This window comes from Hypanus sabinus, chromosome 5 (assembly GCF_030144855.1).
Source record: "Hypanus sabinus isolate sHypSab1 chromosome 5, sHypSab1.hap1, whole genome shotgun sequence".
Lineage (NCBI taxonomy): Eukaryota > Metazoa > Chordata > Chondrichthyes > Myliobatiformes > Dasyatidae > Hypanus > Hypanus sabinus.
The window spans coordinates 133,567,616-133,630,568 of record NC_082710.1 but is presented as its reverse complement, the minus strand read 5'-3'; the positions used below and the strand labels follow the sequence as shown (position 1 = coordinate 133,630,568).

Genomic DNA, 62,953 nt, shown 5'->3' with positions numbered 1-62,953 from the left:
TATGCCCTTTCCTTGGCTTTTATGCAATCCTTAACTTCCTTTGTCAGCCACGGTTGCCCAGCCCTACCATTTGAGAACATCTTCCTTTGTAGTATACTGTATATCTATCCTGCGCCTTGTGAACTTCTCTCAGAAATTACAGCCACCTCTGCTCTGCCATCATCCTGGCAGGGTTTCCCCTCCAATCCACCTGGCCAAGCTCCTCTCTTATGCTTCTGTAATTCCTTTTATTCCATTGTGATACTGATAAGTGTCAGTTATGCTTCTCCCTCTCAAACTGCAGTATGAATTCAATCATATTACAATCACTGCCTCCCAAGGATTCCTTTACTTTAAACTCACCAATAAAATCTGGTTATTACACAACAGCCAATCTAAGATAGCTTTCCCTGAGCAGGCACAAGCACAAGCTGCTCTAAATAGCCATCTCATAAACATTCAGCAAATTCACTCTCTTGTGATCTGACACCAATCTAATTTTCCCAATCCCCTTGCATATTGAAATCCCCCATTACAACTGTGACATTATCTTTAATATGTGCCTTTTACAGCTCCATTTGCTACCTCAACCCTACATCTTGGCCACTATTTGGAGGCCTCTATATGATTCCCATAATGTTTTTAACCCTTGCAGTTTCTTAACTTCACCCACAAAGATTCAACATTCTCTGACTATGCCACTTCTTTCTAAAGATGTAATTCCATCTCTTACCAACACAGCCCCACCACCGCCTATGCCTTCCTGTCTGTCCTTTTTATACAAATTATATCCTTTAATGTTTAGCTCCCAACTATAGTCTTCTTTTAGCCACATCTCAGTGATATCTACAATGTCATACCAATCAATTTCTAATTGTGCCATGAGTTCATCCAAATGGTACGCGTATTTAAATACAGCACCTTCAGTCCTGCATTCTTTGCAGTTTTGAAATTTTCCTCTGTTGTACAATTAACTCTTTGCACTGTCTGCATTTGTCCCCAATCATTGGCTTGTCCTCCCTTACACTCATATTACTCTCATTTACTTGTAAACCTGCTGGCTCATTGTCAGCTCGATCATCCTTGTTCCCATGCCCCTGCCATATTAGCTTAAGTCACTCCCAAAAACTTTAGCAAACCTGCCCTCAAGAATATTGGTCCCCCACAGATTCAAGTCCAACCTATCTCTTTTGTCTAGGTTATGCCTGCCCAAGATGATCCAGAAATCTGAATCCCTGGCCCTTGCATTTATTTGCCACTTCATTCTATTCCTATCCTCACTGTGGTGTGGCACTGGCAGCAATCCTGAAGTTACTACCTTTGAGGTCCTTCTTCTCAACTTCCTTTCAAATTCCTTATATTCTGTTTTCAGGATGTCCTCTCTGTTTACCTATGCTGCTGATAACAATATGTACCACAACTTCTGACTGGTCATCCTCCCTTTTCAGGATATTGTGGATACATTCAGGAACATTGCGGACCCTGGCACTTGGGAAGCAAGTTACCATCCATGTTTCTTTTTTGCGTCCACAGAATTGCCTATCAGTCCCACTAACTATAGAGTCCACTTTATCTGTCATTTATCTGTCTCCTGTAGCCCCGTAGCTCTTGTTTATGACCTCCTCACTTTCCCTAAAAAGCTGAAGGTCACCAAGCTGTGGCTTCAGTTGAATCTGTATCTTGATGTACCTGTTGCATATGTGGCCACTGGGAAGGCTAGAGGTCTCCTGGAAATCCCGCATCTGACATCCGGAAGAGACCACTGGACCTGCAGACCTACCCTCAAGAGTTAAGTAAGAAAAAAGTAATAAGAAATAAACTTACCAACTTACCTTTCCTTCACCTGTGCTCACTGAAGCTTGTTGAGCCAGAGCCTTACCACTCTGACTCAGACCACTCCGACAACAATCACTCCCATGATGACCGCTCCGCTAGAAGGTACCTCTTTTTTATGGAGTCTGGGTTATTCAAGCTCCACTGTGGACCTGTGCAGGAATGTTCTGCTGCATTTATGCCGCTGACTCCCACTGAAATCCGGCTGCTTTTTCAAACTCTGCTCCAGCCCTGCATAGGACTGCTTCTACTGTGTCTGCACTGCCATCCCAGGCCCTTCAGCCCATTAAGTCCATGCCATCAAACAACTTCACTGACTCTAATCCCACTTTCTTCTTGCCAAGTTCCCATCAACTTTCCCCAAGATGCCACCATTCACTAAACGGGGGGGAGGGGGGGGGAGGGGTGTGTCATTTAGAGTGTTGTCTTGGTTGAGATGTGGATGGAAAGCCATGGGATCACAGAACAAAGTGCCAACTCTACACACGCAGCCAGGAAGTTGGACTAAATCCTTCGAGGCAGCACACCACCTGCCGCACCAACGTTCTGCCCATAAAGTTGCTCATTTCAGCTCCAAGGTGCTGCAGATGAAGTTAACCTTGCACTTACCCGGCAATTCCACTTTCAATTTGCATTACCAGTGCAGAAGTTAATGTACACCTTTTTCCATATAGGCTTGGGGAAGATGGGCTATCTGATAATGTGAAATTTAATAGCCCATGAACGTTGATTGAGGCATTACACTGTGCAGTCAACCTGTGTCTATTCAAGGTGATGGAAGTAGCTTGGTAAATTTAGAACCATTGCCTCATGCAGCTGAGTTCATGATGCTGAGCAATTCAGCCTAAGGGCTCACGTTTATACTTGCTAGCACCGACCAAATCAATTCAACTACACTCAGCTGCCTATAAATGTATGATGGGTCCTAATTTTAATGGGGAGCATAGGGTTATGTGCATAAAAGGCAAATGAAGTTCCTTTTAATGATGTTAATTAATAAATCAGTGTATTTTACCACCAAGTTCTTAAAGAAATAAGGGGCAGTGTTACCTACAGTGCACTTCCGGAGGCATTGCTTCTGCTGAGAAAATCATCATCATCGTTGGCAGCCGTCAATCCCAGGGAATCATGGGTTTGTGCCTCTGATGGACTGTGTCCTTTCTGGGGTGCAAGCCTGGGTAGGAAGATTTAAAGAACAGGCTGATGCCCCTGCAGCGGTATCCCCCTCTCTGTGTCACTGATGTAGTCCAAGAGAAGGGCAGGCGCTGATACAGCTTGGCATCAGTGTCATCACAGAGGTTTACAGAGTGAAGCTGTAAACAACATCAAACTGCCTTCAGGACCCCGGCTCCAGATTTCTTCCTCGGGGTTTACTCCCGAAGCCTTTCCCATAGCTGGGTATGGTCGCAAGGCAGCAGAGGTTTAAAATCAGAGTTTTTCTTCTCCTAGGTGGGCTGTCGTCCAAGGCTGATGAGGCCCACCTGCCCAAAGCAACTGGCTTTGAGGCACTTTTGCCCCTTCTCTTGTCAGTAGAAACAGTTCTGCCCGGCCTAGTAGCTAAGCCACACGTGAAGGCCAAGAGTTGGACTTGGTTGTTAGAAATACATACCATTTGGAGTGCATTATAGGTAGTGGGAGCTTATCGGGTCTACTACCCCCAGCTATGACAAGCTTAGGAACCACTCAGAAAATGGTACATGACAAATCATAATGAACTGGATGTTGTTGTGGCCTGGCAGTATAGTCAGTCTGCATTTCGAATGCAAGGCACTGAGAACCAACAAGTGGGAACACCTAACGATGACCTGCTTGTTCTGGCAATGACTTATTTAACAATGCACCATAGAACAGGCCCTTCAGCTCACAATGTTGTGTCAACCCTTTAACCTATTCCAAGAACAATCCAATCCTTTCCTCCCACATAGCGCTCCATTCTTTAAATTTCCCAATGTATCTGCCCCAACAACATCCCTGACAGTGAATTCCACTCCACACACCACTTCTATGTAAAGAACCTACCCTCTGTTAGGCATATTCTGGACTTAAGGTGTAGAGCAAACTATTAACTTCAGCAAAAACCTGAATGTGGACTGTAGATTAAATTTAAAATGCAGCCATGGACAATAGGTTCCTAGAGCTGTGAATAGCAATTAATTGAAAAACAAGACTAGGCTGATTAACATTCATTTTGGGTGTCTGGAGTGTGGGTGCGAAGAAGAAGGCATGAAAGCTATATGTAATTCAAAGGAAGCATTGTAGAACCTTTGTAAACATAGAATTGTCCTTTGATCTTTAGTATGTAAAATGTCATGTAATACTGGGTCAATCAGGCCTCTTCCTTCAGAATGAGTCTTGTGTAGGCCTCCGTTAGTCTCGATAGACCATGGATTTGCATCTTGCAAAGTTTCCAGGTTGCAAGCCTGGGCAAGGTTTTTTTTATGGAAGACCGGCAGTTGCCCAAGCTGCAAGTCTCCCCTCTCCATACCACCGATTTTGTCTAAGGGAAGGGCATTAGAGAGTGAGTCTTATTTGCTGAATAGAAGACTACTTCATATCTACCAGCTACATCTCTCCAGTGACTTGTTCACATTAAAACACCTCCAACAATCCCACAATATTTTCAGCTAATTACCTTAAAATTATGACTCCCTATTAGCCATTCTCATCGAGGAAAAAGGCACTGGCTGTCCACTCTATCTTTGCCATTTATCATCTTAGATATATTATACATTTTATATCACCCAGAAGCTTCCTTGGGAGTACAGAATGAGGGACAAATCATAAATACAAGTGATTCTACAGATGCTGGAAATTCAAAGCTGTCTGCTCTGTCTCAGTCATATTAGCAAGGCTACATCTGTGGTGGTCCGAGGATTACTCGCTAATACAAAAGTAAATTTTTCTCACTAACAACCCTATGGCTTCTAAGCAAACAACACTAATGTCTTTCTTTTGTAAACAAGCTGAGGAGTGTAACAAGAATAACATGCAAGAGACTGATCACAGTAAAAGTGACAAAAGCTGTGTTTCGCCTGTTTCTAGTTCAAATTTTCTAACCGGGTCCAAATGCAGTTCTGAAAGTCATGGTCCTTCGAAGTCAGGCTCGTATCCCTGTTCAGACGTTTGGACCGAAGAAATGTGGAAGGAAAAGAAGGAAACTTATCCCTGGTTAGACTTCAAGGATGATAAAATACGAGGAGTGATTGATAAGTTTGTGGCCTAAGGTATAAGGAGATGAGTTATTAACTTCAAACTTTCTGCATAATCACTCAAAGAGTTGACTTGCATGCACATGTAATGAAAGCTGTATAACTCATCTCCTTCTACCGTAGGCCATGAACTTATCAATCACCCCTCATATGTGAAAACAAAAGCAATCTGACACTTCTCACTTCGAAGGGTTTGAGGCTGTCAAATGAATGGCAGATATACCAAGTATTCTATTATGGATCCAATCGAAGTACATGCTTGAAGTCCCTCAGAAAGACAATTGTTGATCACAAACTATCAAAAGCTCACACTGCTGCTCTATGTGTTGAAAATATAGCTAGTGAAGATGCTCTTGGAAAAGTTTGGAGAAATTACCTTAACAAGCAACAACAAAATGTACTCCATTTAAGCTTTCTTCCTCCTCTGGAATAAATGCCTTCAGCGATTATGTGGAGGATTGTGGATGCCGCATCCCCCAAGATTTACGTCCATTACTGAGCTGTTCACAAGTTATTCCTATTAGTACTACTGAGTATGAGAGAGGATTCAGTCACATGAACTTGATAATAACAACAACACGCTCAAGCATTCTCATAAATCTTGTATCAGCACTTATGTTGGTTAAACTACACGGACCTCCTCCAGTTCAGTGGAATCCTGATCCATGTGTCACATCATGGCTGTGGTACCACAGATCAGCAGATGACATCATGGCAAGAGTTGCTTCAGGCCCTTGAACACATATTATGCCTGACCCTTTGTTGAAATTATTGGGAAACTTCTCATTGGTGGCATTTGGTAAGTAAGTAATTACTTTTAAATTGGTAAAATACATGATTACCATCTTTTTCTTTACTTGCTTGACAATTATATTTTATGATAATTAGTGAGTGCAAACATGCAATACTTTGTCATATTATTAAATTAAGTATTATATGTTTTATTGTACCAGTTATACACTGAAATGTAGTGATAGGCTATAATCTTGTTAATGTCTTAACTATCACTATATTTATGTGGAGCTCTGAAATTCATCTATTTCTTTCACCTTGGTTTAGTGCTTGACATTATAAGAAGTCCTACTTATATATATATATGTAACACTTACCCAAAAGGCTGGTATATGTCTAGGGGAAACGGAGTTCCAGCAACTCACCAACCCACCTCCCGTACATGCAGGTGCTGTGAAAATCGAGTTTATGCCTTGTGCCTGCCAACAGTATCAAACCCACAACAAATACCGTTATGAAATACACTTTAAAGAGTTTACTAAAATTAAAAGAGTAGTAGGCAATACAATATATATATATATAAGGAAAAAAACAAAAGGCGCCAACTTATCAAATTTCAGTCTGTTTAGTGCACTTGTTGGAGCTCAATCAACGAACCAATCGACCCATCCAGCCGTCGCACCTGGGACCACCCCAGTGGTCTTACGAGCAGTCCAGCACACGTCCACCTTCCTCGGCGTCTTCCTCGGCCTCTCCCTCACACCAAAAAACCCGCAAAAACCCCTCCCCCAAGTTCCCAGCATCACAAGACACAATAACATTCCCCATTGATTAACAAATGAATACAATTACCATATCAGCCATACTAAAGCAAAACAACAGCGAGAGAAACACTTATCCGATAAAGAAGCATTCCTGCTCGTAATAAACCAAAGAAGCCATTTTGAGTAACATACACAGGACATTGTACATATATGTCACACCCAATATGTGTACCTGCTCATTACATGAATGGGGCAAGGAAGTTACCCAGTACATGAAATGAGCAGGTACACAAATTGGGTGTGACATATGAGTATATATAGAGAGGTTATAAGAAATGGCAAACATTTTGTCAGCTCCAGCACCTAAAAAGTTAGCACTGCACCCCTGGAGAGGAGAAGGAGAAATAGAGGGAGAATGACAGAGGAGAAGATGCAACTGAGAAGAGTTAAGATGGGAGCTAGAGTATGGCCTCAGGTTGGATGGAAATGCATGAACATGTCAAAATGGGAATGGAGATTGGATTTAAAATGGTTGGTTACCAAGAAATCCTGCTTGTTGTGGATGGAGCAAAATTGCTTGACAAAATGGTTCCCAGTCTATGTCAGATCTCACCAATATAGAGGAGGCCACATCATGAGCACTAGATACAGTAGATAATTCCAACTGATTTGCGGGTGAAGTATTGCCACACTTGAGAGGACTGTTTGGGGCTCTAAATGGAGGAGGTGAATAGCATTTCTCACTCTTGCTGGAATAAATATCAGGAGGGAAATTATTGGAGAGGGTCATATGAACAAGGGAATCTTGATGAGAGCAATCCCTGAGGAAAGTGGAGAGTAGGGGTGTGGGGTTAAGATGTGCTTGGTGATTATATTCTATTAAAGATGATGGAAGTTGCAAAGAATGATGTGTTGGATGCGAAAGCTCATGGGATGGTAGATGAGGACAAGCAGGACTCCATCCCTGTTAAAACGACAGAAAAGTAGGATAAGAGCAGGCATCCAGGAAACGGAGGATATGGAGGCGAATGCAACATCAGTAGTGGAGGAAGGGATACGTCGTGCTTTGAAGAAGGACATCTCTGATATTCTGGAAAGGAAACCCTCATCCTGGGAAGAGAAGTGGCAGAGACAAAGAAACTGAGAAAAGTGAATGGCAGCTTTACAGGAGACAGGGGGAAAGAGGCGTAGTCACAATAGCTGTGAGAGTTGGTAGGTTTACAGAAGATAATTGGTAGACAAGATATCCCCAGAGATAGAGGCAGAGAGATCGAGAAAGGGGAGAGAGGTATCAGGAAGGGACTAAATGAATTTAAGGGCAGGATGGAAGTTGGAGCCAAATTTAGTGAAATTGACAAGCTCAGCATGGGTGCATGAAGCAGCACCAATGCAGTCATCAATGTAGTGCAGATAGCATTGGGATATATTACCAGTGAAGGCCAAAGAATTACTTGGTTACTCGCAGGTAGATCATAATAGTAAAGCACAGCAGCAGGTAACTAACTCTCATTGTAACAAATACACTGAAACAGAGAACTTGCTTCATGGTCTTTCTTTATAGTGAGCACTAGTTCAAGCTGGACTAATAAGGGAATCTCCTGAAATATGAACAAGGACAGTGAGACAAAGACAGTTTTATTTACACAAGCAGGTGATTATACAGCAGGCATATAGCAAGTTAAACTGCTAGAAAAATAACAATTTGGACCCGATTCCAACTGGCCCCAGGGATAACATCTGACTCATTTCCAGGACTGATTTCCTGCACTGTAGGTGTCTTGGTGGAGGAGGGTAAAAAGGAAAAGGGTTGATGAATCTCTCCATTAGAGGCCAGCATTGTCCCCAGAGTGTAAGTGCAGATTAAGTCAACTGGACATCAATGTAATACCAATGAATGTAAGTCAATGGCAGGGATGTGGCTCCAGGATACAACATCTGATGGCCTAATATACATGACCAAGATTAGGGGATGCCACTATCTAAATTAAGGATACAGCGTGCTGCCCTCAATCACTCACCCAACAATAATCACTACCAATCAGTATATATTCCCAGCATTCATGTTTTTCACCTCCCTGTCACATATGTGTTCTGTGGAAAACCTTGAGATACATCTCAGAGCTTCCATATACTGCTGGCTAGTCAACTGTGGCACACACATCACCCAGGTTCCACAACAGTTTCCATGACATACTTCCTCTGCTATTTCAGGAGAAGGTATTAACACATCCAGAGCCAGCAGGAACTAACTAGTGACAGATCTGCTTCCTTGGGCCTCCATGGCAATATTGTTAACCATCAATGGAAGACCCAGATTTGAGATTGTGACTATGTCTATTGCCGGCTATCAAATGACCATTTTTACCAACCTCATTTACCAGCTGTTGGTCCATACCTATCTAGACTAAACTAAACTCATCTGCACACTTTTTCTGTTACCTCACAATGAAGGAGATTGTACATTTGTAAATCCCACCTGTTCTAAGGCAGTTGCCCATCTCCAGGAGATTTCAATACTGTAATCGAGGGATATCAGTGAATCAATGAGGAGGTCAAACATTTCTAACCTGTTCTTAACATACAGTAACTCCAATATCTTTGGCTAGGCATGAAGTATAAACAAAACTCCCTGGGAATTATTCCATAATTACTGCTTAGCAAACTCTCTCTGGCCCTAAACAGTCGGTTAATATTAATTTTAGGTTAGTTTTTTGGCTGTTCTGATTTTCCAGAATGCTTTTTAATGCTCTTGAATGTTTAACATTTTTTCACTTTTAATATCTAATTGTTATTTCATCCTGAATAATTTTTGAATACTTCTGAGTATTAGTGTTTTCAGAAACATCTGTATCTATGGCAGATGTAACAGAAGGCAAAGCTGAAGATCAAGGTTTTTCACATGTTATAAATTTCTTCTGCCACTTCTGGTCCTTACACACAAATGGATTATGTCATTTGAGGCTTCAGATCAGAATCAGAATAAGAATCAGGTTTATTATCACCAGCATGTGACGTGAAATTTGTTATCTTAGCAGCAGCAGTTCAATGCAATACATAATCTAGCAGAGGGAAAAAAATAATAAATAAATAAAATAAAATATAATAACAAGTAAATCAATTACGTATATTGAATAGATTTTTTAAAATGTGCAAAACAGAAATATTCTATATTTTAAAATGTGAGGTAGTGTCCAAAGCTTCAATGTCCAATCAGGAATCGGGTGGTAGAGGGAAGGAACTGTTCTTGAATCTCTAGTGTGTGTGCCTTCAAGCTTCTGTACACCCTACCTGATGGTAACAGTGATAAAATGGCATGGTCTGGGTACTGGAGGTCCTTAATGGGTGCTGCCTTTCTGAGACATTACTCCCTAAAGCTGTCCTGGGTGCTTTGTAGGCTAGTGCCCAAGATGGAGCTGACTAGATTTACAACCTTCTGCAGCTTCTTTCGGTCCTGTGCAGTAGCCCCTCTATACCAGACAGTGATGCAGCCTGTCAGAATGCTCTCAATAGCACAACTATAGAAGTTTTTGAGTCCAGTTCTGAAGCAGGGCAGTTTGGAATCCAAGGAGAAAGCGTTGAAAGTGCATCCAACTGTATAAAACCCAGGAAAAAGATGCTCATTGCACATTAACTCATCATGCGCTGGCCACATAGAGTGGCAGAGTATTGAAATGTGCAAGCTGGATGATGGCTCATTTCATTTTACCATTTCATCTATTTTTTGTCAACATTATAGACAATAGACAATAGGTGCAGAAGTAGACCATTCGGCCCCTCGAGTCTGCACCGCCATTCTGAGATCATGGCTGATCATTCACTATCAATACCCAGTTCCTGCCTTGTCCCCATATCCCTTGATTCCCCTATCCATCAGATATCTATCCAGCTCCTTCTTGAAAGCATCCAGAGAATTGGCCTCCACCATCTTCCGAGGCAGTGCATTCCACACCTCCACAACTCTCTGGGAGAAGAAGCTCTTCCTCAACTCTGTTTTAAATAACTGACCTCTTATTCTCAATCCATGCCCTCTGGTACTGGACTCTTCCAACATCTGGAACATATTTCCTGCCTCAATCCTATCAAATCCTTTAATTATCTTAAACGTTTCAATCAGATCCCCTCTCAATCTCCTCAATTCCAGTGTGTACAAGCCCAATCTCTCCAATCTCTCTGCATAAGACAGCCCTGCCATCCCAGGAATCAACCTAGTGAATCTACACTGCACTTCCTCAATTGCCAGAATGTCCTTCCTTAAACCTGGAGACCAAAACTGTACACAATATTCCAGGTGTGGTCTCACCAGGGCCCTGTACAAATGCAAAAGAACATCCTTGCTCTTGTATTCAATTCCCCTTGTAACAAAGGCCAACATTCCATTTGCCCTCTTCACTGCCTGTTGCACTTGCTCATTCACCTTCATTGACTGGTGAACTAGGACTCCTAGGTCTCTATGCATTTCTCCCTTACCTAACTCGACACCGTTCAGACAATACTCTGCCCTCTTGTTCCAGCTTCCAAAGTGGATAACTTCACATTTATTCACATTGAATGACATCTGCCAAGTATCTGCCCACTCACTCAGCCTATCCAAGTCTCCCTGTATTCTCCTAACGTCCTCTTCGCATGTCACACTGCCACCCAGTTTAGTATCGTCAGCAAACTTGCTGATATAGTTTTCAATGCCCTCATCTAAATCATTGACATAAATCATAAAGAGCTGTGGTCCCAATACAGAGCCCTGTGGTACCCCACTAGTCACCTCCAGCCAGTCCGAGAAACACCCATTCACTGCTACCTTTTGCTTTCTATCTGCCAACCAGTTTTCTATCCATGTTGAAACCCTGCCCCCAATGCCATGAGCTCTGATTTTACTCACCAATCTCCTATGTGGCACCTTATCGAATGCCTTCTGAAAATCTAGGTACACAACATCTACTGGCGTACCCTCATCTAACATCCTTGTTACACCCTCAAAAAACTCCAACAGATTAGTCAAGCATGATATGCCCTTGGTAAATCCATGCTGGCTCGGCCTAATCCTATTTCTGCCATCTAGATGTGCCACTATTTCGTCCTTAATAATGGACTCAAGCATCTTCCCCACGACTGACGTTAGGCTAACAGGGCGATAGTTCTCCGTTTTCTCCTTCCCTCCCTTCTTGAAAAGTGGGACAATATTAGCCACTCTCCAATCTTCAGGAACTGATCCTGAATCTAAGGAACATTGGAAAATGATTACCAATGCATCCGCAATTTCCTGAGCCACCTCTTTTAGAACCCTCGGATGCAGACCATCTGGACCCGGGGATTTATTAGCCTTCAGTCCTACCAGTCTACTCATCACAGTTTCTTTCCTAATGTCAATCTGTCTCAATTCCTCTGATATCTTATGACCCTGGCCCATCCATACATCTGGGAGATTGCTTGTGTCCTCCCTGGTGAAGACAGATCTAAAGTATGCATTAAATTCTGTTGCCATTTCCCTGTTTCCCATAACAATTTCTCCCAATTCATTCTTCAAGGGGCCAACATTGTTCTTAACTATCTTCTTTCTCTTCACATAGCTAAAAAAGCTTTTGCTATCCCCTTTTATATTCCTGGCTAGACTGAGCTCATACCTGATTTTTTCTCTCCGTATTGCTTTTTTAGTTAAGATCTGCTGTTCCTTAAAACTTTCCCAATCATCTGTATTCCCACTCATCTTAGCCCTGTCATACTTCTTTTTCTTTAATGCTATACAATCTCTGACTTCCTTTGTCAACCACTGTGGCCCCTTCCCCCTCTTTGAATCCTTCCTTCTCATTGGAATGAACTGCATTTGCATCTTTTGTATTATCCCCAAGAATATCTGCCACTGCTGATCCACTGTCTTTCCTGCCAGGGCATCCGCCTATTTAACTTTGGCCAGCTCTTCCCTCATGGCTCCGTAGTCTCCTTTATTTAATTGCAACACTGACACCTCTGATCTGCCCCTATCCCTCTCAAATTGTAGATAAAAACTTATCATGTTATGATCACTACTTCCTAATGGCTCCTTTACTTCAAGATCACTTATCAATTCGTGTTCATTACACATCACCAAGTCCAAAATGACCTCGTTCCTGGTTGGCTCAAGCACAAGCTGTTCCAAAAATACATCCCTTAGACACTCCACAAACTCCCTATCCTGGGGTCCAGCACCTACCTGATTCTCCCAGTCCACCTGCATGTTGAAATCTCCCATAACGACTGCATTACCTTTAGCACATGCCAATGTTAACTCCCTAATCAACTTGTACCCAATATCCATGCTACTGTTTGGGGGCCTGTACACAACACCCATTAGGGTCTTTTTACCCTTACTGTTCCTCAGCTCAATCCACACAGACTCTACTTCCCCTGTTCCCAAGTCACCTCTTGCTAAGGACTGAATCTCATTCCTCACCAACAGGGCCACCCCACCCCCTTCCCATATTTCTGTCTCTACGATAGCATGTATACCCTGGTACACTCAATTCCCAGGCCTGATCCCCTTGCAGCCTTGTCTCCGTTATCCCAACAATATCGTAGTTCCCCATTTTCATCTGAGCTTCAAGCTCATCTGTCTTATTTCTGACACTACGCGCATTCAAGTATAGAATTCTTAGCCCATTCCTCCTCTCTTTGCTTAAAACACTGTACCTAACACAGCTCCTTGAACTTCCATCGGGCAAATTGCACCCTGAATTTTGATGACCTTCTCAAGATCACCCAAACCTTGTACACATTTAACCCCATGCACCTTCTGACCAACCCTCTGGATCTGGATCCCTGCCCCCTGCACATCTAGTTTAAACCCCCCCCGAGCAGCACTGGCAAATACTCCTGCAAGAATATTAGTACCCCTCCGGTTCAGATGTAGACCATCCCTTCGAAACAGATCCCAATGTCCCTGGAACAAAGACCAATTATCCAAAAACCTGAACCCTTCCTTCCTGCACCATGCTCTCAGCCTCGTATTAATGTGCATAATCATTCTATTCTTCGCCTCACTCGCACGTGGCACAGGTAGCAATCCCGAGATTGTCACCCTGGAGGTCCTGCCTTTCAGCTTCATTCCTAACTCCCTGAACTCTCTAAGCAGGACCCCCTCACTCACCATACCTACATCATTGGTCCCTACATGGACCACTACATCTGGGTTCATGCCCTCACTCTCAAGAATAGCCTGCACCCAATCTGAGATGTCCCGGACCCTGGCACCAGGGAGGCAACATACCATCCGAGACTCCCGATCTGCCCCACAAAATCTCCTATCTGCCCCCCTAACTATAGAGTCCCCTAAAACTATCGCTCTCTTCTCTTCCCTCCTCCCCTTTCTAGTTGAGGGTTCAACCTCGGTGCCAGAGGCAGGACCACTACAACTCATTCCTGGTAGGTCATCCCCATCAACAGTATCCAGTACAGTATACTTATTGTTAATGGGAATGGCAGCAGGGGTACTCTGCTCTCTCTGCCTGCTCCCCCTGCCTCTCTGGATCGTCACCCATCTGCCTACTTCTTGGTTTTTTGGTGTGACTACCTCCTGATAACTCCTATCTATCTCTGCCTCCACCTCCCGAATGATCCGTAGTTCATCCAGCTCCTGCTCCAACTCCCTAACTCGGTCTGATAGGAGCTGCAGCTGGACGCACCTTTTGCAGGTGTGGTCATCAGGGACAACTGTGTTGACCCTGACCTCCCACATACTGCATACGGAGCACACCACTGCTCTGACTGTCTCCCCCATACCTGAACTGGATTAATAGAATAAGTCTAAAAAGCACCTATCGACCTTACCTTCTTCCCCTCAGCGAGCAATCACACAGCCTTACCGAATTCCCCTTACACCGAAGCCCACTTAGCCAAAGCCCAGGACTCTGCGTCCACGGACTCCGCTGCCTGCTTGAATACTAGTATTCATAACATGGGTAAAACATTCTTGGATGGCAACAAAAAGCAGGTGATAGTGACAAAAGCAGTCCATTTTATATCTTGTTCAACTTCCAAACAACATTATTGGGAAGGAGTTCTAAATTATCTTTAAAGTGAACTACACTGTAACAGTTGCCAAAGTTGTGTAATCATTCCAGCTCAACTTCATCCTCACTATGTCCAAGATAAACTATTTAACATCTAATTCTTTTAATTGATTTTTTGAGATAAGTCCAGACAAGCTGTATCTCTGATTGCTCTCATTTTAAAAGCTCTTATGTTTCTTTATCCACAAGCAAGAGAAAATTTACAGATGCTGGAAATACAGGCAGCACACACAAAATGCTGGAGGAATGCAGCATCTATGGAAAAAAGTACAGTCAACATTTTGGGCTAAGACTATTCGGCAGGATCTTTGTCAACTTCTTCCCTCTCCTTGGCCCCACTAACTCATCAAGTAGATGCCTTGTTTACAGCTCCAGCCCACTTCTCCAGCTTCACTGTGACAGAAATAGTCTCTTGGCCCTGCCCTATCCCTATCGAACTCTCTCCGCATCTGGAAACTATCTTATTTAAATTCCGGCTCAGATTGGAGGCAAGAGCCAACTTCGCTCACTCTCCGTGATGTTCACTCCACTCTCCAGGGTGCTGGTGTCTTTCGCTGCACAGTTGTTTGGTCGATTCAAATGCTGGCCCAGATAGACTGAAAAGACGGTATTGGGATCCGAGTTGAGAGATGATTTTGCTCACTCTCCGTGATGCTCTTTTCTCTCTCTCTATAGGACTGAAGCTACGAAGACTGCCCTGACTCCTGTCCTTTGTGTCTGCTAATATGATGAACTGATAAGCAAGCCCTTGGGCCTACTCCAGGGTTTGGATCTAAGGACTCAGTTAGTTTCAGAATGTTGTTGGTTACTTCAATTATTTGCATGAATTGTGTTTTTTTTCCTTTCACTTGCACATGGGCTGTGTTGGTCTTTTATTTTTCTCTTTAATTGGGTCCTTTGAAGTTTCTTGCTTTGTAGTTACTTGTAAGCAAACAAATCTCAAGGTTGTCTAATTTATACATTCTTAGATAATAAATATACCTTGAATCCTTGATATTTTTCTCTTTCATATGTCTGATGAAGGGGCTTTGACCTGAAATTTTAATTATTTTTTTCTCCCCACAGATGCTGCCTGACCTGGTGTGTGTTCCCTATATTTTCTGTTTTTTGTTATTTTCCATTTCCACCATCTGTACTTTTAGATTTTATTTATTCGTTTTATTTTCTGAGTAGATAATGACTTGATGTACTTGGAATTCAGTTGATTTATTAATAATTTTATTCAAATTCCAACCACAATTTATGATCTTTCAAGCATTTATGTTGCCTAGGGTTGTATTCAATACATTACTTTGGTAAATTAACCTATCTTCATATTCTTTTGAATAAGCCAAATTTATTTTGATGAATGAATATTTTTCTCAATAAAATTTTATTATAAATGAATCAATTTTGCTTAAATTTTGCTGCAGTTATTTAAAAAACTGTATTATGTATGCAGTGGAACTATGTACCAAGTCTGTCGGCATTTAAAATATACAACAGTACAGCACAGGAAAAGGCCATTCAGTGCTAAACATTGATGCCAAGTTAAATTCTGCCTACACATGGTCCATATTCCTCCATTCATTGCATATTCATATGCTTATCTAAAAGCCTGTTGAATACCATTATCATATCTGATTCCACCACTACCTCTGGCAGCACTTTCCAGTCAACTAGAACTCAGTATAAAAAATAACTGTCCAGCATACCTCGCTTAAACTTTCCTGTTCTCATCTTAAATGCATACTCTAGTATTTGTCATTTCTACCCTGGTAAAAAGCTCTGACTCTTATATAATATACCAATGGAGATCTTTATTCAAAATCAACAATTAGTCCTTGTATCTTTTCAACTTATGATACCAATTGACCAATGTCTGATCATTCAATATAGCAAAGGGACCACTGAATGAACTGTAACACCAGGGACTTACTCCTAACATAACAATTCTCTGTCAAGACTATTTTGTCACTACAAAACATGACACAGAATGCTGAAAAGTTCTCAAATTCAGACTTATGTGAAGCTTTCATCCATCTTAAGTGCTGTAAAGCTGAACATAAGGTGACAAAGTTGAATGCTACTGGTCAAGAAAACAAACGCACTCAAAAATGTGCTTAATAAGAATGAAATCCCTCAGAGAGGTCAGTAAAACTTCATCAGCCAAAGACTCTGGACCAGAAATATTAACCTCTTCTGGGTTGCTTTAACTTTGAATGGAAGAGCAAATTGGATAATATGTATCCCAGCAATAGTGAAGGATGTGTGATTTCTTGGTGTTCACCTGGCAGAGAATCTCACCTGGTCCCTCAACTCCAGCTCCGTGGCTAAGAAAGCCCAGCAGTGTCTCTACTTTCTGCGAAGGCTGAGGAAAGTCCATCTCCCACTCCCCATCCTCACCACATTCTACAGAGGATGTGTCGAGAGCATCCTGAGCAGCTGCATCACTGCCTGGTTCAGGAATTGCACCATCTTGGATCGCAAGACCCTGCAGCTGAGAAGATCACCGGGGTCTCTCTTCCCGCTATTACAGACACACCACACGCTGCACCCGCAAAGCTAACAGTATTGTGAAGGACCCCACACAAACTCTTCTCCCTCCTGCCATCTGGCAAAAGGTACCGAAACATTCAGGCTGTCATGACCAGACTGTGCAACAGTTTCTTCCCCCAAGCCATCAGACTCCTCAATACCCAGAGTCTAGACTGAGATCTACCTCATTTATTATTATAATGTAATTTGTCCTCTACTGCCTATTGTCTTGTTTATTAATTATTGTACTGCCCTGCACTGTTTTGTGCACTTTATATAGTCCTGTGCAGGTCAGTAGTCTAGTGCAGTTTTTATGCTATTTTACATAGTCTAGTGTAGCTTTGTGCTGTCTCACATAGCCTAGTGTAGTTTTGTGTTGTTTCATGTAGCACCAGGGTCCTGGAGGAACGTTGTTTTGTTTTTACTGTGTACTGTACCAGCAGTTTATGCTCAAAATGACAATAAACTTGACTTGACTACCAGGCAGTGGGATCAATACCACCCATTGTGCATTATCATCCAAAATCAGTATTAGATCCATTTTTACCACTACTTGTGTGGATTTATTTTTCTACTAAGAATAGACACAGTGAACAAACGTAAAAAAACCTCCAAGTATTGATACATTTTTCTTGCTACAACACATCGCTTTAATCTCAATTTATTAGTGAAAGCCATAGAAATGCTGCCTCGTTTACGTTCTGTATGGGTATGGGTTAAAAATGAATGAGCTTAATCAATTGGAATGGCTTGTTTGCTCTCACCCACCGCTGGCATTTGGATAACTTGGACAGGAGAGATGATTTACCCACATTGGGGAGAAAGGTAGCTTCTGTAGAGCAAGGGAAGACATCCACTGGTCATGGAAGAACAGCAACAACAAAGCTGGTGCAAAGAAATTCCAAGACCTGCAGACATCCAGAATTTCAGCTAATTCATACCAATTGGTCCAAAGTTACTTCAGTTTTGCTTTATCCATAAGGGAATACTAATTTGGTCACAACAGATTATTTTTGGATTCCAGGTAGATGGACTTCTTCAAAGTCACCCAATATTTTATTAATCATATTTATTACAAAATCATTGATGTATTCCTTTCCAAAGGAATGAGAATGTAAATTAAGGTCATTCCTACCAGAAAATGTTCAACTGACTGAAAACTGAACTCCAATAAGGAGAAAGCTGAAACACAACCTAGTTGGTGATGCTACAATAATGAAAAGTCTCATTCTGAACAGCAAAGAAATTATCTCTCAACTAGTTGGTGCAAACCTAAATGTAAAAATAAACTACTGATAAATCTGAGAAGGAGTTCAAGAGTGGGAACTTGGTGTGGTATTCACTTCCAGAAGTGAAGCAACATTATGTATTTAAAGTGTCCATCGGTCAGTGTCAACAACAGATGTTGTGTCCTAGCTGTCTAGATACGCAAGCCTGGGCAGTAGAAAATGGCAAGCCATCTATTGTCCATGTAGCAAGCTCCACACATCTGATGAACCCAAAGGGATGGCAGAGAGTGATAGATTTGGGCACCAACAGTGTTGCAAGTGTTGCCAGTCAGCGTAGGTCTACCTTAGGGAATCCAGCTCCGGATTATTCCCGAAGCCTTCTCCATGAGGCTGCAAAGCAGCAGAGCTGTGAGATCAGAGCTTTCCTTCTCCTTGATGAGCTGCCAGCCGCAACTGAGGAGCCCCATCTGGCCAAAGCAACTAGCTTTAAGGTGCCAGTAACCTACCTTTACCCATTCTCCTGCCAGTAGAAATTATTCCATCAGGTTTAATGGCTAAACCACACATGATGGCCAGGGCATGGTTGTCAGAGGCGATTTCAAGCACACATCATTGGGAGCACTTAATAAGTAGTGGGAGCTTATCTCCATTACCCTTCCCAGCTTCAGCAACCTTAAGGAACCAAGTAAAGTCAGTGCAGCCTGATTATGTGGGGTCCTCCCAGATAATTCCATTAAATTTCCAAATGGATTCTGTCCTTGGTGTTTGTTGCAAGAGATCATGTTTCAGCACCACATCTATAGGCTTCAATCAACCATAACAACAGCACCAGAGCTGGTAAAAACTGCCTGAACCAGCAGCCATAGTTCACGATCAAGTTGTGTCATATGTCTCAGGGCAGACTGTCAATGTGTTGTGTGTTCATTTTATATTTAATGAGCATCACACAGTACATTTGCTGTCAGCCTGTGATCCTATCACTCCAGTGAGGTCTCATTTTAATTTGTGCTTTATTACTTCAACAAATATAATATAATTTCCTGTTATCTATGTGCAAAACCTACAGCTGGTGCTCTCTTCTGAAAAGTTGAAGGAAAGGGAAAGGAATAATATGGAATTATGTATGATATTCATTCCCCACACCCAGTGATTTAAACTTTCCAACCTGGAGAAACCTAGTGCAGTTAAAATTACAAATTCTGAACCCAATGGAGACTGTTTACTGTCAAATTTTAAACTGCTCTCTTCAATCAGTTGCTAGTTAGTCACAAAAAGTTAGTAAGGCTCTCTTACTCATAACCCATCAAATCTAATGAGATCTAATGTCATATTTATATAATATTTAGCCTATATTTCATATTCACTGGCTTGTTAAAGATAATAAGTAATTGAGTTGTGTACCATGTTGCACCTGCTACAGCTAGCCAAGGAGGAAAGCATCAGAGTCGGTGTGCAGAGATCCAATAAACGGCACAAATGATTATCTTGGGATACTGCAAATCTGGTCCACTGTTTCATGGGCCAGACCAATGGCATGGGAGTTGCATGGCCTCAGTTTTTGTGCAGACTAGGCCCGCACACTGTGGGGTTACCTTGCAGCTGTCCAGTGAAGGGAGCGGGAGGTAGTGCGGCCTGGCCCCTCCCATTGATGCTGCCCTCCAGTGTTCCCTCTGTGGAGACAAGCAGGTTTGCGTTCATCTGCAGCTGCCCTAACATGTGATGACTGAACTGCTGCAGGCTTGCTCTTGCAGAAACGTGGATCCAGGACCACATCCCATGCACCATCAATCTAAAGGCCATATCATTCAGGGATCTGGGCTAGATTAATTTTTTTATGATTGTATGTTTTACTGCTATTGTATTTATAGTATATGTGCTACACGTGCTTTGTGCTGTGTTTTGCACCGTGACCCCAGAGGAATTTGGCTGAATTCCTGTGTATGGTTAAATGACAATTCAACTTGAACTTGAACTTGAAACTAGGTAAATTAGGATGATAAGGGCTTCAGGGGATATGGACAAGCTAATTTCAACAAGACATGCATGATCAGTGTGTGGCTTATGAAAATTCTGAATCTTCCCAAACTAGAACACAGAGGTGAACCGAGGGATTTACAGCCTCTGTTATTCAAGACCAGCATTCCAGAAGTATAGGTATGACTTGTGGGAGGCCCTCGTGAGAGTGATATGCATGTGAAGTTAAAGACATAATCGAATCTACAACAGCTGTGGCAGGGTTTGCATGCCATTACTTCCTATGAAATAACAGCATATTGTAAATGGCTGGGATGCTTCAATCCCTGAGGAGCTAATGCCTTTTATGCATGCTTTGAAAGGGAGAATAACACTACACCTGTGCAAATCGCCAAACCATCTGGCAATTTTGTGATCCCAGTCTCCGAGGCAGACATCAAAACAGACATTAAAGAGATTGAACTCTCACAAGGCGTCAGGTCCCAATTGTGTATCTGGCACGGTACTGAAAATCTGTGCTGACCAGTGGGCTGGAGTGTTCAATCACATTTTCAACCTCTCATTGCTGTAAGTCTGAGATTCCCACCTTCTTCAAAGGTGCATTAATCAAACCAGTGCCCAAGAAGAGCACGGTAAGCTACCTCAACAACTATTGGCTACACATCTACTGAGATGAAGCGTTTTGAGAGGCTGGTGATAGCTAGAATTAACTCCTGCCTAGGCAAGGACCTGGATCTGCCACAACTTGCCGACTGCCACAACAATTCTACAACAGATGCAAACTCACTGCTCTCCACTTAACTCGGGAGAAGCCAGACAACAGCAGAACATATGACAGACAGGCATTTTTTTTAATGAATTATAGCTTGGCATTCAGCACCATCATCCCCTCACTATTGACCAAACAGCTTGAAAATCAAGATCTTTTTTTCATAGATGCTACCTGGCTTGCTCTGTTCCTCCAGCGTTTTGTGTGTGTTGCTCAGATTTCCAGCATTTCCAGATTTTCTCATTCCTCTTTACTTTTCTCTGCAACTGGACTCTCATCTTCTCATTAGAAGATCACAGTCATTGTGGATTAGTAATAACCTCAATGACAATTAACACATGTACACCTCAATGATGTGTGCATAGTCTACCACTCTATTCTCCCTGCACTCCTTACTGCGTGTCTAGGCAAAACTCAAAAACCATCCATAAATTTTGGCCACAACACCACTGTAATTTGCAGAATCTCAGATGGTAAAGAGGAGTATTGTTTTATTTTGCGGATTTGAGTACGGGAGTAAATAAGTTATTGCAATGGAATAGCTCCTGTGTGAGTCCACGCCTGAATTATTGTGTATCGCTCTGGTCTCTTTACCATACATGTACTTACCAAAGAAGAGGTTCAGTGAAAATTGAATTGAGTGGCTCCAGGAATGGTAAGTCAACTGTATGAGTAGTGATTAAATAAGATAGAATTGCAATTCTCTGAAGTATTGTAGAACGTGAAAAGATCTTATCAAGTCATTCAAAATTTATGACCTTCGTCAAAATCAATGACCTTTGACTGGTCAGGGAGAGTGAGGCGCTAGTAGAGAGGAGCTATAGGCAGGTAGTCACACCAGGGACACGAGAGACAGAAAAGTGGGTAACAGTCAGGAGACAGAAGGGCACGAGTCAGATGCTACAGAGTACCCCTGTGGCTGTCCCCCTTAACAATAAGTACTCCTGTTAGAGTACTGCTGGGGGGAACAGCCTAACTGGGGGTAACAACAGTGGGAAAGGAAGAGGATGGCAGCAGTGATGGGGAACTTATAGTTGGGGGGTCAGACAGGTGATTTTGTGGACACAGGAAAGAAACATGGATGGTAGTTTGCCTCCCAGGTGCCAGGGTCCTGGGTGTTTCTGATCGCGATCATGATATCCTGAAGTGTGAAGGAGAACAGCTTGTCGTCGAAGTATATAGTGATACCAACGACATAGATAGGAAAAGAGATGAGGTCCTGAAAACAGACTACAGGGAGTTAGAAAGATAGTTGAGAAGCAGGACCTCAAAGGACGTAATCTTGGGATTACTGTCTGTGTCACGTGACAGTGAGCATAGGAACAGAATGAGGTGGAGGATAAATGCATGGCCGAGGGATTGGAGCATGGGGCAGGGATTCAGATTTCTGGATCATTGGGACCTCTTTTGGGGCAGGTGTGACCTATACAAAAAGGATGCATTGCACCTGAATCCCAGGGAGACCAATATTCTGGCTGGGAGGTTTGCTAAGGCTATTGGGGAGAGTGTAAGCTAGAACTGTTTGGGGTGGGAACTGAACTGAAGTGACGGAGGAAAGGGAGGTTGGCTCACAAATAGAGAAAGCTTGGAGGCATTGCGAGAGGGAGGATAGGCAGATGATAGAGAAGGAACGCACTCAGGTCGATGGTTTGAAATGTGTCTATCTTAATGCAAGGAGTATTAAGAACAAAGCAGTTGAGCTTAGAGAGTGGATCATTACTTGGAGATATGATGTTCTGGCCTTTACAGAGAATTGGATGGCTCAGGGGCAGGAATTATTACTTGGAGTGCCAGGCTTTAGATGTTTCAGAAAGGACAGACAAGGAGGCAAACGAGGTGGGGTCGTGGCACTTTTGATCAGAGCTAGTGTCATGGCTGCAGAAAAGGAGGAGGTCATGGAGGGATTGTCTACGGAGTCTCTGTGGGTGGAAGTTAGGAACAGGACAGGGTCAATAACTCTATTGGGTGTTTTTATAGCCCTCCCAATAATAACAGGGACATCAAGGAGCAGATAGGGAGACAGATTCTGGAAAGGTGTAAGAATTACAGGGTTGTCATGGTGGGAGATTTTAAATTCTCAAATGTTGATTGGCATCTCTCTAGAGAGAGGTTCAGATGGGGTACAGTTTGTTAGGTGTGTTCAGGAAGGTTTCTTGACACAATATGTAGATAGGCCTACAAGAGGAGAGGCTGTACTTGATCTGGTATTGGGAAATGAACCCGGTCAGGTGTCTCATTGGAGAAGGATAGGAACAGTCAAGTTAGGAAGCACTTAATTGGAGTAAGGGGAAATATGAGTCTATCAGACAGGAACTTGGAAACATAAATTGGGAACAAATATTCACAAGGAAATGTACGGAAGAAATGTGGCAAATGTTCAGTGGATATTTGAGTGGGGTTCTACATAAGTATGTTCCAATAAGACAGGGAAAGGATTGTAGGGTACAGGAACCATGGTGCACAAAGGCTGTTGTAAATCTAGTCAAGAAGAAAAGAAAAGCTTGCAAAAGGTTCAAAAAAACTAGTTAATGATAGAGATCTAGAAGATTATATGGCTAACACGAAGGAGCATAAGAATGAAATTAGGAGAGCCAGAAGGGGCCATGAGAAGGCCTTAGCAGATAGGATTAAGGAAAACCCCAAGTCATTCTACAAGTATGTGAAGAGCAAGAGGATAAGACATGAGAGAATAGGACCAATCAAGTGTGACAGTGGAAAAATGTGTATGGAACCAGAGGAGATAGCAGAGGTACTTAATGAACACTTTGTTTCAGTATTCACTATGAAAAAGGATCTTGGTGATTGTAGTGATGACATGCAGTGAAATGAAAAGCTTGAACTTGGAGATAGTAAGAAAGAGGATGTGCTGGAGCTTTTGGAAAGCATCAAGTTGGATAAGTCACCAAGACCGGATGAGATGTACCCCAGGTAACTGTGGGAGGTAAGGGAAGGAATTGCTGATCCTCTGACAATGATCTTTGCATCATCAATGGGGATGGGAGAGGTTCCAGAGGATTGGAGGGTCATGGATGTTGATCCATTATTCAAGAAAGGGAGTAGAGATAGCCCAGGAAATTATAGACCAGTGAGTCTTACTTCAGTGGTTGGTAACTTGATGGAGAAGATCCGGAGAGGCAAGATTTATGATCATTTGGAGAGTCATAATATGATTAGGAATAGTCACCATGGCTTTGTCAATGGCAGGTCATGGCATACAAGCTAGATTGAATTTTTTGAGGATATGACAAAACACATTGATGGAGGTAGAGCAGTAGATGTAGTGTATCTGAATATCAGCAAGGCATTTGATAAGGTACCTCATGCAAGGCTTATTGAGAATGTAAGAAGGCATGGGATCCAAGGGGACATTGCTTTGTGGATCCAGAACTGGCTTGCCCAGAGAAGGCAAACAGTGGTTGTATACAGGTCGTATTCTGCATGGAGGTCGGTGACCAGTGGTGTGCCTCAGGGATCTGTTCTGGAACCCCTACTCTTCATGATTTTTTATAAATGACCTGGATGAGGAAGTGGAGGGATGGGTTAGCAAATTTGCTGATGACATAAAGGTTGGAGGTGTTGTGTATAATGTGGAGTGTTGTCAGAGTTTACAGTGGGACATTGATAGAATGCAAAACTGGGCTGAGAAGTGGCAGATGGAGTTCAACCCAGATAACTGAGAGGTGGTTCTTTTTGGTAAGTCAGATATGATGGCAGAATATAGCATTATTGGCAAGACTCTTGGTAGTGTGGAGGATCAGAGGGTTCTTGGGGTCCAAGTCCATAGAACACTCAAAGCTACTGTGCAAGTTGACTCGATGGTTAAGAAAGCATACAGTGCATTGGCCTTCATCAATCGTGGGATTGAGTTTAGGAGCTGAGAGGTAATGTTGCAGTTATATAGGACCCTGGTCAGACCCCACTTGGAGTACTATGCTCAGTTCCAGTCACCTCACTATAAGAAGGATGTGGAAACCATTGAAATGGTGCAGAGGAGATTTACAAGGATGTTGTCTGGATTAGGGAGCATGCTTCATGAGAATATATTGGGTGACCTTGGCCTTTTTTCCTTGGAGTGATAGACGATGAGTGGTGACCTGATACAGGTGTATAAGGTGAGGAGAGGCATTGTTTGTGTGGATAGTCAGAGGCTTTTTCCCGGGGCTGAAATGGCTAGCACGAGAGGGTATGGTTTTAAGGTGCTTGGAAGTAGGTACAGAGGAGATGTCAGGGGTAAGTTTTTTTACACAGAGAGTGGTGAGTGCTTGGAATAGGCTGTCGGCAACAGTGGTGGAGACAGATACGATAGGGTCTTTTAAGAGACTCCTGGAGCTTAGAAAAATATAGGACTGTGGGTAACAATAGGTGATTTCTAAGATAAGGACATGTTCAGCACAGCTTTATGGGCCAAAGGACTTGTATTGTGCTGTAGGTTTTCTGTGTTCTATTCAGGGATTCATCTTTGAATCTGGATGAGTATGCTGCAGTTGTTGCTGACTTCATTAAAACCTGTGTGCCTTCAAAGACTTACTGTACATTCCCAAACCAAAAGCTATCGATGAACCAGGAGGTACCTCCTCTGCCGAAGGCTAGATCTGTGGCCTTCAAGTCTGGAAACCCAGGCCTGTACCAGAAAACCAGGTATGATTTGCCAAGGGCTATTTCAAGGGCAAAGAGACAATTTCGAACGAGGTTAGAGATGATATCAGATGCCTTCTGTGCCCACTTTGAAAGGAAGAATACGACAGCTGTGAAGATCCCTGCTGCACCTGATGACCCTGTGATCTCTGTCTCAGAGGCCGATGTTAGACTGTCTTTAAAGAGAGTGAACCCTCGCAAGGTGGAAGGTCGCGATGGAGTACGTGGTAAGGCTCTGAAAACTTGTGCCAGCCTACTAGCGGGAGTATTCAAGGACATTTTCAGCCTCTCACTGCTACAGGTGGAAATTCCCACTTGGTTCAAAAAGGCAACAATTATACCAGTGCCTAAGAAGAATAATGTGAGCTGCCTTAATGACTATCGCCCGGTAGCACTCATTATCAACAGTGATGAAATGCTTTGAGAGGTTGTTTATGACTAGACTGAACTCTTGCCTCAGCAAGGACCTGGACCCATTGCGATTTGCCTACTGCCACAGTAGGTCAATGGCAGACACAATCTCAATGTCTCTCCACATGGCTTGATCCACCTTGACAACACAGATACCTATGTCAAGATGCTGTTCATCAACTATATTTAATAGCATCATTCCCACAATCCTGATTGAGAAGTTGCAGAACCTGGGCCTCTGTACCTTCCTCTGCAGACCACAGTCTGTACAGATTGGTGATAACATATCCTCCTCACTGGCGTTCAACACTGGCGCACCTCAGGGGTGTGTGCTTAGCCCACTGCTCTACTCTCTATATACACATGACTGTGTGGCTAGGCACAGCTCAAATACCATCTATAAACGTGCTGATGATACAACCATCGTTGGTAGAATCTCAATTGGTGATGAGAGGGCGTACCGGAGTGAGATATGCCAACTGGTGGAATGGTGCCACAGCAACAACCTGGCACTCACATCAGTAAGATGAAAGAGCTGATTGTGGACCTCGGGAAGGGTAAGACAAAGGAGCACTTAACAATCATCATCAGAAGTGGAGAGAGTGAGCAGTTTTGAGCTCCTCGGTGTCAAGATCTCTGAGGATCTAACCTCTTCTCAATATATTGATGTAGTTATAAAGAAGGCAAGGCAGCAGCTATACTTTATTAGGAGTTTGAAGGGATTTGGCATGTCAACAAATACACTCAACTTCTATAGTTGTACAGTGGAGAGCATTCTGACAGGCTGCATCACTGTCTGGTATGTGGGGGTGGGGGAGAGCTACAGCACAGGACTGAAAGAAGCTGCAGAAGGTTTGTAAATCTAGTCAGCTCCATCTTGGGTACTAGCCTACAAAGTACCCAGAACATCTTCAGGGAGCAGTGTCTCAGAAAGGCAGCATCCATTATTAAGGATCTCCAGCACCCAGGGCATGTCCTTTTCTCACTGTTACCATCAGGTAGGAGGTACAGAAGCCTGAAGGCACACATTCAGTGATTCAGGAAAAGTTCCTTCCCCTCTACCATCCAATTCCTGAATGGACATTGAAGCTTTGGACACTACCTCAATTTTTAAAAATAAACAGTATTTCTGTTTTTGCACATTTTTAAAATTCAATATACGTAATTGATTTACTTGCTTATTTATTATTATTATGTGTTATTTTATTTTTTTTCTTTCTCTGCTAGATTATGTATGGCATTGAACTGCAGCTGCTAAGTTAACACATTTCATGTCACATGCCGATGATAATAAACCTGATTCTGATTCTGTTTCTAAAATTTTTAAAGGGCTTGAAATTAAGGATCAGAGGGCAACTTTTCAGAATAAGGTTTAAGCTGTGTAGAGCAGAGATCACAAGAAATATCATTATTCCAAAGACCCCGGAATTCTCTGTCCTGCAGTGCTTTGGAGGATCATTCAAAAATGAGAACACCAGGTTTCTAGTGGAATCAGGAATTTGAGGTTAATGCTGGAAAATATCGCTAAAGTAGAAGATTAGCCACAATGGTGAAGCAGGCATGAAGAGCCGGCTGACCTACTTCTTGTGTTATTCAGAGAAGCTCAGACCTCCTTAGTTAGTCTCTCAGAGCCCATCACACTTCCAGTTGCAAAGGTCCAGCCAGATGGATTAGCAAATGATTTCATTGTTTTACCTGGAGTTGAGGAGTAGGTCAGTGCATTATTGATTTCCCACTTAATGGAGATGGAAAATTCAGACAGAGAGATTGAAAGGAATTCTTCTTAAACTAAAATAATCCTTGAGGATCCAGAGGAATCTGCTTGCTCAGTCTCCAAAGTATTGAAATTAGCCAACTACAAAATAAACATGCATGATGGTTTCCTCCAGATCCAAAGAGATCAGGTTGCATCCTATAGTGTTCTTTTCCTTTAATTTCTATGCAGCAATGATGAAGTGACAGATGGCTGAATTTTGCCAGAATTCATGGTCTATCTCTTTCCTGGCTAAGTTCATTTATCCACTCAGAAAATGTACTGAACTGGGATTCCTCTGTCTGGACCTCTAACCCATGGCCAAATATCTGTTTCTATGTGTCAAAGGACGACGTCAATGTTTATTATATCCATTCTGACAACATATTACAATATTCACACCAGTTCCGGCTTCATCAGGTCACAGCATGTGAGCAATTGTAAATTAGAGTTTTAACTCAGAGTATGGGATTCTTCAGAGATAATACAAAAGCAGAATCTAGCAGGGATAGGCACCAGGAGTAAAAATCATGTGGACTCCTTTCCCAATCTAGTAGCTGGCTACTAATTCACCCACTGCAAACCTGACTAAAACATGCCCAAAGCAGAGAAGTTGCATCTGTTTAATTTCTCATTTAAGGATGAATCTCATCAAGTTAATGTAGGATTGTATTTCAAAAAGAAAAGCCTTTTCAGTCAAAATGTTCAATATGCAAGCGATGCTTCTAGACTTCATTTCAATTAATCTTATTATCATACTGCTTGTCCAAAGAGTAACGGTCAATGACAATGGTGAGAGACAGCAAGTCTAGCCTGATGATTAACAATAAGAATCAATAGTTTTTTATTCTTAGATATCACTGACAGAGCTGGAGTTATTCTCTGAGAAGATCATGGTCTGTTGCCTTCTTGTCCCATTTTAATTCCTGTAGATTGTGATTGGGTGGGGAATTCCAATATTTACAACCAGGAGCAATGAAGGAATGGTGATACATTTCTGGGTCAGCTTAGTATATGACTTGAAAGGGAGGGCAGTCAGGAATGTTTCCAAGTGCCAACTACCCTCGGGGTTAGTTTTGGGAGGTTGCTAGATCACTTTTTATGAAAGATATACACTCCAGCTACTGCATGCACATGGTGGAGGGAAAGGATATTTAGGTTAGATTGTGAATAAACTGAATACTTTATCCTGTATGCTGCTTTGCTTCTTGACCTTTCTTGAAGCTGCAAGTAGAAGGGTCCATCATTTACAAGTAATGTTTGCAAGTGAGAGAAAGGTTTTGAGGGGTCAATTAGCATCCCTGGGAATTAGTACATGGACTTTCAGTTATTATTGAGAAAAATGGATTATTTGGTACTCTGACTTTGGTTACACCAAATGCCAGCCTGAACAAGTCAATATAAACCTTCTTGAATGTGATCCCAATTGAATGTGAATTTATCTCAAATGGCCAGTAAATGAAGCTTGACATCATGAGTTAATAATTGCTCCTGAACTTAAATTTTAAACTGGAATTCCACACTTATGATGTAAGTGAGTCATTGTGAATTGCAGAACTGCAAGCTGTACATAACTTTAAATATTATTGTTTTGCTTTAACAGGCTGCTGTTTCCTGCTTTGCAGCTGATCTCATTATGTGCCTGCATAGGTGTCTTCTGAGAAGAAATGAATGATCAAGGCGTCAAAATTCCAGCAACATTTTAAGAAGTGGTGAATGATTTGGAACGTAAATCAGTGTTGAGTTTAAGCAAGTTACCATGCAGGAAGCATTGTCTACTTGGAATCCCAAAAATATTTTGATAATATTCAGAAGCAAGACCATAGAGACACAAGATCCTGCAGACAGAGTTCATGGGATTCATAGAGTTAAGCAGAATGAAACATGCCTTTCGGCCCAACTGGGGTTCCTGCTAATTAAAATGGGAGAATCTGGAGCAACACATAAAATGTCTGCCAGCCTTTGGTCCAGCCTTTCCTTTCACACATTTATACTGGCTACTTCCGCCCCTGCCCCTCACTCTTTCAGTCCAAGTGAAGGATCAATCCAAAAAATTGACTCTTCATTTCCCTCCACAGATGCTGCCTGACCTGCTGAGTTCCTCCAGGTTTTTTTGCCTGTTGAAGAATGAACATGCCTGTTTCTGTATAACAGTAATAATATTATTAAAATCTTGACCACTTTTGACTTAAATTTTATTACTTTCTGCAATCCTAGGACGGTCATATTGATTTAATCCAATAAAGGCCCTTCAGCCCACCAAGCCCATGCCAATCTTTGATCACCCATTTTCACTGCTTCTACTCTAATCTCACTTAATTCCCTCCATATTTCCATTAACACCCTTAGGATTCTGCCTTTCATCTACACCCAAGAAGCAATTAACAGCGGCCTACTACCCATTGAGGTGTGGGAGGAATCTTTCACAGTTGCAAGGAAAACGTACGCACACAGGGAGTCAGGATTGAACTTCAGCTGTTAGAGCTGTAAAGATGCAGCTCCGTGAGCCTTTCTGTTTCCATCAGCTGTGTCTGATAAAGATTTATGGAGATTTATAAAACTCCTGATGATACATGAAAATTCATCTCCCTGGCAATACAAAAGCCCAAACTTCATCAAGTCATTAGTGTGCTTTGTCAAGTAGTGCAGCAGTGCAAACCCTATACATGTTACTAGATTCATAGATACCTTTCGTATCCATACACAAAGCATCAATAATTAAAAGAGGTAATGACATTAGCTGGCTGTATTGAGAACCTGATCAGTAGATGGTAGTGGAAGAGGAACACCTGCAATTATTCAAATTGTTAGATGCAACTTTCATGAACATTCTCCCAATCTTCTTGCATTAAATTACACTGTTCAATTTACATATGAAGCTTATCAGGATTCTTTTACTGAAGCATTTGTTTAACCCTTTAGGTTCAGCCTAAACAAAATATCTAGCATGGTTTATTTAAATGAGTTCATCCTTTTAATTATTTCATTAGAATCTGAATGACAACATCTCCGAGGATCTGCTCTGGGCGCAACAAATTGATGCAGTCATGATGAAGGCACTCTAGCCTTCATTAGGATTTACTTCATTAGGAGTTTAAGGAAATTTTGTATGTTGCCAAAGACTTCAATAATTTTCGTTAGATGTACGATGAAGAACTTTCTGAATGGTTGCACCACAGCCTAGTTATGGATCGAAAGAAGCTACAGAAGGTTGTAGATGGAGCCAGTTCCATCACGGATGAAGCCCTCCCAAACATCATGGACCTCTTCAAGAGATGGTGCCTCAAGAAGGCAAGATCCATCATTAAGGAATGACCCAGTCCAGGACATGCCTTCTTCCCATTACTACCATCAGGGAGAAGGTAGAGGACTATGAAATCTTCTCTTGTAATTTTTATGTTGGCAGCAAAACAACCAGTTTCATGGCATATTCAAAGGTTCAAAGTACATTTATTATCAAGGAATGTATAAATTAAACAAGCTTGAAAGTACAAGTAGCCACAAAGCAAGAAACAAAAGAACCCAACTTAAAAAAAAAGACCAACACTCAGTGCCTAAGAGAAAGGGGGAAAAGAACACAATTCATGCAAACAACAACATTCCGAACCAAATTGAGCCCTCAGATCCAAACCCAGGAGAGCCCAGAGTAGGCCCAAATCCTTGCTGATCATTTCATCAGATGAGCGGGCTGGAGCACAGCAGCTGGGGCAGTTCTTCATAGTTTCAACACGTCAGAGGGAGGAGTGACCATCGCGGAGAGCAAGTGAACACAACTCTCACTTCCAATCTGGTCCGGCTTGTAAATTGTCTAAACAGCTGATCATACCATGCGCTAGGACCCAGCTACTGCGAAGGGCTCGGAGCCTAAAACACGCTGCCCAGTGAATTACTCCAGGCCCAGATTTTGCTGTCCAGCCTGAAGCCACTCTCCAGATCAGTTAGGCACCAAGATCAATCCATCCTCACACCCAGGCCAGTTGCACAGACATCGGAACTCCTCTGACCCAGCGTCAACTTCTCCTCTGAGCACCATGAGCATTTCAAACCCACACCCGGGCCAACTATTCAGGCATCGAACCTCCTCTGCCCCAATTTCCCTTAGTGCCCGGAGCAATCCAACCTTATACCCAGGCCAGTCGTACGAGCATTGGAACTCCACTGCCCTGATTTCTCCTCTTCGAATGGCTCACTTCATCAGCATCGATTTCTGCAACGCACCATCTAGGCTCAAACCTCAACTCACCTCGTCATCACCTGCCCCCTCAGTTTGTGGCAATGAGGTAACACAATTTACCGCAGAACAGGTGTTTTTAGTCAAATTTCTTGCTTTTTTCACTACCAGTGAACAGTCGCATGCACTCAGTAGCGCCATCTTAACCAGGTCATTACGTCAGTAATAATAAACCTAATTCTGATTCTGATTGTGATCTTAATGCTCTGCCAAGAATACTAATTTGCCTGTATCCGTATCTTTGAACCTCAATCTCTGTTGAAAATTACACACTGATATTTCCTGATGCCTACGGGGGCTGCACAGTGAAGTGCAGGTGCTATTCACACAGAGTGTGCACATTCTCTCTGTGACCAGCGATTTCCCCCAAATGTTTCTGTTTCCTCCAAAGTCACTTATTGCAGTGAATTTACCCTATAGACATATATAAAATCATGATGGGTATAGATGGTAAATGCACACACGGGGAAAGGCGATCAAAAACTAGAGGCCACAGGTTTCTGAGAAGGGGAAGATTTAAAAGGGATCCTGATGAAAGTTCTCAGCCCATAGTATCTGTTCACTTCCCTCTAATGATACTGCCTGACCTGCTGAGTTCCTCCAGCGTTTGGTGCGTGTTGCTTAAGATTTCCTGCATCTGCAGAATCTCTTGTGTCTCAGATTTAAAAGGACTTGAGGGCAAGTTACCTAACAGAGGGTGGTGCGTCTATAGAATGAGCTGCCAGAGGAAATCATTGAGCTCGGTGCAAGAACAACCCTTAAAAGACATTTGGTTAGGTATATGGATAGGAAAGGTTAGGTGGCCATCTTGATTGGCATGGACAAGTTGAGCTGAACGACCTGTTTCCATGTTGTATTTCTCTACCATACTACGGTAAGTTACTCCAGTCTGAAGGTAGCTGATAGAGGACTCAGGGAATGTTAATGAGCATGTGTGAAAGAGGTTTGCAGAGAAATAAGTGGAGGTAACACATATAAAATGCTGGAGGAATTCAGCAGGCCTATTTCTGCATCTATGAAAAAGGATAAACATTCAGCATTTTGGGCCAAGACCCTTAATCAGGAATGGAAAAAAAGATGAGGTCAGAGCAAGAAGGTGGGCGGAGGGGAGGAAGAAGTACAAGGTGGCAGGTGATAGGTGGAACCAGGAGAGGAGGAGGGGGTGAAATAAAGAACTGGGAAGTTGCTAGGCGAAATAGATAAAGGACTATCAAAGGGGAAATCTGATAGGAGAGAGAGGAAGACCATGGAAGAAAGAAAAGGAGCAGGAGCACCAGGGGGAGGTGATGGGCAAGAAAGGAGATAAAGTGAGAGAGAGAAAATAGACTGGGTGAATGGTGGGGGGCAATTACCAGAGGTTGGAGGTTACCCAGATGGAATATAGCTTCTTTCAGACGTGCATTAAAGACATTGTTCCCCAAAAATCAGTCTGGGTCTACACAACCAGAAGCTTTGGATAAATTGTTCGGTGCGTGTTGCTCTCAGTGCAAGAGATAAAGCCTTTGTCTCTGAAGACCAACAGGAGCTCAAGAGATGCTACTATGATTTACTTAGAGCTATCAAAGTGGCAAAGCGGCAACACAGGGACAAGATACAGCCATAACTCTGCGGCAATAACAGCATATGGCAAGGATTGCACACTATTGCAGACTTCAAGAGAAATTCAACAGTGCAGCCAACATTGCTGCCTCGCTCCTGGATAAGTTAAATGTTTTTTACACTCAATTCAAGTTTCATTTGACTGACCCCCCCCCCCACCCCCCCAAGGAGAGCTGCCAACAAGACCTGCCCTTGGTCATCTCTGAGGCTGAGGTATATAGAATATTCCAATATGTCAACAAGCGCAAGGCAACTGGACCGATCGGCCATCCCAGGGCAGATTCTTGGAGTGTGTGTGGAACAGCTGGCTGGTGTGTTTACAGATGTTTTAATCTCTCCTTTTCCCAGTGTATAGTGCCCTCATGTTTCAAATGGTCCATCATTGTCCCTGTACCTAAGAAACCCAAGGTAGCATGCCTGAACGATTGGCACCCTGTCGCACTCAACTCAATTATAAGCAAATGCTTTGAGAGGCTGGTTAAAGACTACATCTGCAGCATGCTACCACACACACAAACTGGATCCCCAATAATTTTCCTACCAAAGGACCGGTCTACCGATGACACCATAGCCACAGCACTACACACCATCCCCACTCACCTGGAGAAGAGGGATGCATATATTAGAATGCTTTTCCTGGACTACAGTTCAACATTCAATATCATCATTCCCTCCAGACTTGACAGGAAGCTCAGAGAACTCGGCCTGCCCCCCGCCTTGTGCGGCTGGATCCTGGACTTCCTGGCGGATCGCTGGCAGGTAGGAACTCCCTCTCCTCCCTCTAGCCTCAGCCTGAGAGCAGATGCGGTGGAGTCTGAGGAATTGAGAGAAGGAGATGGCATTTTTACAAGGAACAGGGTGGGAATAGGTATAGTCTTGGTAGCCGTAGAGTCCATGGGTTTATAATAGATACCAGTAAATAAACTGTCTCCTGAGATTGAGACAGTCAGATTGAGAAAGGGGAGGGAGGTGTTGTAAATGGACCAGGTAAATTTAAGGGCAGCATGGAAATTGGAGGCAAAGGTAATGAAGCTGACGAGCTTAAGATGGATGCAGAAAGCAGCACCAATATAGTCATCAATGTAACACTGGAAAAGTTGTGGACTGATGCTCATGTAGGCTTGGAGCATAGATGGTTCCACGTAGCTGAGAAAAGGCAGGCATAGCTGGGATCCAAATGCCAATGGCTACATCTTTCACAGGTTTTGTCCTGTATCATAAGAAATAGGAGAAATATATCTGGCTCATTGGCAGGCAAAGTATTTGCATATTTGTATTAGTGGTGCTAAACCTGATTTCACTGCAAATAAGACCTTTATTCAAGTAGAGTATTTCTACTGTTACCATCAATATCACATCCAATTCTGAGCTGAATCAGTAGCTAGATACCAAATTATTTTATTTTAACTTGATGTTTTGCATGCATATTTGTGAAATATTGAGGAAAGGCGTTGGGGGAGATCATTATTTGTTGACTGCCAGACCCAAACAGAATCCTTCACCCTTCTGAATTGAACAATGGAACAGATTAGATTAGACTGGGGGGCAATGAAATTCCTTTTCAACAAATAATGAAAGCAATTTCAACTCTCATGGAGGTTTTATATCCTGTCCTTCCAGCTACCACAAGAAACTAGAGGGAATGAAGAACCACAAAGCTATCATAAGTCTTGATGGTGGAACCCAGCATGAGTGAACATAAGAAGAAATAATGGGCTGCACAAAGCCTTGGGCAGAAGAATTGTATGGATGAAGCATCACGGCTTCTTCCCAATGCATCCACAATCACACATGTTAATCTTCTACTCTACATGATATCAACAGCAAAGGCTCCAGACTCAGACGAGATCCCAGTAGACTTGCTACAAAAATTCAGTTCTCATCCAATTTATTCTTGTGTATCCATGACTCTAAGGCATAACAATGGTGTGGAGTTGCCCACATTTGCTGTAATTAAATTAAGTCGTATCGAGTCAAGTCAAGTTTATTTACTATATGCATGTATATAACATAAATATTCATATAATGTATATAGAAATGAGACAAAGTTTCTCCAAACCAGGGTGTAAAATACGGTAGTACACATAACACATGATAACATATCAAATTAAGGATAAAATCTACAGATGAATCATGTATAAATAATGAACTGAAGTGCATAAATTAAATACTGTAAGGTACGGAACAGATTCATCAGTGACACTTGGAAGCCTAATGACCTGAGTGAAGAGACTGCTTCCCATCCTGATCATTCTTGTTTTTAGGTATCAGAGCCTGCTGCCTGATGTTAGAAGGTCAAAGAGGGTGCTGGATGAATGGGTGGGATAACACTAATGGCAGCACTCCTGATAAATGTCCTCAATTGATGGTAGGGAGACCCCATAATCTTCTCAACCGTTCTCATAGTCCTTTGTAGTGACTTCCAGTCTGATGCTCAGCTGCTCCCATACCAGATGGAGATGTAACTTGTCAGTATGCTCTCAATGGTGCCCTTGTGAAGCACAGCAACCCCACTGGTCCATTTATGCATTTAATCATTATTTTATGAAAGGGAAATGATGTTTGATCAAGTTATTGGAATCCTTGAAAGAAATTATGTCTATGGACAAAGAGGAAATGGTAGATAGCATTCAATAAACCAGCATCAAAAATCAAATCAGGAAAATAAAAAGACACGGTGTAGGAGGTAATGTATTGACATAGAAAGATGATCAGCTGGTCAAAAGAAGATAGAGAGAGGTTTTAAATGGGTCATCTTATGATTTCGAAGATGTAATAAGGTTTGTGCCACAGGGACCAGTTCTGGGACCCCAACTTCTTACAGTTTATATAAATGACTCGGATAAAGGAACCAAAGGTATGGCTACTAAATTTGTTTGTGATATAACGATAAGTGGGAAAGAGAATATAAGAAGACAACAGGTGTGGGGGGTGGCTGCAGGTAGGCTAGGTGAATTGGTATAGATCTGTCAAGTGGAGTTTTATTTTGGAAAATGTGAAATTACTTGCTTCAGACAGCAAAATCTGACAGCAAGCGCGTGAAAGCGCGTGAGGCAGTGGAAGATTCCAAATAGCGAGCAGAGGCTGAGTACGAACTTCACTCCAGGTGAGGTAAGGCCTGGTAAGCTCCTTTAATTAATCTAATTAGCTTAGGAGTAGGTAATGGAGGCAGCAGTTAGGGCAGTTGTGTGCTCCGTTTGCAGAAAGGGCGAGCACAGCTGTCCCTGATGACTACACCTACAAAAGGTGCATCCTGCTGCAGCTCCTGACAAACCATGTTAGGGAATTGGAGCTGTAGCTGGATAAACTTCGGATCATTCGGGAGGCAGAGACAGAAATAGACAGGAGTTTCAGGGAGGTAGTCACCCCTAGGAGTCAGGAGTCAGGAGACAGGGTGACTGTCAGGAGGGGGAAGGGGAATAGACAGGAAGAGCAGAGCAACCCTCTGGCCATTCCCATCAACAATAAGTATACCGTTTTGGATACTGTTGGTGGGGATGACTTACCAGGGACAAGTTGCAGTGGTTGCGTCTCTGGCACCGAGACTGGACCCTCAGCTCAGAAGGGAAGGAGGGAAAAGAGGAGAGCAGTAGTGATAGGGGATTTGATAGTTAGGGGGACAGATAGGAGGTTCTGTGGAAGAGATCAAGAATCCTAGATGGTCTGTTGCTTCCCTGGTGCCAGGGTCCGCGATATCTCGGATCGAGTTCTCAGTATTCTCAAGAGGGAGGGTGAGCAGCCAGATGTCATGGTCCATGTAGGGACCAATGACGTGGGTAGGAAGAGTGAGGAAGTGAGTCCTGAAAGGTGGGATTAGGGGGCTAGGTGCCAAGTTAAAGGACAGGACCTCCGGGATAGCAATCTCAGGATTGCTACCAGTGCCACATGCAGGTGGGTTTAGAAATAGTAAGATAGTGCAGATCAACACGTGGCTGAAGACATGGTGCAGGAGGAAGGGCTTCTGATTTATAAATAATTGGGCAGTTTTCCAGGGAAGGTGGGACCTGTTCTGGTGGGACGGTTTACATCTGAACTGGAGGGGGACAAATATTCTTGCAGGTAGGTTTGCTAGAGAGGCTCCAGTAGATTTAAACTAGATACGAGGGGGGAGGGGAACCAGAGTGTGGGAACAGATGTATGGGAGAAGGAAGAAAAAGAACACAGTAAAGTTCTTTGTACTGTTAGAGATAAACAGAGAGGAAGAGGTGGAGAATTTCTTAAATGCATTTATTTTAATGCTGGTAGCATTGTAAGAAGGTGGATGAGCTTAGAGCATGGATTGATACCTGGAAATATGATGTAGCTATTAGTGAAACATGGTTGCAGGAGGGGTGTGATTGGCAACTAAATATTCCTGGATTTCGTTGCTTCAGGTGTGATAGAATCGGAGGGACAGGGGGAGAGGTGTTGCGTTGCTTGTCAGAGAAAATATTACAGTAGTGTTCTGGCAGTGTAGATTAGAGTGCTCATCTAGGGAGACTATTTGGGTGGAATTGAGGAATGGGAAAGGTGTAGTAACACTTGTAGAGGTGTATTATGGAGCACCTAATGGGGAGCAAGAATTGGAGGAGCAAATTTGCAAGGAGATAGCAGATATTTGTAGTAAGCACAGGGTTGTGATTGTGGGGTTTTTAATTTTCCACACATAGACTGGGAAGCCCATACTGTAAAAGGGATGGATGGTTTGGAGTTTGTAAAATGTGTGCAGGATGGTTTTTTTGCAGCAATACATAGAGGTATCGACTAGAGAAGGGGCAGTGTTGGATCTCCTGTTAGGGAATGAAATAGGTCAGGTGATGGAGGTGTGTGTTGGGGAGCACTTTGGGTCCAGTGATCACAATGCGATTAGTTTCAATATAATTATGGAGAAGGATAGGACTGGATCCAGCGTTGAGATTTTTGATTGGAGAAAGGCTAACTTTGAGGCGATGCAAAAGGATTTAGAAGGAGTGGATTGGGACAATTTATTTTATGGGAAGGATGTAATAGAGAAATGGAGGTCATTTAAAGGTGAAACTCTGAGGGTACAGAAACTTTAAAGGAAAGGTTAAAAGTTTGAGAGAGCCATGGTTTTCAAAGGATATTGGAAACTTGGTTAGGAAAAAGAGAGGTACCTACAATAAATATAGGCAGCATGGAGTAAATGAGGTGCTCAAGGAATATAAAGAATGTAAGAAGAATCTTAAGAAATAAAATAGAAAAGCTAAAAGAAGATATGAGGTTGCTTTGGCAAGTAAGGTGAAAATAAATCTAAAGGGTTTCTACAGTTATATTAATAGCAAAAGGATAGTGAGGAATAAAATTGGTCCCTTAGAGAATCAGAGTGGACAGCTATGTGTGGAGCGGAAAGAGATGGAGGATATTTTGAACAATTTCTTTTCTTCAGTATTCACTAAGGAAAAGAATATTAAAGTGTGTAAACTAAGGGAAACAAGTAGGGAAGTTATGGAAACTATGACGATTAAAGAGGAGGAAGTACTAGTGCTTTTAAGGAGGAAGTACTGGCACTTTTAAAAGTGGATAAATCTCCGAATCCTGACAAGATATTCCCTAGGACCTTGAGGGAAGTTAGTGTGGAAATAGCAGGGTTTCTGACAGAAGTATTTCAAATGTCATTAGAAACGGGGATGGTGCTGGAGGATTGGCATATTGCTCATGTGGCTCCATTGTTTAAAAAGGGTTCTAAGAGTAAACCTAGCAATTATAGGCCTGTAAGTTTGACGTCAGTGGTGGGTAAATTAATGGAAAGAATTCTTAGAGATGGTATATATAATTATCTGGATAGACAGCGTCTGACTAGGAACAGTCAACATGGATTTGTGCGTGGAAGGTCATGTTCGACAAATTTTATTGAATTTTATGAAGACGTTACTAGGAAAGTTGACAAGGGTAAAGCAGTGGATGTAGTCTATATGGACTTCAGTAAGGCCTTTGACAAGGTTCCGCACAAATTGGTAGTTAGGAAGGTTCAACCATTAGGTATTAATATTGAAGTAGTAAAATGGATTCAATAGTAGCTGGATGGGAGATGCCAGAGAGTAGTGGTGGATAACTGTTTGTCAGGTTGGAGGCTGGTGACTAGTGGCATTCCTCAGGGATCTGTACTGGGTCCAATGTTGTTTGTCATATACATTAATGATCTGGATGATGGGGTGGTAAATTGGATTAGTAAGTATGCAGATGATACTAAGGCAGGTGGTATTGTGGGTAATGAAGTAGGGTTTTCAAAGCTTACAGAGAGATTTAGGACAGTTAGAAGAGTGGGCTGAACAATGGCAGATGAAGTTTAATGCTGATAAATGTGAGGTGCTACATTTTGGTAGGAATAATCCAAATAGGACATACATGGTAAATGGTAAGGCATTGAAGAATGCAGTAGAACAGAGTGATCTAGGAATAATGGTGCATAGTTCCCCGCAAGTGGAATCTCATGTGGTTAGAGTGGTGAAGAAAGCTTTTGGTATGTTGGCCTTTATAAATCAGAGCATTGAATATAGGAGTTGGGATGTAATGTTAAAATTGTACAAGGCATTGGTAAGGCAAAGTTTGGAATATTGTGTACAGTTCTGGTCACGGAATTACAGGAAAGATGTCAACAAAATAGAGAGAGTACAGAGAAGATTTACTAGAATGTTACCTGGGTTTCAGCACCTAAGTTACAGGGAAATGTTGAACAAGTTAGGTCTTTATTCTTTGGAGCATAGAAGGTTGAAGGGGGGACTTGATAGAGGTATTGAAGATTATGAGGGGGATAGATAGAGTTGACGTGGATAGGCTTTTTACATTGAGAGTAGGGGAGATTCAAACAAGAGGACATGAGTTGAGGGTTGGGGGAAAGGTTTAAGGGTAACACGAGGGGGAATTTCTTTACTCAGAGAGTGGTAGCTGTGTGAAACGAGCTTCCAGTAGAAGTGGTAGAGGAAGGTTCGGTACTGTCACTTAAAGTAAAATTGGATAGGTATATGGACAGGAAAGAATGGAGGGTTATGGGCTGAGTGCGGGTCAGTGGGACTAAGTGAGAGTAAGCGTTCGGCACGGACTAGAAGGGCCAAGATGGCCTGTTTCCGTGCTGTAATTGTTATATGGTTATAAAATGATTTTAAAAAGAAGCATATTATCTGAGTTGTGAGAGATTCAAGATCTCTGAGATCCAGAGTGATCTGGGTGTCCAAGTGTTTCATTCAGAGAAAGATAGTTGAAGTTCATCAATAACTAGGAATGCAAACAATGTCTAACTGTTTACTGCTAGAAGAATGGTGTATGATTTTAAAGAGTTAATGCCACAGTTATACAGGGCATCAGTAAAAACATGAGTGTGTACACTACTGATCTCCTTATTTTAAGGAAGAATGTTTATATGATGGAAGCGATTCAGAGAGGGTACTAATTTGATACCTGGTATAGTCGAGTTGTCTTATGTTGGACAGCATGCTTTTCTACCCACAGGTACTTAGAAGGATAAGAGGAGATTGATTAAAATATGAAAGGTCCTGAGTAAATTGACAGGTTGGATGTGCTGAGGATGTTTCCTCCTGTGGGAGAATAAAACAGAGGTCTCCTAAGGGTTTGATGAGGAGAAATATTCATTTTTTCTTGGATGGTTGGAAGTCTTTGGAACCTGAAAGGATCAGCCATGACTTTATAACTTGACGGAGCAGGACTGAAGAACCCAGTGATTTCCAAGCAACTCCTAATGAATGAAACATGCATCCCCTTTGCTATCAAGTAGCACTTAAACCAATAATCATTTATGGATAATTTAATTTAGGTTCCACTAGATTCACTTGGCTCCAGAGCTCGTTACAGGCTGATCTATACATAGCCAAAAGAAATGATTTTCCGAGATGAGGAGAAGGCAGCCAGCTTGAATTTTGGATAGGACTGAAGCTCAAGTGAAATTAGGGAAAGCTGAGGGAAAAAGTCTTTAGAATTTGAACTCACAACTGGCATAAATAGAAGTGTTTCTATGTGTGCATGCTGCTTTGTATTGCCAGTATCTGCAGTATTTCTCATGTTTGAGAAGTGTTTCTGGCTTTCAAAGGGCAGTCTATTCACTCCTACAACATCTCTGCATAAGCTCCTCAAGACGTTCGAACTCTTAGCTGTTACTGTCTTTGCTCCATCAATGATCTTCATCGCTGCCCGAGAGGTGAACTGTTCCATTCCAATTATACTTCCTCAGATAAGAAAGTAGTTCATGCTTTAAGCCTGCTTGCTGATAACTAGAAATAACATTTACACCAAAAAAGCCTGAAATAAGTATCTCTCAAAGAGAGCAGACTAACTACCTAAGGAATGTCACCAGATGCTCTATCATCAACATTCTGGTTGTCACCATTGAGCAAAACAGTCTCATAAAGAACACATAGAGACTCTGTGTCCTGTAGTGAATCCTCTCCCTAAACCACCACCCCCAAGTCTTTGATGAGTTTAAAGTCAGCTAAATTAGATAGATGTAGCTCAGAAAAACTACAACAACACTCAAAATGCTCAATGTCATTCAGAAAAAAAAGATTGGATGCCCACTGGTACACCACGTGTACTGGTACACCAAGCACTGTGTGCTTGCAATAGGTTGCAACCAACCATATAATCAAAGTTCAAAGTAAATGTATTATCAAGGTACATACATGTCACTATATATTACTCTGAGATTCCTTGTCTTGCTGGCACCCACAGTAAGTACAAAGAAACACAAGTGAATCAATGATAAACTGCACACACCAAAGGCAGACAACCAATGTTCAAAAGACAACAAACTGAGCAAAAACAAAAAAAAGAAAAAAAAATTAACATTGAGAACACGTGATGAAGAGTCCTTGAAAGTGAGACTATAGGTTGTGGAATCATTTCAGTGTTGGGTTAAGTGAGATTTTTCACTCTGGTTCAAGAGCCTGCTGGTTGAGAGGTAATTACTATTCCTGAACCTGGTGCAGTAGGGCCTGAGGCTTCTGTACCTTCTTCCTGATGGCCACAGTGAGAAGGGAGCCTGGCCTACATGACGGGGATCCTTGATGATGGATGCTGCTTTCCTGTGATGGGAAAGTGTAGATTTGCTCAGTGGTAGGCAGGGTCCTACCTGTGATGCACTGGGCCGTATCCATTACTTTTGGTGGGGCTTTTCATACCAGTTTGTGAAACAACCAGTCAATAGAAGTTCAAGAAGCATCAATAGAAGTTTTGAAATGATAAATGCTGAGGAATTTAAAGTTGCTGACCCTCCCCAACTCTGATCCCTTGATAAAGACTGGCTCATGGACCTCTGGATTTCCTCCTCCTCAGGTAATCAGAAAATAATATAGTAATCTCAGCAACACATCGTCCACTCCCTAGATAGACTTCATAGTGACTCGATAAGCAGCAAAAAATCTGCTGCAAGATAGCTACTCAAGCAGCATCTTTGGAATCGGGGGGGGGGGTGGGGGGGAAGAAATTGTCAGCTCTGCTCGTGAATACTTTCTATTTCAGCCCCAACCAGGATCTCAGGTACAAGATTTCAATTTACCATTTCTCACCATGGTTTTCCTGTCTGTCCTACACTCGACCATCTCTGTTCTTTCTCTCTGCAGGTGCTGCTTAACATACTGAAATCTTCCAGCAGATTGTTTGTTGCTCCAGATTGCAACATTTGCAAACTCTTAAGTCTCCAGTACAAATTCAATCATGTCCAGCTGTCACAATGATGTGATTGAATCCACTCAGTCAACTTCTCAATGTCAGTGGATCAAAAACTCAACAATGAAGTCCCTTTTCCACACTATTGGCTGGCTTTCAATTCCAACTTTTCATTGCAGATAGCTGTCTATTTATATTTTCCACTGATGGTATTCCACTATTGTATTTCAGGTTACATTTTTATGTGTTACACTCTTGGCAGCAATCAAGGATAACCAATAAATGGCCATCTTATTGGAGCTGCCTAAATTCTGAGAAAGGAGTTATAAAGTTAATTCTCTTTAACTCAGCTAAATTAAATTTATGCTGAATATGTGCATCCAAAAGATCTCCAGAGACTCAGGGAGATAGCTTATCAATAGCATTTGTGGTCAAATAAAATTACCTGTCTTTAGCAATCAATGTTTGAAAGTTGGATAATGTAGGTGGTTTCTCAGCTCTATTGGCTAAATCATGATTTTGAGTGTCAGAACTGATTTATGGTAGATACTATAATTATATTGTCAAGGGCCTAGCAAAGAATACTTTTTTATATTCTACTCTGTACATTTCTTAAGTGAGGCAGGGAATCGATGTATTCTCTTAAGTTCATGTAAGTTGTTTCCATGGAGCAGCTAAATCGACCTTTTGCTCTCCAGAATATAAATCATTTCGTGTTCTGGTAAATTTGATGGTATATAATGCCTCAGAGAGGACCAGAGCCTGTGGAAGTTGTTTACCCCACTTCTGAGTAGTGACACTCGAGTAACGTCACACAATTCTCCACAGTATCCAGGAAAATATTTATTCCTCGATTCACTGTTTACTACAATATTATTGGAATAGATTACCTGGTTATTAGCATACCATAGCGTGTGGGAGCTGGCAAATTGGAACAATAGCCAGACTTCAAAAATACTTCATCAGCTGTAAAACACTTCAAGGCATGCTGAAAGGGAAACGCAAGATGCTCTAGTAATACAACTATTTCTTTGTGTCTAACACCAAATCAGGAGATTTGTCTATTAAAAATTAAAATTAGCTGCACTGAAAATGCTAATTATATAAAGTGATTATACCACTTTATGTGAGTTATCATTGTTTTTTGACCATATTTTCACTTTGAACTTGCGAAGGATGGGTACAAATAAATCAGGGAACCATTCAGCGGGCTAATTATAATCCCATTCATATGCTAAAATGATAGAGGTCTATTCAGTAAGGCTATTTAAGATGCAATTCACTCCCTGACTGATGTGAAACCTATTCTGTATTTTCATTGTTTTGCTCCATCAAATTTCTTGCCTCTCTTCCCCTTTCTTTTCCTGTAGGCCTTTATGTCTTTTTCAGCTCCTCTGGTACTTACACCTAAGTGATTGTTACCCTACTGTGACGTAGGGTCACCAGGCTCTTCCATAGGGATGAGATCTTTACAACATCCACACAAAAGCATCGACAGGAGCAGGAGCTGCTAGATACAGGAGTTATCTGCTTACTAGGATCTGAGGTCATAGTTGTGCCTTCAGCTGCTCATTCCCTGGTCTGGAAGGCTCAAAGGCTCAAACAAATTGTTTGCATTGATGATTGCGACTTCGCCATGTGCTGTCTGTGTTTAGTGCATGATGTGGTGATCTATCAGCCTTGGATTCATTTTCTGAGTTCCAGTTCTATTGGTTTTGAACATAGAACACAGAATAGTACAGCAAAGAAACAGGCTTTCCAGCCCACTGAACTAATAAAGCAAATGACACATAATTTAGATAATCCCTTCTGCCTGTATATGGTCCTTTTCCCTCCATTCTCTGCATACTGGTGTCTATCTAAGATTTCCACAGATGAAATTCAGGAGCAGCTTTCAATGTATTTGATTAATATAGTGGGATGTAGGGAAGAGCTGGGAAAGGCAGCACTAATGGTTATTGTAGTCCCAGGCGACTTCTTCCAGTTCGTCCACGAAATAGCTTATTCTTCTTCTCTTATGTCATTCCTTTCTTTTCAAGGTGGTTTGAGTTCTGTCCAAGCCCATGATCTACAGTTCAAACTACAGCTCTTAGCAAGCAGTGGGTTTTTGGGCTATGTGGCCTGTCGCTTCGCTATTTCCAGGAATGGCCTGGAAGGTGTGCATCTCCAGGGAGATGACCTGGTTCCTCGCCAATTTCGCTGACTGAAGCATCGTGGGAGACGGCAACATCGGGACAGCAAGAGGTGTGTGCTGCTCTCGGAAGTAGGCCTCTGTACTCGGGAGATCCTTTTCTCCCTTCCTCTCTCTCTCTTGCTGGAGAGTGAGAGCCTGTCGGCCCCCAAAATAGGGTGGGCTTGGAGAAACGATGCGGAAGATTGTAACGTCAAAACTGCAAGATGCTGATCGGTGCTCTCGTTGTTGCAGGAGCAATCTCTCTCTCTCTCCCTCAGTGGTGAGAGAGAGCCTGTCTGAGATATCGAAGTGCTGGGTTATGAGCTGTAGTTTTGATGGGCTCTAGATCCAGGTCCCTTTGGGAGGATTTTGCTATTGCTTGCATGGTGGGGGTGGTGGAGAGAGGGACTGTCAATACTTCTGCTGCACGGAGAATGGCGGCTTTGGGGTTCTGTTGTTTCTTCCTATGGGGTTCCTTGTTTCATGGATGTCTGTGAAGAGTAAGAATTTCAGGTTGTACCCTACAACTACTAGGCTCCTGAACTGGTGTGGATAATTTCATTCACCACTGTTCTGAAATGGTTCTGCAACTTGCAGACTCACTTTCCAGGATTCTTTACAATTCATGTTCTCATCATTATTTTTATTTGCATAGCTTGCAAACTTTTACACATTGGTTACATCACTCTCTGACTATTGCTTTTCAGATAGCCTTGTATTATGTGTTTGTTCTTAATAAAGACAAATAGGGCATGGGATTACATTGAGAACATTTTATTACAGAATTTCTCCAGCTCAACACTGAGCATGTGCAACCAAGTCACCCACGAAACTTCCAGTTCTGGGTGAAACTCCTGGATTGCCCACTGGGAACTGAAGTTCTTTACTATGTACACAAATAACAACACACCTTGTTTATATGTTACCCTCATAGTTACCATAGTTCTTACCCTGTCAGAGACCTTTTCCTCATTTTTGGTCTCCTCACAAACAACAGAAAATCTGCAGATGCTGGAAATCCAAGCAGAACATATAAAATATTGGAGGAACTCAGCAGACCAGGTAGCATCTATGGAAAGGGTACAGTCAACGTTTCTGCTGAGACCCCTCGGCTGGACTGGAGAAGAAAAAGCTGAGGAGAAAATTTAAAAGGTTAGAGATGAAAGAGAGACGCACCAGGTGATAAGTGAAACCTGAAGGGGGAGGGATGAAGTAAAGAGCCGGGAAGTTGATTGGTGAAAGAGATACAGGGCTGGAGAAGAGGGAGACTGATAGAAGAGGACAGTAAAGGGGGGAGGACCACTAGAGGAATGTGATGGGTGTGGAAGGAGATAAGGTGAGAGTAGGAAAGGGGGATGGGGAATAGAGAAGGAGAGGTGAGGGGCATTTCCGGAAGTTCGAAAAATCGTTGTTCCAGCCATCAGGTTGGAGGCTTCCCAGGTGGAATATAAGGAGTTGTTCCTCCAACCTAAGAGTGACATCATTACGACAGTGGAGGAGGCCATGGATAGCATATTAGAATGGAAATGGGAAGTGGAATTATAATGGATGGCCACTGGGAGACCCACTTTTTCTGGTGAAGTGGTCTCCTAATCTATGTCAGGTCTTACCAATATACAGGAGGCCACACTGGGGGCACCGGACACATTATATGACTTCAACAGACTCAGAGGTGAAGTGCTGCCTCACCTGGAAGGACTATTTGGGGCCCTGAATGGTAGTGAGGGAGGAAATGTAGGGGCAAGTGTAGCACTTGCAAGGATAAGTGCCAGGAGGGAAATCGTGGGAAGGAACAATTGGACAAGGGAGTCGCATAGGGAGCAATCCCTGCAGAAAGCAGAAAGTAGGGGAGTGAAAGATGTGGTTGGTGGTGGGATCCAGGTGAAGATGGCAGAAATTGCAGAGAATTATGAGCTGGACGTGGAGGCAGGTGAGGTGGTAGGTGTGAACAAGAGGAACTCTATCCCTGGTAGGGTGGCGGGAGAATGGGGTGAGAGCAAATGGGGCGCGTAAAATGGAAGAGAAGTGGTTGAGAACGGCATTGATGGTGGAGGAAGGGAATGACCTTTCTTTTCTTTGCAGAAGGAGGATTTCTCCTTCGTTCTGGAATGAAAAGCCTCATCCTGAGAGCAGATGTGATGGAGACAGAGGATTTGAGAGAAAGGGATGAAGTTTATACAAGTAATAGGGCCCAAAATGTTGATTGTACTCTTTTCCATCAATGCTGCGTAGCCTGCTGAGTTCCTCCAGTATTTTGTGTGTCATCTGGTCTCCTTTCCAGTTTTAATGAAGGGTTTTCTAATAAAATGTTACCGCTTTTTCTCTTCCCACAGATGCAGCTGAGCATACGCAGCACATCCTGCTTTTATTTTGTATTCAAATGGCCAGATTGAAACTTAGACTAAAGTTTCTTCTTATGGCAGCGAGAGTGCTGCCAAATTAGCTATATTTGTCATTTAAATCTTTCTGGGCACAAGGATTTGTTATCCATCTAAAGAATACATGAAACTATGTGCAAAATATAGAATTATAAAACTTGAAAGGAATACCAAAATAGACTAAACGACCTCCCACTCAGCTAATGAATGTAACTATAAGGCTGCTGAGGCCCACTTTAATAATTCTCTGTCTATCAGAATGCTATTTAAAGTCTAGACCTCTACCTCTGTACCATGAGAAAGAAAATCCCACCACCATTTCACAATTGCTCACTTGAATTTATGAATCAGATTTTATAGGAGACAGGCGTGAAATTAAAGTATGTGGAGTGTTCAAAAATTGCTGTTAATCATCGGCAAACAGCCATTTATGTTTTGATGATCTTCCAGCAAAAGATTAATTAAAACACTATATCAGTCCATCCCACATAAAACATCAGTGTAATTTATGGTTATTAAATGCATTTTGCTGTAATAGTTATATGATTTAAATGAATTACTTGTTTAAAGGACAGTAGTTTTCTGTCCTGTCCTTGATTATTGTTACATTATTTGATTTGCCTGACTTATATGCTCCTCTACATCATTCCAGAATCAGAGAATTTCATTGCAATTCAAACTGTGAACATAAATTCACATGATAATTGTAGCTATCTGGTTTCCTTTTAAAAAAACTATTATTCAGACACCAATAAAAGTGAACTGTTTGCAAGATTTTACTGTTGGTAAAATGCTTTAGAGATTACAGTGAGTGAATGACCTGAGGACAGGAGGGTTTTCAATACAACATGAAGGAATGTCCAAGGATCCCAAGAATCATTTTCAATATCAACCTTCATAATTCATGTCAATTTCTTACTGGGACAAGTAAGATGATTCGTTTGATTACAGGAACATGAAATAATTTAATTTATTTAATCAATTTGGAATGTAAGTGGGAAAGAATATTAATAGTGCAGTGAAGTGAACTATTGTGCTCAAAATTATGATTAAGGACCATGCGATATTTTTGAAATTTAATCAAGAACTCATGCAGTTTAGCTTTAGAATGGGGAATGGTAGATTTTCCTTCTCAGCCCAATCTCTTTCCTTCTCCCTGTCTTCCATCATGCCCTGAATAATCAAGAATCTATCAACATCTACCTTAAATATATCCAATGACTTGGCATCCACAGCTGCCTATGGCAATAGATTCCATAGATTCACCACTCTCTGGTTAGAGAAATTATCTTTCATCTCTTTTCTAAAAGGATGTCCCTCTATTCTGAGGCTGTGTCCTGTGGTCCCCCACCAAGAGAGGCATCCTCCCCACATCCACTCTATCGAGGCCCTTTTATATTCACAAAATGCTGGTGGAATGCAGCAGACCAGGCATCATCTATAGGAAGAAACACTGTCAACTTTTTGGGCCGAGATCCTTCGTCAGGACTAACTGAAATAAAAGATATTATGAGATTTGAAAGTAAGAGGAGGAGGGGGAAATCCAAAATGATAGGAGAAGACTGGAGGGGATGGGGTGAAGCTAAGAGCTGGAAAGGTGATCGGCAAAAGGGATACAGAGTTGAAGAAGGGAAAAGATCATGGGATGGGAGGCCTCGGGAGAAAGAACAGGGGAAGGGAGCACCGGAGGGAGATGGAGAACAGGCAAAGAGTGATGGGCAGAGAGAGAGAAAAAAAAGGGGAGGAATAAATAAATCAGGGATGGGGTAAGAAAGGGAGGAAGGGCATTAACGGAAGTTAGAGAAATCAATGTTCATGCCATCAGGTTGGAGGCTACCCAAACTGTATATAAGGTGTTGTTCCTCCAACCTGAGTGTGGTTTGGACAGCCTCCAACCTGATACAAGATGAAGCCACACTCAGATTGGAGGAACAACACCTTATATACCGTTTGGGTAGCCTCCAACCTGATGGCATGAACATTGACTTCTCTAACTTCCGTTAATGCCCCTCCTCCCCTTCTTACCCCATCCCTGATATATTTAGCTTTTCCCCCCTCCTCTTTTTTTTCTCTCTCTCTGCCCATCACTCTTTGCCTGTTCTCCATCTTCCTCTGGTGATCCCCTCCCCCCTTCTTTCTCCCTGGGCCTCCTGTACCATGATCCTTTCCCTTCTCCAGCTCTGTATCCCTTTTGCCAATCACCTTTCCAGCTCTTGGCTTCACCCCACACCCTCCGGTCTTCTCCTATCATTTTGGATTTTCCTCTCCCCCTCCTACTTTCAAAGCTCTTACTATATTTTATTTCAGTTAGTCCTAACGAAGGGTCTTGGCCTGAATCATCAACATTGCTTCTCCCTATAGATGCTGCCTGGCCTGCTGTGTTCCACCAGCATTTTGTGTGTGTTGATTGAATTTCCAGCATCTGCAGATTTCCTCATGTTCCCTTCTACATTCGATAGGTTTCAATGAGATCACCCCTCAATCTTCTGAGTTCTAGTGAGTAGAGGCCCAGAGCGATCTAATATTTTTCTTATGACAAGCCTTTCTATACTGGAATCATTTTTGTGAAACTGCATTGAACCGTGTCCAAAGTCAGCATATCCTTTCTTAGATAACAGGGCCTAAAATTGCTCATAATGCTGCAAGTGAGGCCTCATCAGGGCTTTATAAAGCCTCAACATTACATCTTTGCTTTTATATTCTAGTCCCCTCAACCTATAAATTAACCTTTAGGGAGACTCCCCAGACTCTTTGCACCTCAGTTTTAGAATTTTCTCTTCATTTAGAAAATAGTTTACTCCTTTATTTCTTTAACCAAAGTGCATTACCATACACTTCCCAACACTATATTCCATCTGCCACTTCTTTGCCCATTTTTCTAATCTGCCTAAGTCCTTCAGTAGCTTCTCTACTTCCTTAAAACTACATGCCCATCCACCTATCTTTGTATCATCCACAAACTTGGCCACAAAGCCACGCAAGTCTTTGACATATAACGTAAAAAGAAGCAGTCCCAACACAGACCCCTGTGAAACACCACTAGTGACGAGCAACCAGCCGGAAAAGGCTCGCTCATTCCCACTCTTTGCCTTCTGCCAATCAGCCACTGCTTTATCCAGGTTAGAATCTTTCCTGTAATATCAATGGCTCTTATTTTGATAAGCAGCCTCACATGTGGCACCTTGTCAAAGGCTTTCTGAAAATCCAAATACACATCATCCACAAATTCTCCTTTGTCTATCCTGCTAGTTATTTCTTCAAAGAATTCCAGCAGATTTGTCAGGCAAGATTTTCCCTTGAGGAAACCATGCTGACTATGGTCTGTTTTATCATGTACCTTCAAATACACGGAAACCAAATTCTGAACAATCAACACCAAGATTTTCCCAACCACTGAGGTCAGACTAACTGGCCTATAATTTTCTTTTTCTGCCTCCCTCCCTTCTTGAAGAGTGGAGTGACATTTGTAATTCTCCATTCCTCCGTAACCATGCTAGAATCTATTGATTATACAATCTCTTCAGACATCTTTTTCAGAATCCTGGGGTGTGTACCATCTGGTCTAGGAGACTTATCTACCTTCAGTCCACTCAGTTTCCCCAGAAGCTTCTCCCTAGTAATGGCAACTTCACACACTTCTGCCCCTTGAACCTCCAACACACTGCTACCGTCTTCCACAGTGAAGACTGATGCAAAATACGTATTAATTTCAACTGCCATTTTCTCGCCCCCTGTTATTATCAGTGGTCTAATATCTCCTCTTGCCTCTCTATTACATTTTAAGTATCAGAAGAAACTTTTGGTATCCTCTTTCATATTACTGACTAGCTTACTTTCATATTCCATCTTTCCTTCTTTCTTACTTCTTCAGTTGCCCTCTGTTGATTTTTGAAAGCTTCCCAATCCTCTAACTTTCCACTATTTTTTGCATATGAGTGCAAAAACATATTTAAGTTTTAAATCACTTATGCTTTCTGGACTTCACTGGTATTATTTTACTTCTCACCAAAGGTCATTTTGCCCATCAGGTCTAACTGGCTTTCAGAGCATGTCCTTTAGTCCCACTCCCCCACTTAACTCTCTGAAACATATTGTCCTTCAGAGGCCCATCATCTCTGCCACGATTTTCCTCCCACACATCTACACTAGGGTCAACTTACAGTGAATAATTTGCCCATCAACACATTATTGGGATTTTGAAGGAGACCAGAAGAGCTGGTAGGAAGCCAAGCAGCCACAGAAAGAGTAATACCCAAGGTCAGGCTTGAACCCGCACCACAGGAGCTGAGAGTAAGCAGCCAGAGCTGCGTCACCACTGTGCCAGTCATTCTGCTAAAATTTATTGCTCATCCTAATCGAACTAGGTAACTTGCCTATTGCAGGCGACAGTTTATGATCAGCTAGAGGGCTGGCTTGGCTGTCCACTTAACCAGGTTAGAACAGCAGGATTCCTTTTCAAAAGGACATTAGTGAAGCAATGGAATTGGAGTTGGTTTATTAGTGTCATACGTACTGATGTACAGTGAAAAGCTTGTCTTGCATACAGATCATGCAGATCAAATCCTTGTACAATGCACTGAGGTAGAACAAGGTAAAACAATACAAGAATGCATAATAAAGTGCAACAGCTGTACAGAAATTAACTGCATTTATCCCAGTGGGGTTTGTATCATGTCTCTGTATTATCAGTGTAGGTAATTGATCTTCTGGTTTAGTAATTTAAGCACGATGCCGTTGCTTCCCTCTACAGCCAAATTCACATGCATTTTTACATGTGACACCGTACAATCATACAGAACCTAACTTAATCTACCTGTCACTAATAATTCCACCCTCACTACAACTGAGGGCTTCAATACAACTGCACTGTCATCTCCAGTGACTCAAGGAGTGCATCTAAATCCATTGTTGAATCTACTATATTTGTTGAACAAGTACTGGTAAACTCTAAAATTATTTCAACTGCAGCCAAAGGATGTATGTATTAAAATCAGTTTTTTTTTAAAAAAAAACATGCTCTTTCTTCAAAACAAACTTAATTTAACTTTGTGTACTTTTTTGGGGACAAGGGCAGATCATAATGATTGCAGGGTTATGGATAAGATGCAGTGGAATAAGATCATAATGACTGCCTATCCCAGTGTGAACCAGAAATGGTATCCTTAGGAACCAGAAGAGACTGATAATAATCGGACTATTGGAGGAACTTAATGAGTCAGGCAGCATCTGTGGATGCAAAGGAATGAATGATATTTCAGGATGATCTTTCTTTTTATCCTCATTGATGATGTTTGAATCACTGAGATCCTCCAGTAGTTCACTTTTATTTACACCTACTTTAGGGATGGTGGTCAGATTGAGATCTACACTTGGAAACTTTATACACCAGAAAGTTTGCAAATGATGGAAATCCAAAGCAACACATACAAAATGCTGGAGGAATTTTCCTTTATAGGACATCTGTCCCTGGAATGGCCTATGTTCCTCCCTCTGCAATCAGATCCTTGACTTCCTAACCAGAAGACTACAATCTGTGCACATGGGTACTTATAACTGCTACTCACTGACAATCAACACCGGCGCACCTCAGGGATGTGTGTTTAGATCACTGCTCTACTCTCTATACTTAGGACAGTATGACTAGGCATTGCTCAAATGCCATCTATAAATTTGTTGATGATACAACCATTGTTGTTAGAACCTCAGATGGAGACGAAAGGGTGTACAGGAGTGAGATATACCAGCTAGTTGAGTGGTGCCACAGCAACAAAGTTGCACTCAAGATCAATAAGAGCAAAGAGTTGATTGTGGACTTCAGGAAGGGTAAGATGAGGGATCACGAACCAATCCTCATGAGGGATCAGAAGTGCAGAAAGTGAGGAATTTCAAGTTCCTGGGTGTCAAGATCTCAGAGGATCTAACCAGTTCCCAACATATTGATGCAGCTATAAAGAAGGCAAGATAGTGGCTATATTTCATTGGGAGTTTGAGGAGATTCAATTTGTCACATAAGACACTCAATAACTTCTACAGGTGTACCCTGGAGAGCAGTCTGACCGGCTGCATCACTGTCTAGTATTGGCGGGAGCAGAGTGACTGCACAAAATCAAAATAAATTGGTCAGCTTAATCTTGGGTACTAGCCTCAGTAGTATCCACGACACCTTAAAGGAGTGGTATCTCAGAAAGGGGGCATCCATTGACAAGGACCCCCACCACCCAGGACATGCCCTCTTCTCACTGTTACCATCAGGTAGGAGGTTCAGAAGCCTGAAGGCACACACTCAGCGATTCAGGAACAACTTCTTCCCATCTGCCATCCATTTCCCAAATGGGCATTGAACCCATGAAAACTACCTCACTTTTATTATTTCTGTTTTTGCACTATATATATCTGCTGTAATTGATTTGCTAATTTATTTTCCCCCCATTTGATCATGTATTGCATTGTAGTGTTGTTACTAAGTTAACAAATTTTACGACATATGCTGGTGATATTAAACCTGATTCTGATCCTGATCAGATATGTCCTCTTTCTTTAAAGAACAAGGTTTCCCTTCCTCCACTATTGATGCTGCCCTCACCCACACCTCCTCCGTTTGCCATAAGTCCATATTCACCCCTCCTTCCCGCTGCTTTAACAATGATAGAGTGAGTGGGTTGAGTTGTTCTTCGATCTCAGCAATTTACCTGCAAGCTTTTCATCGCCACGCAAAGAGACATCTTCAGTGTATCGCTGATTGCGGTGTATTCTCTGAACACATAGCGTTTGTATGCTTTTCTATCAGCCATTTGGACATCATTTCGGTAACTTGTTTGTGATGTGGGAAGGAAATCTTGTCACCGATTGTCTGTGTGGTGAACTTCCCGTCTTGTGGTCTGGAATTTTGCCAGCATTGCCTCATAAGCAGGATCAAGGTCTACACGTTTGTTTACAGAATTGTTTGTGTAAAACCATGCTTCTAGGAATTTTCTTGCAATCTCTGTGTTTGCTTGCACCTTGACTTCACTGATGCCATTGGAATTTGTGCCTGTTTTGATCTTTATGGGTAAAGACTAGGGGAAGGTGGTCATCTGCTTTAAAGCCAGTTAATGTTCATGGATCCTTGTGGATAATTTTCTCCCAGTTTGGCTGACAAAATACTTAAAAGAGTTCCTCTTGTCCTCACCTACCACCCCATCAGCCTTTGTATCCACCAGATTATCCTCCACTGCTGCCACCATCTCTAAAAGGATCCTACCACTAAACATATCTTTTCCTACCCCCTTGGGTACCCTCCAACCTGATAGCATGAATATTGATTTCTCCTTCTGGTGAACAAATTCCCCATCCACTATTCCCCAATTCCCTACTCTGACCTTTTACCTCTTCTTACCTGCCTATCACTTACCCCTGCGTCCCCTCCTCTTTCTCTTTCTCCTATGATCCATTCTCCTCTCCTATCAGATTCATTTCTGTCCAGATCTTTACCTTTCCCACCCACCTGGCTTCACCTATCATTTTCCGGCTAGCCTCTTTCCCCTCCCTCCCTGACCTTTTATTCTGGAATCTACCCTTTCCTTCTCAATCCTGAAGGAAGATCTCAGCCCAAAATGTTGACTATCTACTCATTTCCACAGAGGCCGCCTGACCTGCTGAGTTCCTCCAGTATTTTGTGTGTGTTTCTTGGAAACATTGCCTTTGAAACTATTTGCATGGGCTAGATGGACAAAAGTATTAATCCGGTACTTGGATCAGACTGAGGGATGAAGGGACCAAAGCAGTAAATACTAATGGCTGGTCTTCTGCAACCTTTGTGCAAGAAGTTCTCCTACATTGAAAAGCATGAAACAAATCTGTGAAATGATGCATAACAATGATCCTAAACAATGTGCAACAATTGTGCTCCAAAACAACACTACTGCTGCTGTGTTTTAGAATCATTTCCAAATCCTGCTCTGCTGCTGTTGGAAGGTGCCAAGTGGCGATGAGGTAATTCCTCTGAGAAAGGGTGGGACAGTCAAAGATCTGTTACCTCAGGCATTGACATGCGCACGTCCACCCACTTAAAGGGTGGGCTGACAATGGCACTGGCCAAGGAATTTTAAATTTAATGTAGTAACAAAGAAGTCATGCTCTTTAAATTTATTATATTTTCCTAATTTTCCTCAACCTCTTTTCTCCTCTACTGCAAGGCTAATATACTGTATGGCTGAGTTTCAAGTTAATGATATTGATCTGTTGTTACCATCTAAAACAAAGCAGTCTGATTGCACCATGTTAAACATTCATTCTCTCCACTCCAAGAACACAGGCTGCAGAGAGTAACTGCTGCAAAATGCACCCAGGCAACTCTGACTGTATCTCCCAGATCCACAACCTTTCACACCAAGATTGCACACGAGAAAGCCATCGTGTTCCCCTTTGTTGCTCACCTTTCCAACATCGAAATGTATCAATGTGCTTTCAGTGTTGCCAGCTCTAAATCCTTATATGAAATGTCATAGAAAGTAAACTGTGAAAGTAAACCTAATTCTGATTCTGGTTTTGAAACTTGAAGGACGGTTAGATTTACAGTGCAGTAGTAGCCCTTTTGACCCTATGCACCCACTCTGACCAAGATGCCCATTCACTATCATCCCACTCCATTGCAATTGGCCCAGCTTACCTTGTACCAGGAAGGCTAACAGTATTATCAAGCACATCTGCCACCCTAGCAATTACCTTTCTCTCTATTACCTCTAGGAGAAGATACAGAGCTTAAATGCCTGTATGACGAGACACAAAAGGAACTTCTTCACCACTGCTGTCAGACAGCTGAACTAATCACTTCTTTCAGTCCTACTTTCCAGTGATGCAGTCATATTCTGCCTCGTCCGTTATTGTCACTACAGCATTTCTTTTTGTGCTACTTCAGCTTGCATGACAAGACTTTACATCATTCCAATGTTTGCACTGGTTGCTGCACTTATTGTTGCATTTATTATTACCATGTATACTGTTCACTCCATGAGCTTCACACGGGTAAGGAATTTCATTGCATCCTGGTGTATATGAAGTAAATTAATCTAAATCATTCCCTATCTATGTACCAGTTCCAATGACTCTTAAACGTAGTGATTGCACTTGCCTTCTCTGGCAGATTCTTCAAAACAGCCCCACCACGATGTGAAAAAAACTGCCCCTCCGATCTCCTTTAAAATGTTTACCTCTTACCTTAAACCTGTCCTCTATTTACAGATTCCCTTACTCATTGAAAAAGACTGCAATTATCTCCCCTATCTTTATCCCTTATAATTTCATGATGCTGAAAAAGGTCACCCTTACGTCTTCAACGAGAACAATCTCCCTTTACCCAATATTTCCTTGTCATTAAATCTCTCCATTCTAGAAAACATTCTGGTGAATCTATTCTGCACTCTTTCTAGTGCTACAATACCGCTCCCATTGTGTTGTGACCAGAACTACACACTATATTCCAAGTGCTGTCTAAGCAATGCTTTGCACCATTTTGTACAGCTGCATCTTAATACCTCAGCTCTTACAATCGATACCCCTATCTATGAAGGTAAGCAAGTTAAATCCCTTCTTCATTACTTTGCTCACTATTTTGCCATTTTTAGGGAGCTATGCACTTGCACCCCAAAGACCCTCTGCACACCGACAGCCGACTGTTTATTGTACATGACAACCACTAGTAGACCACTCAAAATGTATTACCTCACTCTTATCTGGATACAATTCTGGCCAAATTTCCAGCTGATTTATATCCCTCTGTCCATATCCTTAGGCAACTCCACCAAGCTTCATGAGATCAGCAAATTTAACTCATACGACAACAAGAGCACAAGATTGATTCCTGTGGTATCCCAGTAGCTAGAGAGTAAACAGAAAACTAAACTCCACCACTATCCTTTGCTTCCTATCACCAAACCCATTTTGCCAAATCACCTTCATATGCCCTAATTTCCTAGAGCAACCTATCATGTGTCAAGAGCCTGGCTAAAATCTATATATGCCACACCTACTGTCTGGCCATGGTCAACTTCCTGAGTAACCTCAACAAAAATCAATTTTAGAGATGGGACTTCAAATGCTGACTGAAACTAATCAATTCCTGCTTTTCCAAGATATCAGATCTTCAGTTCCCAAGAATTTATTTTTTCCAATAGTTTCTCTGCTACTGGTGCAAGGTTTACCAATGTGTGACTTCTCTGGCTTATCCTGATAGCACTTCTTGAACATGGGAACAACATTAACTGCCCTACAGTCTTCCAATACCTCAGCAATGGCTAAACATGATGCAAACATTTCCTTCACAGCCCCAGCTATCATCACCCTTGCTTATTCCCAGTGAATACCAACACAAAGTATTTATTCAAGACACACAAATACTTTCTAGTTCCAAACAAAGACTTCCATTTTGGTCCCTGTGGGTGCCTACTCTTTCCCTTGCTACCTTCTTGCTTTTAATAAATTTAGAAAAGGTTCTGGAATTTTCTTTAATTCTGTGGTTAGGGCTATTTATCTTTTTTGCCCTCTTAACTGCTTTCTTAAGATCTATCCTATATCCTTAAGATAAAATTGGTTCTGCCAATAAGGGGTGACTCATTGCATGCAGCTCTGATGCAAATCATCAAATATTCCCATTCAGGACTACTACAGCTGAAATGCACAATTACAGCCAGGGATAAATCAGTAAGCAACATCATTTTCAGACACTTAAAAAAATCTTTTGATACTCAGAATCGATGGATCTCAGACAGCAGACTCATATCACGAGTGCAGTTTCCCTTTGCGAATTAGGAAGCGAGGAAAGTATTCTGGTAAGTAGGATTGAAACACAGAAGCTTTAAACACTCTCAACTATCCTTCTGAGAACATAGAGTCTCTGGAAAATAAAATTGAAGACCTCCAAGCAAGACCTCAGGGACAGCTGTGTACATTGCTGTAAGGAAACATGTCCATGCCATTCTCCGTAAAGTCGGAGCAGCTCGGTCTGTTCAAGGCAGAGGAAAGGTATAATTAAAAAGGTATATGCTTTACAATTGACTCATCGTGGTGCATGGACATGGCAGTTCTGTCTCAATCCTGCTCACCCGACCTGGACCATCTGGCGGTCAAATGTTGCTCTCTTTATCTGCCGATGGAGTTTTCCGCCGTCGTTTTGGTAGCAGTGTACATTCTGCCTCGAGCTACTGTCAACCAGGCACTGGATGAGTGAAGCTCTGTAAGCAGCGGCCACAAAACGGCACACTCCTCTCATTGTGGGAGATTTCAACCAGGCCAGCTTGAAGAAATCTCTGAACAATGCCCATCAACATATTACATGTTGAACCAGAGGAGCCAACACACTTGGCCACTGTGATACCACCATCAATAATACTTAATGTGCCATCCCACACCCATACTTTGGAAAGTCTGATCACCTGGTTGTACTTCTACCTTATCCTTATCCTTTTCCGTGATATGTTCAAGGTTACTGAATTGTGGTTATGGTTCAATATGGGTCTCTTCACAGGCACCTCCACACCTCCACCATTTGTCTGTTTATCATTCCTCAAAAGAAGATCAAGTATAACAGCCTCCACGGTAGAACTGTTCTACATAAAAGTCTCCTTCCTACAAATTTTAAACAACTTCCTCCCCATTTAAGTGCCTTGCACTAAAGCAATCTTGGTGAATGGGAAAGTTAAAACCTCCCATTACTACAACTCAATTGCTTTTAGAAGTGTGAAAGTAACTTCTTTAGATAACATCCAATAATAAATTGGATCAACACTTGAACAAGGTGGGAGAAGTGAATGCAACTAATGGCACTGCACCTTTCAAGAATGGGAATGTGTTAATTGAGCTTCTAGGTGGTAATGATCTATGATTCATACTCTTGCTCAGGGTGGTATCACTTTTGATACCCTTCTCTATTTTTAATTTTTGTTTTTGAGATGAAGTTGGTGATTGAGGGACTTTTTTTTCCCATCGGCTCAAACGAATCGACAGAGGAGGCTCCACACAGGTAGGGACAAGTGATTTCAAAAGTAGCGTTTACTTGCTTTTGTTTTTTTTCTGATGGCCCAATCGTATCGTGATTCATTAGAAAGGGCAAATAAAAAATAAGGTCGGGACAAGAGTGGCCATTGTTAGAAAGGACTAGTGTTAGAGTAGGGAGATTTTGGCTCCATAGGTTTGGGCGAGGTAAGTTTCTGGCAAGTTTTTTTCTTCATTTGTTAGTGCATAATTAATGCAATGAAAATGGTTCCAGGGGCTGTGTCATGTTCTTTGTGTGAGACTTACAAATTGTAGAAGACATCCAGCCTCCTGGAAAGCCACATCTGCACCGAGGTACATCTCCTCAGAGAATGTGTTAAGGAACTGGAGCTGCAGCTCAGTGACCTTCGGCTCTTTCAGGGAAATGAGGGGGTAATAGATAGGAGGTGCAGGGAAGTAGTTACCCCTAATTTGCAAGAGGCAGCAGAGGGAAAGGAAGTGGGCAGCCAGTGCAGAGTATCCCTTGGCGGTTCTGCTATAGCACTTTGGATACTGTTGAGGGGGATGACCAGGTCTCTGACACTGAGTCTAGCTCTGTGGCTCAGAACTGAAGGGAGGGAAAAGAGGACTGCGATAGTGATAGAGGATTCAATAGCAGGAGAGTAGACATGAGATTTTTTGGACATGAAAGAAATACCCAGATAGTATGTTTTCTCCCAGGTGCCAGGGTCAGGGACATCTTGAAATGGGTCCATGCCATTCTAAAGGGGGAAGGTGAGCAGCCAGAAGTCTTGGTACACATTGGCACCAATGACATAGGTAGGAAAATGGAGGAGATCCTGAGGAGAGAATTTAGGGAGTTTGATAGAATACTGAAAGGCATGACCTCCAAGGTAGTAATCTCTGGATTTTTGCCTGTGCCATGTCCTACTGAGGGTAAGAACAGGGGGGTTTGGCAGATAAATGTGTGGCTAAGGAATGGTGATGAATGAGTGACTGAGGAAGTTGTGCAGGGGGCAAGGCTTCAGATTTCTGGATCATTGGGATCTCATCTGGGGAAGGTATGATCTGTCCAAAAAGGACAGGCAACGCCTTAACCAGAGGGGGACCAATGTGCTTGCAGGAAGGTTTCCTAGAGCTGTTTAGGAGGGTTGCAACGAAATTGGCAGGAACATGGAAAATGAAGTGATAGAGCTGAGGATTGGGCAGCTTGTATACAAGCAGATGCAATGTTTAGTGAGACTGTGAGGAAGGACAGGCAGATGATAAGGCAAAATTGCAGTCAGTGGGATGAGCTGCAGTGTAACATGAGAAAATCAAAAGCATAACAAATAAAGGATTGAAGGAGTCATATTTGAATGCACACAGTATGCTGAATAAGGTAGATGATCTTGAAGCAGTTAGAGACTTGTAATTATGGTGATGTTGCCATCACAGAGCCATGGCTGAGTCATGGTTCCCAAACCAAAAGCCGTGAATTAACCAGGAGATACGTTGTCTGCTGGAGGCTAGATCTGTGGCATTCAAGTCTGGTGACCCAGGCCTATACCAGAAAACAATGCAACAAAGTCCGTAAGTTTATCAAATAATTAATTTTAATGCAGGAATCTTGTGGACAAGCCTTTACTGCTGTAAAAAATAATTCAGAAAGAGACGTTGGCATTTTATAAAGCAAAAGTAAAGCAACTTCCAGCAATACAATGCCATACTCTGACAGCATTTTTGTGCAATTCCTTTTTAGAACAATTTATGGGCTTGGTTTCAAGAATAATTAGTGACAATTAGTTCCACACCCATCATCCTCTACATGAATTGATTAAACATAAACAGTGTTTTGATTCCTTCTTCTTTGGACTCATTACTGCCAACAAAATATCTGACCTTATCAAATAATCATGTTTAAGTTTCAGTTTAATTTTGCATTGTTGAAGAATGTATCAGCTGCTCCCAGTGTTTTCTTTCCTATAGTACAAGTACAAAGACTACAAGGATCATTTGTCTCTCATGTCAGATTAAATTTGCTCTCCAAATTCTCGATGTATTTCCAAGAAATACAACAAGCAGAATCATTCACATACAAAGGAACTATAAAGAAATACATAAATTTTCTCAAACGAGAGAAAATCTGCAGATTCTGGAAATCTGAGCAAAACACACAAAATGCTAAAGGAAGTCAGCAGACTAAGCAGCATCTACAGGAAACAGTTCGGTCAACGTTTTGGGCCAAAATGTCGACTGTACTCTTTTCCATAGATGCTGCCTGGCCTGCTGAGTTCCTTCAGAATTTTGTGTGTGTTGCTCACACGACTTCTCTCACTCATTTTCGTTTCATGGGTGGGGGGGGGGGGAGGGGGCGGTGTCTAAGACCAGAGGACATTGCCTCAGAATAGAGGGGTATCCTCTTGGAACAGAGGTAAGGAAGGATTTCTTTAGCCAGCGAGTAGTGAATTTGTCACAGCAGTGCAGCAAGGAGAACTGCTGTCGCACAGCAACAGAGACACACATTCAATCCTGACTTAGGGTGGTGTATGCATGGAATTCTCATGTTCTCCCTGTGACCATGTGTGTTTCCTCCAATGTCCCACAGGACATGCAGGCTGGTAGGTTAGCTGGCCATTGTAACCTGGGATAAGACAGCAGCAGCCCCACAGCAGGGGGAAAATCCATCCCCTTCCACCCCACCAGTGTCCCAAATGTTCGTTCATAAGTACAGGCTATCCAAAGGTTGGGTGTTTGTAACCTGGAGAGGACCCAAATTATGTTGGAGAGTACTCAAATCAAGGGGAGAGTGAATAGGAATACAGGGAAAGAAAAAGAATTAGTGTACATGGGTAGTGGATCACAAACAAGAGAAAGTCTGCAGATGCTAGAAATCCAAGAAACACACGCAAAATGCTGAAGGAACTCAGCAGTCTTGGCAGCATCTATGGAAAAAAGTACAGTCGACATTTCCATCTGAAACCCTTCAGCAGGGTAGTGGATGGTCAATTTAGGCTGATGGGCCTGTTTCTTTGTAATACATCTGAAACTCTAAAAATATTTCTTCTCAATCTAGCGAGCAGACTCAATGGGCCAAATAGCTTAACTATGCTCCTGTATCTTATGATCTACTCTGTAGTTCTTTAGCCAGTTATCTTAAATCAGTA

General features: G+C 42.2%; 1 long non-coding RNA gene across 1 annotated transcript; it reads right to left on the bottom strand.

The window, feature by feature from the left end:
- Positions 1-5,456: 5,456 nt before the first annotated feature.
- Positions 5,457-54,660, bottom strand: LOC132394370 (uncharacterized). Its single transcript, XR_009512292.1, has 3 exons — positions 54,530-54,660; positions 6,131-6,232; positions 5,457-5,521 (listed from the first exon to the last, which is right to left on the bottom strand). It is a non-coding gene; the product is annotated as an uncharacterized LOC132394370 (long non-coding RNA).
- Between the last annotated feature and the right edge of the window lie 8,293 nt (positions 54,661-62,953).